This window comes from Symphalangus syndactylus, chromosome 23 (genome assembly GCF_028878055.3).
Source record: "Symphalangus syndactylus isolate Jambi chromosome 23, NHGRI_mSymSyn1-v2.1_pri, whole genome shotgun sequence".
NCBI classification, from domain to species: Eukaryota; Metazoa; Chordata; class Mammalia; order Primates; family Hylobatidae; genus Symphalangus; species Symphalangus syndactylus.
This window is the reverse complement of record NC_072445.2, coordinates 54,751,714-54,823,802: the sequence shown is the minus strand read 5'-3', so window position 1 is coordinate 54,823,802 and position 72,089 is coordinate 54,751,714. Positions and strand designations below refer to the sequence as shown.

Sequence of the window (72,089 nt, the reverse complement as noted above, 5' to 3'; positions counted from 1 at the left end):
TTTGGGGTGGGTGAAGTTGATTGTTCTTACAAGACAGACTAGGGGCTTGGGGAGAGAAACAAGATCATTTGCAGCAAAGGCTGAGCCTCTAAAACATTCAATGTGGATTTAGACTTATTTGTTCCCCACTTATTCACTGACCAAATAGCCTCTTGGTTCATTAGTTTTAAGTGCTACAGCTAAATCATTCACATTTCACAGAAAATATCATGAGTATGATTTAAAATGTCACCCAAATAAAGAAATGTAAAAATATCACCACCACTCTCTGAGTCCTCTTTATTGCTTTCCCCAATTCAACTACTAGTTTACTACCTTTCCACTTTCTCTGCAATTCCCTGAAAAATGGAATTGAGGCAAACATTTTTAAGGATCATCGGGTTAAATTCCATACACTTAAGGAAAAGGTTGCCACCCTCTTCAGAAAACACCTCCTGTGCCACTATGTGATAAGGCATCAAATATTTTAATACAATTGCTAAGAAGACAGTAGTCTTGGTCCTGGCACAGTGGCTCATGCCTGTAATCCCAGGATCTTGGGAGGCCGAGGTGGGTGCATCAGGAGTTCGAGACCAGCCTGGGCAAAAAAGTGAAACCCCATCTCTACAAAAAAATACAAAACAATTAGCCAGACATGGTGGTGCATGCCTGAAATCCCAGCAACTCAGGAGGCTAATGTGGGAGGATGGCTTAAGCCCAGGAGGCAGAGGTTGCAGTGAACCAAGATTGTACCACTGCACTCCAGCCTGGGCGAGAGAGCCAGACCCTGTCTCAAAACAAACAAACAAACAAACAAACAAACAAACAAACAAAAACAAAAGAAGAAGAAGACAGTAGTCTTTTGTGGAGGTGTGGAGTTCGAATCCCTATCTGAGCTTATCCATCTTTGAGCTCTGTGACCTGGGCAAGTGACTGAATCTGAGCCTGGGCTTCCTCTTCTGTGAGATTTGGGCAACCCCACAGGGTTGTTATCTTCAGTCACATGTGACACCAGAGCCAGGCATGTAGCACACACTCAATGAATGTTGGGTCTACTATTGTGGTGGTGGTTTGTGCCCATCAGAGAGACTTTAGAGGCCAAACTCCACTCTTCAATCAGTAAGCATCACAGGGATCCACCATTGTCCACTGTCTCCCAGCCTCTATTCTGGGAATGACAGGGAGGAAGCAGAGCATGGTTACTGCCTTGCTGCATGGCAGGGTGTATCCATTTGCTGGGGATGCAATAGCAAAGCACCACAAACTGGGTGGCTTAAAACAACAGAAACAGTCTCTCACAGTCCTGGGGGCAAGAAGTCTGAAATGAAGCTGTTGGCAAGGTTGGTTCCTACTAGAGATTGTGAGGGAGAATCCGCTTCCTTCTCACCCACCTTCTGGGGGTTGCTGGCAGTCCATGGCATTCGTTGGTAGGTATGTAGCTGCATCACCCCAATCTCTGCATCTGTCTTCACATGGTCTTCTTCCTTGTGCATGACTGTGTCTGCTTTCTCTTCTTTTAAGAACATCTGTCATTGAATTCAATCTCATATTCTAATCTGTTGTGAATTGATATGGTTTGGCTGTGTCCCCACCCAAATCTCATGTTGAGCTATAGTTCCCATAATCCCCATGTGTTGTGGGAGAGGCCCAGTGGGAGGTGATTGGATCACGGGGGCAGTTACCTCCATGCTGTATTCATGATAGTGTGTGAGTTCTCATGAGATCTAATGGTTTTATTTGGGGCTTTCCCCCACTTCGCTCTGCACTTCTCCTTGCTGCTGTCATGTGAAGAGGGACATGTTTGTTTCCCCTTCTGCAGTGATTGTAAGTTTCCTGAGGCTTCCCCAGCCATGCAGAACTGAGTCAATTAAAACTCTTTCCTTTATAAATTACCCAGTCTCAGGTATGCTTTGTTAGTAGCATGAGAATGGACTAATACATGAATTCATCTTAACCTGATTACATCTGCAAAGACTTTCCAAATAAGGTCACACTCATGGATCTGGGAGTTAGGACTTCAACATATCTTTGGGGACCATCATTCAAACCATAACACAAAGCACAGCAAAGAAGCAGCCATTCTTTCTCTTTGTGGTGTTTGATTTCCACAGTGCCGTGGAATCCCTTTCACCCATTGCCTTGGCAAAGGTGTAGCAGGGACAAGAAAGCATTTCCCAGAGAGAATCTAAGGTCAGTTAACTTACACTAAGCGTCACTTGGGCCACTTCCCCATTGAAATCAGAGCAGTGCCTGGAAGCATCTTGGATGAAAGCTCATTTCCCTGTTTTTTCCTTGACAAGTTTCAGAGAAGAACCTAGTGTTGTCCACGGCTGTCTCCATATCTTCTTCCCTTTGTGCTCTGTCTCACCTCCTGCATTGAGGGATAGTGGCAGGGACATAGAAATTTTTCTCCAAGAAATATACTCTCTACTTCCAACACTGCCTCATGCAGCTAGCAAGAAGTTCTAGGACTCAATTATATGTGATCTTTCTTGAAACCTGTTTAACTATCTGCATTAATACTCTGACTTGAGATCAGAATGGGTAAGAGTTGGTGGTGGTCATCAACACTCCAAGGTTAGTACACATTGCCACAATTCAATTCCTATATTTTCTTTTTGGTCGTTAGACTTGCCTATGTGGAAAGAAAGGCATACATGACATGAAACATATAAAATTATTTGCATGCATGAATAAAACGTCATTTAAAAGCAATCAAATTGCTTTAATAAAGTTTTTTGATTCTGAATTGTGAGCACATTGTGAGCAATTGTGAGGGCCTGGGATAAAGAACAAGTGCTTGCAGCAGCTGTTTAAATTTTGTCAGGATCAGCAATGACCCCAAAGCCTGTGGCAATTACTCTCACTGACAAGTTGTCTTAAAAGATATGAAAATAAGGGGCTCACCTTCCCAAATTCATCTTAGATGCCCATTTTCATTGTTGTTAACATGATGTTTTCTTACAGATAATCAAAGGGAAGTAGGCCATGGTGTCTGCATTACTGACTTGTTGAACTATTACTGGTTTATTCAGCCTTTCTTTGTAATTATGAGGTGAGAATAAAAGGTGATAAAGCACCGGTTTTTCTGGAAACAGGAATGCACTTCTATTTCCCATTCGTATCTTACTGGGCTCTTTTAAATTGTTCAGATCCCTCAAGAGGGGCCACATTCACACAAAAATGTTCGGATCAAATGAAGACATAAAAAATGCACTTTCTCTAATCGTTGAACCCAGTTAGACAACATCTGATGTAAAGCACAAGAATGAAGTCAGGCTGCAGAGGATTAAAGCTGCCAGGCAGCACAGCTGCAGGTCAAGCTCGCTTCAAAGGTCAGACTCAAAGACCAACAAAAGACCAACAGGTGTGTAAAGTCTGGTAGGTTAAAGGTCTTGCTTGCCGTAGATATAGCATGGGGGAACAAGAGAGCCAAAGGTTTTGTTGAGACTTGTTAACTACAACAATAAGAGTTAAAAGTTGAGTTTGGATGTTGCTATACTTAGTTTATTCAAAGAAGTGTCTTACTTAGTTTTCTCTACCACTCAGAGATCTTTAAGATAATAATAATAAGGCTATTATCTTAAAAGGCAGGTACCAACATGGGTTCCAAGCAAAAAGAAATTATATCAGTGGAAAATATAGCAATTTTAACTTACCTTAGATTGTTAGATATATTCTATTTTTACGCCAATATGAAATGCCCAAAGGAAGAATATGAAATCCATGCTATTTTAGTTATACAGGAAGCTAGTCTATTGTTGCTGTTATTGTTTTTGTATGATAAAACTTATAAGAAAATGAAACTATGATTTTTATAAGAACAAATAATAAAACATCTAGAAGCACAAAATATTTCCCCTTTAAAAAATATTATTTGAAAGTACAAGACTGGAACTGTTCTTTAAACTGAGTTGTTTCCTTGTTTGGTCTGATATACTACTGAAATTTACAGCTTTATCCTAAGGTGGAATTGACTAAAATTTAGCATGTAGAGAAAGTACAAAGATCTTTAAATAAACATTTAACATCTAGGCACAACCATGCATGGTGGCTCACGCCTATAATCTCAGCACTTTGGGAGGCCAAGCCAGGTGGATCACTTGAGGTCAGGAGTTAGAGACCAGCCTGGCCAACATGGAGAAACCCCATCTCTACTAAAAATACAAAAATTAGCAGGGCGTGGTGGTGTGTGCCTGTAATCTCAGCTACAGAGGAGGCTGAGGCAGGAGAATCACTTGAACTCGGGAGGTGGAGGTTGCAGTGAGCCGAGATGGTGCCACTGCACTCCAGCCTGGGTGACAGAGCAAGACTCCATCTCTAAGTAAATAAATAAATAAAACCTAGGCACTGAGAAGTTTATCAAAACATATATATTTGTTGTAATAGATAGATAGATAGATGATAGATAGATAGATAGATAGATAGATAGATAGATAGATAGCTAAGTGGTAGCTAATGAGGGGGAAGCCTTCTAAGGTGAGTTTTAGCTATGTTAATTCATCATTGACTTCCACCTAACATGTGATATATAAGGATGAATTCTTTCCATTTATTTTATTCACCAAGAGAATGCTTTCCACTGTGGGACTGAACGGGTGGCAGATTATCTTTCTTTGGCAGCCATAAAATGCCAAATAATACTTGTGGTAAAAGTATCCAGATCACAGAAGCATACTGCATGGTCATTTCCATTTTTCTTTTCTGTTTTGTAAATGGAAAATAACAGACTTGATGGTCCATGATTCCGCTGACCTCCACCCCACAGATGTTCTGCCAGATGTCTGGGAAAGTGCATGATAAACTACTTGCTACCCAGGGGATGGCATCATTCTGCTGTTCGGTGTTTTCCTTTGCTTTTGGCCCTGGGTCTCTGGAGCTTGGGCCAAGGGATCTGATCCCAGCATGATCCTATTTCAACCCCTGGATGCTGGGAGTGTCTCAGCTAGAGGTTTTGTGAATTACCATACCAGATGGTGAGGGTCACGGTTCTCCAACTGGGGCTGAGTTTTATTGCTGCTAAATTAAAAACAGTGATTGACACAATAGGAGCTAACAAGAGATTTTCCCCTTCATTCTGGCCACTGTTAATTCTAGCATCTGTAGACATTAATTTCCTTAAATTAAATAGAATATTTGGTTATGCAGGGCGGCAAGGGGGATGGTGGGGTGGGGGGGCAGCAACAATGATAGAATTTTGTTGACTTCTTTGAGTCCTGGTAAGAAACCCCAGTAAGAACACACTCTTGTTGTGTCCTGAAAACTGATTAGGTATCATGCTCCCTAAAGAAACAAGACTCTTCATGCTAATTTCTGTCTTACTGCTTCCTCAGGTTAAGAACATTGGGTTAATGAAGTATCGTATGATGGCAATCATTTGCTGGAAAAGTACCAGCCTGATTTGGTGGAGGTAGGAGGAGTGAGGGCAGGAACAGGGGGTTAATCCCAACATGATGCCAGAGGTTTATTTATGAACCACTTAGACTGTACCTGTCTAATTAAAGACAGATTTTCTCATTTTGGGGGCAGAGCCAGGAGTAGGTATACCTTCTGCTATGCTGCTAAACTTATGCTCAGAGTGGGCTTGTAATCATGAGGTACAAGTGAAACACAGTAAACTTAAATGCCACTTTCCATTAGATTGCTAGCAAAAAATGACTAGAGATTCTGTATTTCACTGCTCCCGGGGAAGTACTGAGCATGCAAAAGGTTGGGGGCATATCCACAAAGCCTGCAGGCAGATCTAGGGGACAAGCTGCACTACCACAAATCTGGGCGGGTACCTCTCAGCAGCAACTCCAGCTGGGCAACTGTGTTGTCACCTCAGTCAGCCCTGGAGAGACGGCTACCATGTTCTATTTTTGATGTCACGTGTCATTGAGAATCCCCAAGCACGAGCAATCCCCCAGTTTTTTCAAAATATATAGCTACACACCAAAAACATTCTTCAGGTTTTAATGTATTACTTGCAACTAAATTCAAACTGGTGCCCTAAATTCGAGTTGGATGGGCCAGTGTGATATTTTAGGCTCACCAGCTGGCTCAGGGTAGTCTGCAGACCAAAGGAAGGCAGGCTTGTTTCAAAGCAGCATTATTTGAGAAAAAATACAGACCCCAAAAGTGCTAAGATTCTCATAGAGTTAATATCCAAAGTTTCCAGAGTTTCAATGGACATTCTAAGATTCCTGGGTTTTGAAACCAAATGAGGGTATACTTTCCCTAGCTGTTCATTCTTGAGTACAACCTAAAAATGGCATCATACAGCCAAGCCTCGCCCACTTCAGCCTAAGAGGCATAAAATCACTTCCTGATCAAACCTGTATTAATTCAGAAGCTTCTAGATTATTGAATATCAAGCTTGTCCAACCCACGGCCCACAGGCCACATGCTGCTAAGGGTGGTTTTGAATGTGGCCAAACACAAATTCGTAAACTTTCTTAAAACATTATGGATGTTTTTTGCAATTTTTTTTTTTTTTAGCTCATCAGCTATTGTTAGTGTTGCTGTGTTTTACGTGTGGCCCAAGACAATTCTTCTTCCAGTGTGGACCAGGGAAGTAAAAAGGCTGGACACGCCTGCTGTATTTATATATATATATAATATATATATATTATATACATATATAGTGGGTGCTTAATGCCTGTATCCCTTCTCTGGAGACTGAAGGAAGCAGTAGGATAACCTGGAGAGAATTCTAGGAGTAGCAGATATGGGTTCTTCCACTGGCCCAGAACTTGTCATGTGATCTTAGGCAAATGCCTTAAAATCTCTGGGCCTACTTTCCAAGATTGCACAGTGAAAAATTACATCTGAGTCTCTTAAGAACTGACTCGTCTCTAAAACTCTAGGAATATCTCATCATACTATAGCCCAGAAAATTGTTTAGCATTCATTTTCGAATCCTATATCTAGAAACATGCTTGAGGCCCCTTTATGTGTTGAGTCAATATTTGCCTAGGAGAAGTTCTACAGTAATATTTTAGAGGGATAGTGACTTATCTGGAAATGTAGAACTCTTCAGTGTTTCATCACATTGCTGTTGTCTTTCACGATACTGTTTCTTCTTCTTACTTTGACTCTTGAACATTAAAATGTTGTTAAAGATTGTGTCAGCCATGAGGCCACATTGTGAAGCAGAGTTGAGTTTGCCTGCATGAGAATGGGTTAATGTCACCCCTCTATAGTGGGTTGTTTTAATCTCTCCACAATTTACAAATAAATTTTGTATTTTACCTAAGCTAGTAGAAAGTAACCATTTTTAACCAGTAATGGGAGACGAAAGTATACGCATGTATGTTTATGCACATATGCAAATATGTATGTATATATAAAGGCCATGCTAATTATCATCACAAGTTAAAATACCATATTCCACCTCAATAATGCTTTAAAAATATTAGGCAAAACATAATATTTATTTAAAAAAAGCTTTAATGGGAAAAAGTTCTAAAACCACAAGATACATTCAAGACTTTACATACTTTTCTTAAATCTCTCCTACCTATCTCTTTTCAGACTTCAGTAAACCAGCTCCTTTTTTTTGTGTGTGTGTGTGTTTGAGACAGAGTTTTGCTCTTGTTGCCCAGTCTGGATGGAGTGCAATGGCACGATCTCGGCTCACTGCAACCACCACCTCCCGGGTTCAGGCAGTTCTCCTGCCTCAGACTCCTGAGTAGCTGGGATTACAGGCATGCGCCATCAAGCGCGGAAAATTTTGTATTTTTTTTTTTAGTAGACTTGGCCAGGTTGGTCTCGAACTCCCAACCTCAGGTGATCCATCTGCCTCGGCCTCCCAAAGTGCTGGGATTATAGATGTGAGCCACCGCGCCCAGCCGTAAGCCAGCTTTTCTTTTACTGGCCTTATAACTTGAAAAATGATTTTGGCTTAAGTTTTCTGGGAGCTTCTGTCCTGAGAAGTTTCCGTACAGTCTCAATATCATGATGACAGTCTCGCATTGAAGAAGACTGCTCTAAGCAAGTCTCGATTCAGAGAATTAGGGATTCTCCTTCCCCAATTCCACACAACACCAGATGTTTTTCAGGGGTGTGTGTGTGTGTGTGTGTGTGTGCGTGCGTTTTCCGTCTCTTGTTTTAGCTTAACCAAACAAAAGCAGCAATGCCAACTATTTACTTACCATTCCAACATACCTAAGTATGGTACAATAAAAATATTTTAACGTGTTTTATCACAGTAGCTCTAATACCAATCTTCAAGTTATATTCAGCATCGGCCACAAGTCACATTTGTTTTTGATATAGGTTGAATTTACTCATGTGCCTATGAAATGGAATCATTTTTAGCATTTATAGTGTATCATTTACCTGCTGTACAAGTATTTTTGCAGCTTTTTGTATGTGCCAGCTACTTTTCTGAGCACTGGGTATTCAAAAAGCAAAACCAAAACCAAATATAAATATATTGTGCTAAAGGTTGTCACAAGTCAGTTATGCAGTAGAAGTAACCCGACTCCCTGAGGCTCACTTTGCAAGTGCTAAAATTGTCACACAGTTCCCCGTTATGTCTGAACCAATCCCAGTCCTTGTGACTAGGGCAGCTGGTCAAATCATATATTCACTGCTATACAGTATTAGAAATGCATCTGTCTTTGGTAAAGACTAGCCGATCATTCTTGTGCCATTGGATATCACCCCCATGCTTGTTGTCCTGAACAGTGTCCTAATGGAACAGCAAGACTGTGCCCTTCCCCTTCTGACAGATGTCATCCAAACAAATAAAGAAGTTGCCTTCGAAGACCTGGATGTGGCCATTCTCTTGGGCTCTGTGCCAAGAGAGGAAAGATTTACTGAAAATGTAAAAATCTTCAAATGGCAGGGTGCAGCCTTGGACAAATATGACAAGAAGTTCGTTAAGGTTATTGTTATGGGAAACCCAGCCAATATCAACTGCCTGACTGCCTCCAAGTTGGCTCCATCCATCTTCAATGAGAACTTCAGTTGCTTGACTTGTTTGGATCATAACCAAACTCAAGTTCAAATTACTCTTAAACTTGGTGTGACTGCTGACAATGTAAAGAATATTACATATCTGGGGAAACCATTCCTTGAGTCAGTATCCAGATGTCAACCAAGCCAAGGTGAAATTGCAAGGAAAGGAAGTTGTTTATGAAGCTCTGAAACATGACAGCTGGCCCCAGGGAGAATTCATGGCTGTGCAGCAACATGGTGCTGCTGTCATCAAGGCTCAAAAACCATCCAGGGCAATGTCCACTACAAAAGCCATCTCCAACCACCTCAGAGACATCTGGCTTGGAACCCCATAGGGAGAGTCTGTGTCCACTGGGGTTATCTCTGATAGTCACTCCTATGGTAATTCCCAGTCATTGTTCTACTCATTCTCTGTTGTATTCAAGAAGACCTGGAAATTTGTTGAAGCTCTCTCCATTAATGATTCCTCATGTAAGAAGATGGATCTTACTGCAAAGGAACTGGCAGGGAAGAAAAAGAAACTGCTTTAGAATTGCTTTCCTCTGTCTGACTATAAATCATTTTGATGTTGCTAAATGCCCTAAAGCTGAAGAATCTAAATGCCGTCTTTGACACTAGTACTAAATAATAATACTGCTATGTGTAAATTACTGGTGAAAAACAACGTTTTGAAGATTATGTGCTTCTCAGTACAGACTTGTGAGTGACACTTTATTATCACGCCGTTAATCCTGCATTCTAAATAAAAATATATATTCAAATAAAAAACAATAAAGGCAGTCACAGGTTCCACTCTCTCTGATAGACACCCATTCCATCGAGATTTTGCTTCTTCTCATTTCCTTCAGAAATGGATCCTAAAATGTATAGAATCCAAGCAATGTGTGAGGTTCTATCCACATCTTCTTACCAGGCCAAGCTACTTTAAAAATATGCAAACAGTGTTTGTGTGTGCATAAGTAAGATCAAAATTTATCACCATGATTCCAATGTGCAAAAAAATGAAAGATTTTCTTTAATTGACCTTATCTTGCTCTTGTTTTCTAAAATGCTTTATTTTTGTCAACTGAAAAGTAACAAATTTTTTTAACACACTGTGCAGAGTTAACATGGCAGGCCTGAGATTGCTAACTTTAGAAAGCCCTGCTTGCGAGGTTGGCCCTTGGCTGGTGTCCAGGAATTTGGATTTGGGGACGGTTCCCACCATTCCCAGAACTGATAAGAAGGATTCACTGTGCCTAAACTGTACAAACAATATGGTTTCTGCCAAACAACCTCTTTCCTTCTGGGGGTCTGGAATTTGGGTATGTGCCAGGCAGCAGTGCCTAGTGACCAGCCCCCAATAAAAACCATAGGTCCTAAGCCTGTAATGAGCTTCCCTGGTAAACAACACTTCAGACCTGAGGTCACAACTCACTGCTGGAGGAATTAAGTGTGTCCTGTGTCATTCTGGTGGGAAAGGATCCTTGGAAGCTTGTGTCTGACTTCCCTGGACTTTGCCCCATGCATCTTTTCCCTTTGCTGTTTGTGCCTGGCATCCTCCTGCTGTAATAAATCTTAGCCATGAGTATGGCTCTATGTTGAGTCCTGTGAGTCCCCCTGGTAAATCCCTGAACCTGGAGGTGATCTTGGGAGCCCTGGACACATATTATTGAGGTGTCCTGTGTGCCAAGCACTTTTCTAGGAGCTGAGGGTATAGCAATGAGCAAAAAACTAAAGTCCCTGCCCCATGGATTTTACATGCCTGGGGGGTGAGAGGGTGGAGGAGGAGAGGACGGAGACAGGCCATATGAAATAGACAAGTAAATTGTGTAATATGCCTGACAATGAGAAGTGCTATGGAGGAAAATAAAGCTGGAAAGCAGGTAGGAAATGTTGGATTTGAGGCCTGCCACTTTAAATAGAGCAGTTATAGAAGGCTTTGAGTTAAGATCAGTAGGAGAAGGGGTAGGAATATCTGGGGACAAGGCTTTCTAAGCAAAGGGAACAGCTGGTGCTACAAGCCCTGAGCTGCAAGCATGTTCAGTTCAGGGACAGCAAGGAGGCCAGTGTGGCTGCAGGGCAGGGAGCCACAGGCCAGAGAGGTAGAAATATGAGACCCAAGAATACAGACGGCTGGATCAGATAGGCCATTGCCAGCTTTCTGGCTTTTATTCTGAGTGACGCAGGAAGTCATTAGAGAGCTGTGAGCAGAGAAGTGACATTAAAAAGATTTGTTTTTAAAAGTATCACGGTGGCTATTGGTGAATACATTATAGAGTGGCAAAAACAGAAATAGGAAGGACAGACAGGAGATTCTTGTAATAACCTGGGACTCATGGGTGAACTAGATACATGATGGGGGATAAAAGAGGGGAGTCAATAATGATTCCAGGGCTTTGAGCCTGAGCACTTGATGAAGTTGCTGTTTACTTTGGAGAAACTGAGGAAGCAGCAGTTTTGAACAGGGAGAGGAAGACAGAAATCGGTTTTGGATTTTTTTTTTTTTTTTTTTTTTTTTAAGAGATGCAGTCTCATGCTGTCACCCTGGTGGAGTGCTGTTGTGTCCAGAATCAGTGGGTTCTTGGGTCTCACTGACTTCAAAAATGAAGCCACAGACCCTCACAGATGAGTGTTACAGCTGTTAAGGTGGTGCATACTGGAGTTAGTCATTCTTTCCGATGTTCAGATGTTTGTGGTCTCGCTGGCTCAAGAGAAACCGCAGACCTTCTCAGTGAATGTTGTAGCTTAAAGGCGGCGCATCTGGAGTTGTTTGCTCCTGCCGGTGGGCTACTGATCACGCTGGCTTCAGGAGTGAAGCTACAGGCCTTACACAACAAGCGTTACACCTTATAAAAGCAGCATGGGCCCAAAAGTTGACCAGTGGGAAGACTTATTGAAAAGCGCAAAAGAACAAAGCTTTTAACGGGCGGAATAGGACCCAACCATGTTGCCGCTGCTGGCACGGGCAGCCTGCTTTTATTCTCTTGTCTGGCCCCACCCACATCCTGCTGATTGGTAGAGCCAAGTGGTCTGTTCTGGCAGGGTGCTGATTGGTGCGTTTACCATCCCTGAGCTAGACATAAAAGTCCTCCACGTCCCCATCGGATCAGTTAGATACAGAGTATCCAAACAAAGGTTCTCCAAGGCCCCACCAGAGCAGCCAGATACAGGGTGTTGATTGGTGCATCCACAAACCTCCAGCTAGACACGGGGCTGATTGGTGTGTTTACGATCCCTGAGCTAGACATAAAGGTTCTCCAAGGCCCCACCACAGCAGCTAGATACAGAGTGTCGATTGGTGCATTCACAGACCCTGAGCTAGACACAGGGTGCTGATTGGTGTATTTACAATCCCTGAGCTAGACATAAAGGTTCTCCATGTCTCCACCAGATTGAGGAACCCAGCTGGCTTCACCCAGTGGATCCCGCACCGGGGCTGCAGGTGGTGCTGCCTGCCAGTCTCGCGCTATGCGCTTCCACTCCTCAGCCCTTGGGTGGTCAGTGGGTCTGGGCGCCGTGGAGCAGGGGGTAGCGCTCGTCGGAGAGGCTCCGGCTGCACAGGATCCTATGGAGGGAGTGGGAGGCTCAGGAATGGCGGGCTGCAGGTCCTGAGCCCTGCCCCTTGGGAAGGCAGCTAAGGCCCGGGGATTAATCGAGCGCAGCGCCAGTGGGCTGGCACTGCTGGGGGACCCAGTACACCCTCCGCAGCCGCTGGCCCGGGTGCTAAGCCCCTCATTGCCCGGGGCGGGCAGGGCCTGCCGGCTGCTCCAAGTGAGGGGCCTGCCAAGACCACGCCCACCGGGAACTCCAGCTGGCCCGCAAGCGCCTCGCGCAGCCCCGGTTCCTGCTCGTGCCTCTCCCTCCACACCTCCCTGCAAGCTGAGGGAGCCAGCTCCCACCTTGGCAAGCCCAGAAATGGGCTCCCACAGTGCAGTGGCGGGCCGAAGGGCTCCTCAAGTGCTGCCAAAGTGGGAGCCCAGGCAGAGGCGGCGCTGAGAGCAAGCGAGGGCCGTGAGGACTGCCAGCACACTGTCACCTGTCACTGTGGCACAATCTTGGTTTATTGCAGCCTCAAACACTTGGACTCAAGCAATCCTCCCACCTGAGCCTCACAAGTATCTGGGACTACATGCACGCACCACCACACCTCGCTAATTTTTGTATTTTTTGTAGAGACGAGGTCTCCTTATGTTGCCCAGGCTGGACTCGAACTACTGGGCTCAAGCAATCTTCCTGCCTCAGCCTTCCAAAGTGCTAGGATTATAGGCATGAGCCACTGCTCCCAGCATGGAAATTTGGATTTTAGATGTGTTAAGTTTGAGATGCTTAACAGTTTAGTAAAACCATACAGTTGATATTTCTATTTTGCAGATGAGGAAACTGAGGCACAGAGAGGTTAAATGATTTGCTCAGGGCCACACATCTGAGGTTTTACATCCCTAGTCTGGTTCCAGCATGTATTCTCTCAACCCCTCCACTACACTGGACTTGCAATCTTCTAAGCTAAAATGACTTCCCATGATGCAATAATAGTTATACATTAATTAATGTATTAATAACAAATTAATTAATATTTAATAATTAATAACAATTAATTTTGTTATATAAAATATGTACTAAATATATATTAATTAAATATATATTATTTAAATATATATTAATTAATTAATTAAAATTTTGTTAATAACAAAGTTAATAACAAATATGTAAATGTTATTCAAATAAGATTAATACAATATAATAAATAAATATTTATTTGTAAATATTATTATTATTATTTTGAGACAGAGTTTCACTCATTGTTGCTCAGGCTGGAGTGCAATGGCATGATCTCAGCTCACTGCAACCTCCACCTCCTGAGTTCAAGCAATTCTCCTGCCTCAGCCTCCCAAGTAGCTGGGATTACAGGCATGCACCACCATGCCCAGCTAATATTTGTATTTTTAGTGGAGACAGGGTTTCTCCATGTTGGTCAGGCTGGTCTCGAACTCCCGACCTCAGGTGATCCACCCACCTCAGCCTCCCAAAGTGCTGGGATTACAGGTGTGAGCCACCGCACCCAGCCTGTAAATATTATTTATTTGCAGTTTGTTAGCATATGGATGGCTACTAAGTAATCAATAAAGTCCAGTTTTCCCCAGGAAGCTCTCTATTGAGAACAGAAGGTTCAAGACCATGCATTGCCATTCGATATTGTTTTACTGCCTATAATTAATGAACGCCAACCTAATAATACAATAAAGAGAACAGAGGAAAGAAAAAAGGGAAAAAATATTGCTTAAAACCCTAGGAAGACTCACACACTATAAGAGTACATATGCATAAGGTTATTCTTTGCAGTGTTATCTGTAATTGCAAAGTATGGGAAATGCCCTAAATGCCTGAACAGAAAAGTTGTCAAACTATAGTATGTCCACACAATGGAGAATAATGCAACTGTAAAAAAGAGAATGAAGTGACCCGCATGAACTGATAGTGATTTCCAAGATATATTGTTTAGTTTTTCTAAAAAAAGCAAAGTCCAAAACAATGACCTATAGTATGCTACTTTTCGTGTAGGAAAGAAGGGAATTTATATATATATATGTGAATATACTTACTTTTCCACAAAGGTATACCAAGCATGAAAGATATTGGTTACCCACCAGAACAGTATGAAAGAAATGAGGGGCACCATCACTTTTCTGAGTATATGTTTTTATATAATTTTGATATTTGATCCATGTAAATGTTTTACATACTTTCAAAATAATAATAACAATAAAATCAACAGGGGGAAAGCCCTAAAATGGAAAGTACCAGAAACAAACCTTGTGCATTTCACATGAATAACAAACCACACTGGGGGAGAAGAGGAAAGAAGGATTCAACCCAAGGGACCTTTGAACACAGTGTTTCAATTATATACTCTCAGACTAAAGGCAAAAAGAACTCTAAACAAATATTGAGTTCTAGTTAATAGGTCTTTTGCAGTGGAATAACTGAGCAATTCTAAAACTGTTTTCAGTGAGTTTTAGGATTTAACCTAGATTAACAATGGGTGCCAGATCTCACTATCAGAAATGGAAGCTACAGGCCGGGCACGGTGGCTCACACTTGTAATCCCATCACTTTGGGAGGCCAAGGTAGGCAGATCACTTGAGACCAGGAGTTTGAAACCAGTCTTGCCAACACGGTGAAGCCCTGTCTTTATTAAAAATACCACTGGAATGCCACTGCACTCCAGCCTGGGTAACGGAGTGAGACTCCGTCAAAAAAAAAAAAAAAAAAAGAGAGAGAAAAAAAGAAAGGCTACCTATAAATATGGAAAAGTAAAATTATAGAACGAACCTTGTGATGTTGAACTGAAATTGGAAATATCACTATAAACTTCTGTTTCTTGTTTGTTTGTTTGTTTGTTTGTTTGTTTTTGATGGTGTCTTGCTCTGTCTCCCAGGCTGGAGTGCAGTGGTGCGATCTTGGCTCACTGCAACCTCCACCTCCCGGGTTCAAGCAATTCCCCTGCCTTGGCTTCCCGAGTAGCTGGGATTACAGGCACATGCCACCACATCCAGCTAATTTTTTTGTATTTTTAGTACAGAAGGGTTTTCACCATGTTGGCCAGTCTGGTCTCAAACTCCTGACCTCAGGCAACCCACCCGCCTCAGCCTCCCAAAGTGCTGGGATTACAGGTGTGAGCCACTGCACCCGGCCAAACTCCTGGTTTTTAAGACAGATAGATAGGTTCATGGATGGATGGACGGATGGATGGATGGATGGATGGATGGATGGATGGATGGATGGATGGCAGATATTGATAGAGATAAGCATGTGTGTGGATGTGTCATGAGTAATCCCTGCTGCCCAGTCTTTTCATGATTGAAGGATTTATTACCAAAAATGCTGGAAACATTGTTGACTAACAGGTCTCAGCTGCCAGCCCTTTTTGGAATTGCTTTAGCTAAAGAGAGCCACCTTGCCTGACTTCATGAACCCTTCCTGGGGAGGCTCATATTCAATGACTGATTGACTCAGGGGTATGAAGGCCTGAATCCCTCATCCCAAGTCAGAAGAACTCTAAAGGAACATCCAGCATCAGAGCTCCCATGGGGTCACCTGAGGTCTTTGTGGAGACTGCATCACAGCCTATCTTCTCCCTGTGCCCAATCCTGCTTCCTTCCCTTGCATTCCATAGTAGTTCATCCCTAGAGCGCTCCCTGACAAACGTTTTGCTCACTAATTTCTGTCTGCGTTCAGTTCTCAGGGAACTCTTCCTGTAAACTGCATGTGTGAGTACACACACACACACACACACACACACACTCTCTCTCACATCCTAGCTCTCTGCTGAAAGGGCCTAGAAGCAATGACACTCCTGTAGCAATGAGTACTCCTAGTGCTCAAATATTAGTTTCTAAACATTATTCCCAATTAGCAGCATGTGGTGGCACACACCTGTGGTCACAGCCACTCGGAGGGCTGAGGTGGTAGAACCACTTGAGCCTGAGAGGTTGAGGCTGCAGTGGGCCGAGATCACATGGCTGCAGTCCAGCCTGGGCAACAGGGTGAGAGACCCTGTCTCGAAAACAAAACAAAACAGCAATTATTCTCCGCTAAAAGGAACAAGGGGTTCTTGGAGAAATGGCTGATTCCAGAGTTGGAAAAGAGAAAATGAAAAACGATCCTGAAACATCTTGAACCAGAAAGTAAAGAAGTGTTCAAAGAAGGATGGGGCCGTCTCAAAAGAACACGGGAAATAGCTTGAAGGGTTCTCACTGGCCAAATCTTGTGCAATTTGAGCATCAAAATAATGACAGTAACAAATTATAGCTCACCGAATAAAATAAGAATCCATGAGTCTATACTGTGATAAGTAAATAAATGAATAAATAAACAAATAAATCAATGAGAAGGAAAAGCTCTTCACTGTAGTAGAACACCAGCAAAAAATCTAGAAGAAATGAAGTGATAGTCACCACTTGACAAACCTCATCGTCATGGTTGACTTGGATAAGAATTATCAATGGATGTTAAAACCTATTGGGTGAGAGTTTTGGTGAGGAATGGAATATAATCTATACTACGTAATCTCAAAGTATCTCCCCACAAAGTACTTATCAGTTACAAGGGGTGAGGGGAAATGCAGAGGGGAATAATATCCTTACTGCAGGGAAACTGGGTAGACTGCATCCTAACAGTGATCAAAGTTAACATCACCCATAATGGAATAAATTTACATCCTGCCTCTTGATATAATGCACTGAGAATACAGCATCACTTTTATGGTATTCCTGACAAAAATGTATTACCTCAATCTAATCTGAGGAAACATTAGGAGCACTCAATTGAGAGACATTCTACAAAATAACTGGCCTGTATTTGTCAAAAATATCAAGGTTATCAAAGACAGACTGAGGAACTAGTCCAGATTAAAGGCGACTAAAGAGATTTGGCAATGTGGGATTCTAGAGTGGACTCTGGACTAGATTTTTTTCTTCATCTATTTTATCTTATTTTCACTATACAGGACATTATTGGGACAATTAACAAAATGTGAATAAAATCTGTAGATCAGAAAATAATATTTTATTAGTGTTCATTTCCTGTTTTAATAAATTATACTGTGGTTATTTTAAGAGAATGTCGTTGTTCTTAGGAAATACATACCGAAGTATTTAGGAATAAGAGGGAATCAATGTCTTCAATCTACTCTCAAATATTATATAAAAGTATCACACGCACACAGAATAATAAAGCAAATGTGGTAAAATGTTAACCATTGTGGAATCTGGATGAAGGGAATAGAGAACCACCTCTGTACAAAGAACTCTTTGTATTGTTCTTGCAACTTTCTGCATGTCTGAATTATTTCAAAATAAATACATGTTTAAAACGTATAGAGGCAATTATTTTTTATTCTGGTAGGAACAAACGTTACCATCTTAATCATTTTTTGGTGTACAGCTCAGTAAGGTTAAGTATATTTCACATTGTTGTGAAACAGAGCTCCAGAACTTTTTCATCTTGCAAAACTAAAACTTTGTACCCATTAAACGACAACTCCCTATTCCCCTCCCCCAGCCCCTGGCAACCATCATTCTACTTTTTGTTTCTGTACATTTGAGTACTCTAGATACATCATGTAAGTGGAATTGTACAGTATCTTTCTTTTTGTGACTGGCTTATTTCATTTAACAAAAGTCCTCAGGATTCATCCATGTTGTAGCATGTGACAAGATTTCCTTCATTTTTAAGACTGAATAATATTCCACTGTAGACTGCACTTTCTTTATCCACTCATCTGTAGATGGGCATCTGGGTTGCATCCACCAGAGGCAACTTTTGAATATCTTACTTGATTGTCTATAAAATTGAAGATATTCACCACTAGGGAAAAAATAAAGTGCTAGAGAAAAAAATGTTTAAAAGTTTGGGGATGTATATTTACTAAGATGAAAAATTTAAACAAGCTGAATCAGAAAACTAAATAAGTATGCTAGACCAAATTTTCAGTATTCTACTGCTATACATAGTTGCTATTTCAGAGTATATGTTATATAGGCTCTGGTGCAATATCAAAAATATTTTTAAATATTGTAATTGGAAAAGTAGAAGATAGTTATACCTACCAAATGAATACAACTGAAGGTGACTTGCTGTGGTTTAGAAATGCTGATATATTTTTCAAAATTATTACAAAGATGATTTAGTATTTTATGTAGCTTTTTAGAATATTTTTTATTTTAACATGGCAAAGGAAATGCAGAAATGATTTTAATATACATTTCCATGCAGTCACTGCATAGATATTTTAAGGTAAGTAATACATTTAACAATTCATTTAAAAGAGGGGAGGAAATATCACTAGAGTCATTATTTGAATAAGTTTTGTGCAGTTGTCATTGAAATTTAATACTTTCTATGTGTCTTTCATGTTTGTAAATCTCTAACTTTGCTGCATCTGGAGGCTGCATTGATAGCTTTATTTTTAGAAATGATTATATTAACCTGGGAGAAACTACCTTAACCAAGCAATCAAGGTTGTCAGTATCATGTTTCCATCTTGTATCCCCTCTGTATGACGCAATGAGAATGTCACTTCAGCTCTGTGGGAATTTTACCCAAAACTTATACTTATTATTGAATTTTTCATGAGAAAACATCAGACAAATTCAAACTGAGGGAGAGTCTACAAATATACCTGACCAGAACTGTTCAAAACTGTTGAGGACATGAAAAAGGGGGAAAGTCTGAGAAACTGTCACAGATCTGGAGTGACTAAGGATAACTGACAACTAACATAGTATCTTGGAGGGAATCCTGGAAGAGAAAAAGAACATTAGTAGGGAAACTAGTGAAATCCAAAAGATGTCTATAGCTTCCTTAATAGTAATATACAATGTCAGTTTCTTAGTTTTGACAAATGTATGGCAGTTATAAGATATTAAATTTAGAGGAAACTGGGTGAAGGGTATATCAAAACTCTGTACTATACTAAATTTACAAATTATTCTAAAATAAGTTTACTTTAACAGATTCTATTAATATAAATTTATTCATAAGATTTCTAAAATCTAACTCACTTTGAAAGTTGAACACTTATTCACTCAAAAAGTATTTAAAGTGCCTCTCTGCTATGTGTTAGTTCAGAAAGGACTAAGCCCACTGAATACGTTATTAAACAGAAGCACTCAGCTTATTAGCCCAGATGACATCCCATTTTCTACTTTCAAGACCAGAGGGGAGAAAATTTTTGAAAGCTTTTGTTGGAAGTGGAGGAAACCAGATAATGAAACTACAGACTTAAAATAACAATCAGTGATGATTCCATTCAAACATAGAGTTTTGAAGAATATTAACTATTAAGAAGTTGGACTGATGACCTGGAAAATAACCTCTGATTGAGGAAAAAAGGCTACACTATTTAGGGCCACATATAACAATCACAAAGATAAAATCATTTACTTCCTCTCATCTGTATAACTTTAGATTGTATTTAGAAAAGATACATAATGTACAATTTAAGTCACAATCAGGAAGGTGGAGACTAAAAAAGGAAAGACATTCTTTTACTGAAATAAAGGGATAACATAGGAGAAGAAAATTCCAGGACTGGCATAATTAGAAGTACATAATTTTAAAACTCTGTGCTTAATCTTAAGATCAGTATTTTGGGGGGCTGGCTGCAGTGGCTCACGCCTGTAATCTCAGCACTTTGGGAGGCCAAGGCGGGTAGATCACCTGAGGTCAGGAGTTCGAGACCAGACTGACCAATATGGTGAAACCCTGTCTCTACCAAAAATACAAAAATTAGCGAGCCATGGTGGGAGGCGCCTGTAATCCCGGCTACTCAGGAGGCTGAGGCAGGAGGATTGCTTGAATCCAGGAGGTGGAGGTTGCAGTGAGCCGAGATCACACCACTGTATTCCAGCCTGAGTGACAGAGCGAGATTCTGTCTCAAGAAAAAAAAAAAAAAAAAAGCCAATATTTTTAGCTCAAAGAAATCATTTACCATAAGCCAATTTTGCTAATACCTGAGAATACTTTTGTTGTTGTTTTTAAGGTAAAAGTCTAACTAAGCCCACCAATAATGAAAATGCCAAAGTACGTTTAGTGACTTTTTAGTGGTTAGACAGTAAAATGAAATATCATGTAGAAATAACCTCCTATTTAGACCTGTAGTCTATACTTGATCATCTACAGCTTGATCATCTACAGCTATCTACATTGAGTTACATGTTCCATTCATAAGCTACATGAATGGAGATTACATGTTCCATTCATAATCTTCTGCCTTTCAGCTACTATATTACCTACTTGGATTATATTAGCAGCCAGGACTCTGCTAAATATGTGGCTACCTTGTGAGACAGGCTTACCCTGTGAAAGACCAAGACAGAGGGTTATTTAGGACAGTTGTACCCAGTTCACTACAAAAATAAATCAGGTCCAACAATGATGACAAAAATGTGGCCCAGGTTAAATATTTTCTCACATATTCAACAAAAAATAAAGGGAAAAATATAAATTTGAAACCAATAGAATTAAACTCCAAATGAAATAGAATAATTCTAGTTTTGATAATGAAGTTTCAGAATACATACACTAGCCAAAAATGATTTTGATCATTCATCAAGTATGATTCACTAAAGATGAATATACTAGGGGCAAATTCTTTCTTAGGTAGCAGTAAGAAATTGTGAAAATGATTTTGTATATAACCTAATCTAACAGCCTCCTGGCTGGGCTCTGTCACCCAGGCTGGAGTGCAGTAATGTGATCTCAGCTCACCACAACCTCTGCCTCCCGAGTTCAAGCAATTCTCCTGCCTCAGCCTCCCGAGTAGCTGAGATTACAGGCGCCTGCTCCCATGCCTGGCTAAATTTTTTGTATTTTTAGTGGAGACAGGGTTTTTCCATGTTGGCCAGGCTGGTGTCAAACTCTTGACCTCAGGTGATCTGCTGGCCTTGGCCTCCCAAAGTGCTGGGATCACAGGCATGAGCCACTGTGCCCGGCCTCTTTTCATGTTTTTAAATTAGTCTCCCCTTTTTGAGGAAACTGAGGCCTAACGAGTTGTAATAATAGCCAGTGTTTATTGTAGGCTTTCTTGGTGCCAAGGACTCTGCATAATTTCATTTAATCCTCACCAAAATCAAACAAGCAAGCAAATTCCTCAAAGATTAGGAAACCAAGGTTAAGCCAGGGGAGTAACTTACACAAAATCATAAAGCGGCAGAGGCAGGACTCATTCCTTTAACTACAGGACCAAGGAGCATGGCTAATTTTCTGGAAAACTACGTAACAGCTTTGTTACGAAGTCTTAAGTTTTCTTCAATTTAACTGAAATCATTTTAATATCTAAAATATTATTAATTCAATATTTAGTTCTCTCCAAACTCCAATTAGAGTTCAAGGGAGGGAAGGGGGGGGAGTAAGATGGAGGAATTGCAGTTGAGCTGCTCAGCATTAGGAAGGGGAGAAGTGTCTACAGACCTGCTCTGCTCTGGAGTTGCCCCATTCTGGAACAGAAAATTGGGGCTCTGTGGTCACCTCTCTCTCTGAGCAGGCCTGGCTGTCATGAAATGGTGGGAAAACTTGGGAATTTGGCATCGGTTAGGAAAGAAATTTGGTTTTCACTGGCGACATCTACCAAACACTTAGGGAGCAATCAACGCCAATGCTATACAAACTCTTCCAGAAAATATAAGTGAGAACACTTCCCAGCTCATTCAATGAGGCCATCACTAGTATCCCAATACCAAAACCAGACAAAGCCATTACAAGAAGAGAACTCTACACAACTATCATTCATGAACATAGACGCAAATGTGTCTTATGTAGTATTAGATCAAATTCAGCAACACAGAAAAGAACAGTAGGACTGTTTGTATTTGCTTTAAATTTTCATTTTTAATGATTTCTATGCCTAGTGCAATGTCTGTAATCTTTCCTCTTTTCCTTTGCGCAGGCCAGCGAAAGGAGGTGGCAGAGCTTCCTTTAATAGCCAATGACATTTCCACAGCAGTCAAATGGAGTGGGCACAAACCACCCCATTTTCCGTATGACTCTTAGAACAGTGGTCCCCTGCCTTTTTGGCTCCAGGGACCAGTTTCACGGAAGACAGTTTTTCTCTGGCTGTAGGGTGGGGGTAAGGATGGTTTAGGGATGATTCAAGTGCATTACATATATTGTGTATTTTATGTCTATTCTTATTACATTGTAATATATAATGAAGTAATTATACAACTTGCCATAATGTAGAATCAGTGGGAGCCCTAAGCTTGTTTTCCTGCAACTAGACAGTCCCATCTGGGGGTGATGAGAGACAGTGACAGGTCGTCAGGCATTAGATTCTCATAAAGAGCACGCAACCTAGATCCCTCGAATGCACAGTTCACAATAGGCTTCCTGCTCCTATAAGAATCTAATGCCACTGTTGATCTCACAGGAGGCAGAGCTCAAGCAGTAATACCAGCGATGAAGAGAGGCTGTAAATACAGACGAAGCTTCGCGCTTGCTAGCCTGCTGCTCACCTACTGCTGTGCAGTGGGGGGTTGGTGTTGTGGATCCCTGTCTTAGAACATGTGTTGATTCTATCATTGCACTGCACAGCGCATTATTTTTACATTTGACATTATTTTACTTTCATTATGTTAGGTATGTTGATCTTCTGAACTTTAAGAAACAGAAATTTAAGTATTTCTCCCATTGTATGTTAAGGAAAGTATATCTGCTTAATATTTTGCTGATGCTTTTATGTGACTCATCTCACTTAAATCAGAGAACAGGTATTATTCCATTTTACAGCTGAGAAAATTGAGTCTCCGGTTGTGACTTGGCCTTCATATGACTTGCAAGGTCAGCATTAAAATCCACAGGAGTGCACTTCTCTGGCCTATGAAGCTGAAGGTTGGCAACATTCACCAATCACATTTGCATTTTGCCTGTGTGGACGTTGCATAAAGAACTTTGAACAAGAACTTGTAGGATGATCTTGCAATGGAATGCGAAATCTTGGAGGCTGAAAACAAATGACCTACTGATTAATTTGGTTCATAAGCTTTCAGAGAAAGCATTGTTTCACTTCTCTCTCAAAATATCTGAAACATTGTCATATTAAAACATATACTTGGTTTATTTAAAATACAATATATACACATCCTTCTGTACGAAAATCTCCGTGGCATGATACAGCTTGTTACTCAAGTTAAACACTTTCCTTCCTTTGTATCTGAAATTACATGTTACTTTACAAGAACCTTGAGGAGGGTTCTGCCTTAATATTTGTCCTGGGACATTGAGATGGTATTATTATAATTAGCAAGATTCAAAGGATTTCAGGTAATTAGAGCATTTGGTGTTTTAAAAAATAAGAAGCCGCCGGGCGCGTTAGCTCACGCCTGTAATCCCAGCACTTTGGGAGGCCGAGGCCGGCGGATCACGAAGTCAGGAGATGGAGACCATCCTGGCTAACACGGTGAAACCCCGTCTCTACTAAAAATACAAAAAAAATTAGCCGGGCTCGGTGGCAGGCGCCTGCAGTCCTGGGTGCTCGGGAGGCTGAGGCAGGAGAATGGCGTGAACCCAGGAGGCGGAGCTTGCAGTGAGCCAAGATTGTGCCACGGCACTCCAGCCTGTGCAACAGGGCAAGACTCCGCCTCAAAAAAAAAAAAAAAAAAAAAAAAAAAAAAAAGAAGCAAGGATTTAGTAGAATTTAAAGAGAGGCAGAACTTCCTAATATCTTTCCAGTAACCTGCTTGTCCAAATAAAAATACCTGCTAAACGTCATTTTGGGAAATAACCTGAATAGTTAATTAGTATCTTGAATTGACAAAGTAGGCAGAATAATATTAATATTTATCCTTTGAAGTGCAACTAATGGAGTCTTGGTCTATTCATATTGGAGGTTCATATCAAAGTTTAATTTTCTTGGTTAGTTTAAAATATCTCATTAATATTTTAACTAATTCTATCAAACTGCCACACTTGAATATTTTTAAGTATTATTTTTAGATAACAAAAGCCATGGCCACTCATTAAAATAGAGTTCTAAAATTAAGTAAAGTCAGACAGTTTTTTTTTTTTTTTTTTTTTTTGAGACAGGGTCTTGCTCTGTTGCCCAGGCTGGAATACAGTGGTGTGATCTAGACTCACTGCAACCTCCACCTCCCAGGTTCAAGCGATTTTCCTGCCTCAGCCTCCTGAGTAGCTGGGACTACAGGTGTGTGCCACCACACCCGGCTAATTTTTTGTATTTTGAGTAAAGATGGGGTTTCACCATGTTGGCCAGGCTGGTCTCGAGCTCCTGACCTCGTGATCCGCCCACCTTGGCCTCCCAAAGTGCTGGGATTACAGACATGAGCCACCGCGCCTGGCCCAGATAGTTCTTTTCTTTAAAATTTCTTTTTTGTAAATACCTACCAACCAAAACAATCACAGCCAACATGAGTGTATGTCCTTCTGCGTTATTTTTCTGTATAGATTTGGTGTGCATTTAATATTCTTGTAATAATATTCCGCTAGTTGTTAAAACTTTATTCAGCAGTGAAGCAATGAGGGAGAGGAGATAAGACATGACCCTAAAGTCTCTGCCAGCTCCATCAGCACCTTGGGCAGGTTCTGTCTGCAATCTGTTCTTTTCTTAGATGATTTTTGATGAGTGAGGGGGTTGTTGAGCCCCCAGCTGCTGTTCCCTCAGAAGCCTGCTTGCTCTTGGGTAAAATATGGGGACAAAGGCTGATAGTGCTTTGAAGTAGGTGCCTACTCCCTTAGGGCTGGAGTATTTGAAAACATGTACACAGGACTCGCTTACATGCTGCTTACGTATTTTTCCTGCCATTGAGTCAATGTGACACTTCATTGCCACAATAGTTGGGCAGGAGAGCTGCAAACAGGAACACAAACGGGAGAGCTGAGAGGCAGCCAGGCAATGTCCTCAACTGACCACAGTCTCATTATTAAAGAAGGTACAAAGGATATTTAAGCCAGAGGAATCGAATAGTCCCAGTGGATGAGGGATGGAATAGTGACTAGTGAGCTCCTTTTGTAGTTTACTTCTTTTGCGGACAGCATCCACTGAAGGCTTGCACAGCTCTGAGAAACCTGCAATGTGAAGATTAGGCCAAGGCGAAATGGCCAACTCTTAACAAAGTTGACTTGCAACCCGTCTAATTGGAATTTGGTGGGGGAAAAGCATGGCACAACAAGTCGAGGCGTAAGTCTCTAACCTCTTGTCCTTACGATCTTCAAATAAGATTCCAGATCTAAAAGCCTCTTATATAACCATCAATTTAGATCTTGCCTAGAAAACAGCAAGAGTGCATGAGGGACTTTAAAGAGGAGGTCTGGCTTTTAATAAATCTTTTGTTCAACTTCTCAATGCATGTTACATTCTGCTATCTTTGCTTTTACCTTAAAAATGATTATTCGCAAATTGAGGGATATCGTACAAGATCTGTACTCTTCAAAATGCCAATATCATAAAAGACAAAAGACTGATGAATTGTTCCAGATTAAGGGAGGATAAAGGGACTGACAATCTGAATGCAACACATAATCCAGGAGGTTTTCTTTTGCTATAAAAGACATTAATGGAACAATTGGTATAATATGAATAAGGTCCAGATATTATATAATAGTACAGTAATGTGATAAAATGTTAACATGTAAGGACTCGTATGAAACTATATGAAAAATGTTTGTACTACTATTTTCTGAAGTCCAAAATTCTTTCAGATAAAAAAATATAAATAATAAAAGATAGCCTTTAATTGTTAAAAAAAAAAAAGTCTAAAACGGTTTTATTAACATCATATAGGCCAGGTGCAGTGGCTCACTCCTGTAATGCTAGAACTTTGGGAGGCCAAGGTGGGTGGAGCTCGTGAGTTCAGGAGTTCAAGACCAGCCTGGGCAACATGGCAAAACCCTGTCTCTACAAAAACTATAAAAATTAGCCGGGTGTGGTAGCACATGCCTGTAGTCCCAGCTACTCGGGAGGCTGAGAGGTGGGAGTATTCCTTGAGCCTGGAAGATCAAGGTTGCAGTGAGCCGTGATTACACCACAGCACTCCAGGCTGTGTGACAGATGGAGACCCTGGCTCAAAAAGAAAAAAAAAAAAAAACAACATACAAAGTATTACAAGGCACCACTGTAAATACCTAGGATAGTTTCAATTATTGATAATATGTGTTTTACTTTTAATGACATACACTAGCATTCTAATGGCAAAATATAATTTTTCAGTTAAAATAAGGAACAATCTAACCGGCCTTGCAATATGAATATCACCTGGAGCAGCACATCCCATCAATCATCTGCTAGCAAGAATTGTCTCCTAAGAAAATTGATTTACACAGCAGGATGTCAAATGGATGACAAAGGCAGGTAACATAGGCAAGCAATTTAAAGGAATCATATCATTTTTCCACTGTACATTTGAATATCACTTTTCTAAGTATTTTTGCCTCGTTATCTCTTTTTATACTTTGCATATATATACCATTTTTGGCTTGCCATTTTTCAAGAAAACATTTTCACAGCTAGATGAGATTTTTAAAATATATATTTGAAGCTGGTTAAAAACAACTACAATCTGAGAAAGACCTCTTATTGACTAAAGTGGAGCTTAAAAAGGGAGAGGAGGATTTGGTTTTTCTCCAAATGCCTAGAAATGTAAGTGATACTTATTTTTAATCTATCACAATCCTGTATCTGCGACCTTCCTTGGACAATCTATGATAAATCAAAATATCTTTGTCATGACAAGAACAGTCATATCCACCCAGGTGGAATCTTGATTTCATGAGTATGTATTTGACATAATTTATTATGAAAAAGTGAATTAAAACTTTGTATTACAAGTCTTTCCATCTAAATTAGACCCCAAGATCAAGAGATTTGGTGTTTGTCTTCCTTACATCTGCCACTGGTAGCCCCAACTTTCCAGAGAAAAAGCAACAACTGTTAGAAATGTTATAGATATACCAAGGGTATGCTAAATCAACCAGCGGTGTGTGTTGTGAAAGTGACAAGCTTTTGATCAAGATAGAAAACAAGATAAAAATTATGAGCGTTTTAGGATGAGGCACCTTCTCATTAAAGTTCAGTTACACCGTCTCTGCCCAGTTTTTTTACTGCTACTGACATTTGCATAGTTTATAGCACTTGGTATGCAAACCTTACCCTCCTTCAGTTATTCAATGTTGTGTCCTTGCTGTGTTCTCTGAAATTGTGATTATTTGAAAATGATTTGAAAATGAAGGTCTCCTATCTTCCTGGCAATCTCTCGGTGGCTATTCATATCTAGCACCCTCTATCAAATGTTTTCCTCTGTTTCTCCACTCCTCCCCTCTTCTCTCACCTGGTTGAGAATTCATGGACATGACTGCATGAGAAGCCATAGGCATTCCAGGGTAAGGAGAAGCAGACTGGTTCCTCCCTACCTACACTGATGTCTGGACCTCAGACCTGTGCTTCCCTCCAAAACAGACATTTCTGTTCTCAGAGCTCAGGAACACAGCAAAGACTAGGTACAGGCTGTGGATATTTGTCAGGTTGCCAAAAGCAAGAGATTCTGCTCTTCCTTGGGTCCAGATTTGCTGGAGAACAGGAGTCCAAGCATGTGCTTGCTCCTCAGTGGTTGGTGTAAAGCCGGCACCCACTAGGAGTTGGGCCAGATAGGTACCTTGAAGCCCAGAGAGCAAACCAAATCTCTCATTGACCTACCTAGTTGTTGTGTAGTTGCCCTTGGTAATTCCTTAGTCTTAGCTCTTGACAGAGTAAGGTGGGAAAGACCTCATGTCCCTCACTTGGGTCTGAGTTTTAAAGAAAGTAGAAACTACCCTCCCCACCCACCCCACAAGGTCAGTGCAGAGGCAATAATATTAAATAGTAATTCCAAGAGAGTAATTCTAGAGAAAGGTGGAATGTCCAGCTGCCCAAACTACATGAAATGTTTACCTCTTATCTCCCACCTTGGAAGATCTGGCTTTTAATTTCATTCAGGAAGACAGAAATTTTTGTGTACTCTCACACACGTTTCACATCTCAATGCATTTTCTATATCGTGGGTAAGTTCAAATGTGTATCTATTAATGTTAACCTTGGAAAAACCTGTTAACTCATCAACTGAGATTCAGGCTTGAGTTGGAGCCTCAGGCAGGTTGGTTGTCTGTTCTCTATTCTGTGGCTTCCAACTGCATCCCTAGCATCAGTGAGTCCCCAACCTCATTCAAAACTAGAATGATGGTGAACTCTGCTGTGGGTGGATCAGCACCTATGTATCACTACCCTTGATAAGTAACTCAAAAACACATGCCTATTGATCATTTCCATAAGTAAAAGATAGGCATCAAAAACATTGTTGTTAAACAAAATGTACCCAGTTGGAAATTTTTTCCCAGCTCTGAGCATCTCTCAATGAAGTGACACATGCTAAACAAGTAAGTATATCACAAAATGTGACCTTTTGGGGCATCTTAGTAGTGAGAAAGAAGACAAACGTAAGAAAGGTTAGTAGTCCAGAGAAGAAAAGAAGAGAACTGAGAAACAGTAATAGTTGGAATTATTTTTGTGTGGTTGTTGTTCTTTCCGGTTATAACTTTCCTAATAGTCATAATACCAGGTTTAGATTTGGAACTCTGCATCCAAGTCTCTCTTGCTCTCTTAATATGTTTCTGGAAATTAACATGCAGTATTTGATTATAACATGATCAATATTTAGAGCCCATCATATGCAAAATACAACGTGAAACATCAATACTAAATAGAAATATCTGATAAAATTATAGGTACTTCATTTTTTGCCTTATACTTTTCTGTCTTTTCCAAGTATTCCACAATGAACAGTAAGTCTCATAACTAGAATTTTTTTTAACTGCCTGCTAATTAAAACAATGCCGTTTCAGATCTCCCAGAGTTTTTAACATGAGTGCTGCCTATTCCTGCTTCATTCCTACTTTTTCTCTTCAAACAGCCAGTTTCAGAAACGAGATGTTCTGGTTTGATGGTAGGCCAGGATCAAATTAAACTACTCCTGAATTTCACAAGCCTAATATTTCAAATGAGAGATTTCAGCTCATTTGACATATTCTAACATACTTGTGCTTGATGAAGCGTTACTTATGTGAACCATTAGCTTGAATAATGTGTGAAAGCAAAACGACGGTTTTCTTAGGCAGTCACTAATTGTTCTTCCCTCGGTGCTTCTACAAATGAACGTTGAGAGGCAAAGAGAAGGGTGTGGCAGGTGATGAAGGCTGTCCTTCGCTGGAGACCCAGCACAGGGTTTCTGCAGCAGTGCACGCAGTGTTGAGAATGCAATGCACAGAGACAGGTACCCAGCCATCCAGATCAGACCCAGTGCTCAATCAGAGGGAAGATTTTGCAGCCAAATGATCATCACATCCACACAAATACGATCTAGTGCTCAGTCTTGAGCCCTAGTATGTGAGACAGAGAAAATCCGTGGTGCTTGGGTGTGTCTGAACAGCTAGGGCTCCACTGGGTTAGCCAACTCTACCTCCTAGTTATGGTTTCTATTTTTAAATTCTGTATTCATACAGCTGACCTTTTTTTTTTTTTTTCACTATGCTGGTTAATTTTAAGGCTATCTTTAAAAGATGAGAGCTAATTGAGAGAAAAAGAGAGCACACACAGATAACTTGGGCATCTCTCTGGCTTCAATCACGGCTCAATCCAATATAGTTCCCACCCCGGGTGTTCAGTCTCTTATTTTGGAGTTAGACCCAGCTGGGGCTTGAAACTGGCTCCAGACGTTCAGTAGCATTAGCAGATGGTGGAATCCTCGAGGAAGTAATTCTACTGTGGGTTTTCTATTCCCTAACCAGGTCTTTTGAGCATAATGTGCTTTCTCACCAGCTCACTCAGCCTCCTCATTCTGTAACTAACCAGCCTCTCCCTAGCTCTACTCAAGGAAGAAATTACAAAACAGAGATGGAGAGAAAAGACAGAGAGAGAAAGCGAGGAGAGAGAGGGGTCATGGTCCAGTATATTCCATACATGCTAGTGGGAAGCCAGTTTTTTTTTTTTTTTTTTGCTTCCTAGTCATAAGGATTTCTTACTACCTACCCCTCCCACCCCCAAGTGCCATTTTCCTATTTTTAGCTTTGTTTTTGTTTTAAGAAATCTTTCTCTTCAGTCTTATCTGGTGATTCTTAATTTCAAAACAATTGAAATATTCACCAACCATCCTATAGCAGAAGCACTATCTGGGTTTGGATTAGAAATATCCCTGTCACGAGCGCAGTGGCTCACACCTGTAATCCCAACTCTTTGGGAGGCAGAGGCAGGAGGGTCGCTTGAGCCCGGGAGTTTGAGACCAACCTGAGCAACATAGCGAGATCCCCATCTCTACAAAAAATACAAAAATTAGCTGGGTGTCGTGGCACCTGCTTGTGGTCCCAGCTACTCTGGAGGCTGATGCGGGAAGACTGCTTGAGCACAGGAGTTCAAGGCTGCAGTGAGCTATGTTCACATCGCTGCCTGCCCTCTGGTCTGGCAACAGAGCAAGACCCTGTCTCTGAAAAAAAATTAAAAAAAAAAAATTCTTGTAAATCTTATACTTCCAACTATTTTGCAAATGACAATTGTTAAAAATAGGTCGGGGCGGTGGCTCACACTTGTAATCCCAGCACTTTGGGAGGCCAAGGTGGGCAGATCACTTGAGGTCAGGAGTTCGAGACTAGCCTGACCAACATGGCAAAACCCTGTCTCTACTAAAAAAGCAAAAAATTAGCCAGGTGTGGGGGCGCATGCCTGTAATCCCAGCTACTCGGGAGGCTAAGGCAGGAGAATTGCTTGAACCAGGGAGTTGGAGGCTACAGTGAGCCAAGATCGTGCCATTGCACTCCAGCCTGGGCAACAAGAACAAAACTCTGTCTAAACAACAACAACAGCAACAACAAAACAGCATTAAAAATGTGGGGTTTTGTTTGTTTTTTGTTTTGTTTGAGACAGGGTCTCACTCCCTTTGGCCAGGCTGGAGTGCAGTGGTGAGATCACAACTGACTGAAGCCTGGACTTTCTGGGGGCTCAAGCCATCCTCCCACCTCAGCACCCTGAGTAGCTGGGACTACAGACAAATGCCATCATGCCTGGCTAATTTTTTATATTTTTAGGAGAGACGGGGTTTTGCCATTTTGCTCAGGCTGATCTCAAACTCCTGGGCTCAAGGGATCTGCCTGCCTCGGCCTCCCAAAGCACTGGGATTACAGGCATGAGCCATCACGCCTGGCCAAAAAGTTTTAAATAAAATAAAGCATGTCAGATTTTACCTATACTTCTACAAACTATTTTACAAGCTTAGATTTTTTTAAAAAAACAGTGAAATCATACTTGCAAAAGAAAAATCCCTGCTAAAACTAAAAATACAAGTTATTTTTAAAGTAGTCCACAAAGTAGGTATTTGGTTTGGGTGTTTGCTTGTTTTATTTTTGTTTATTTTTTTTTCTTGGCCAAAATATTTCCCCGTTCTACTCATTTCCACGCCTGGTCCCATTGATTCTATGAGTTTCCAGTTAGCCAGCTTTAGTTTCTATTGTTCATAAACAAAAATACTAACCAATATAACTGGTCTCCCTATTGCCCCTCGCCTCTTCTTCCTGTTCTGAAACTTCTAGCAATTAAGCATAAAGTAGACAAGGAATGAACCAAATGCTATCTTCCAGATAAATTCCCCAGATTATTAGTAAACTGGAATTCAGGGAATAGGCACTGCAGTTAATACAAGAAGGGACTATTTCAGCCCACAATAGCATGAGGTGTATTTATAAGACAGAAAGATGTGAGAGTGCACCTGTTCCTCTGCAACAGTGGGGGTTAGGACTTGGACAGTTTACAGTTTTACTCGGTCAGCTTTAGCAAAGAACTGTGTGTGGGAGGATCCCTCTTTTAGCCTTGGGCTCTGATATCGTACCTACTTGTTCAGAAATAAAGGCCACTAACAGATCCTTGGGACTCTTGAAGGGGGGTAGGGACAGGAAAAGTCATCATTAAGCAGTGGGTGCACTGATCTTATAGCTCCCCTTACATACACAGGGACATTCAAATGCTTTTGTGAACATTATTATCTTTGCTGTGCTTCCCAACAATGCTGGGTGGAGACAGAGCAGATATTGCCATCTCCATTTTACTGTTGACAACACCAAGCTTCAGACAGATGAAGTAAGTTTTCTCTTTTTTTTCTTTCGTTGTTTTCTTTTTGTTGTTGTTGTTTAGAGACAGGGTCTTTTGCTCTGTCGCCTAGGCTGGAGTGCAGTAGGGGGATCACAGCACACTGCAGCCTCGAACTCCTAGGCTCAAGTGATCCTCCCACCTCAGCCTCCCGTGTAGCTGAGACTACAGGCAGGCGCCACCACGCCTGGCTAATTTTTTGTATTTTGTGTAGAGATGGGTTTTCGCTATGTTGCCCAGGCTGGTCTCAAACTGCTGGGCTCAGGCGATCCTCCTGCCTCGGCCTCCCAAAGTGCTGGGATTACAGGTGTGAGCCATCGAGCTGGCCTGAAGTAAGTTTTATAAGTTTCCACGGCTGAAACCCACATCATCTGGCTTCTATAAAGAAATCAAAAAGGTAGGCTATGTAATGTATTGGCAAAGAGGAACAAGCGGTAAATGAGTGAAGGGTTGTAGACCTTTAATAGCTAATATTGCAGTAATGTCACCTGTTAGGTCAGGAGATGAGCATCTTACCTTAAGACGAGGACAACATCTGGTTGCCTGGGAGAAGGGACAGGCAGAATATCAGGTGCTGCATGAATGTTTAATGAATGAGTGAGATAAGACAGGAGATAGAATGAGCAACCTGAGAGAGGGCCTGGTGCCCTGTAAGGCGTTTTGATTCAGCAGAACGAGTAAGGAGAAGCCCTTCTGGAGTGTAACACACCAGCACTAGACCAAGACACCTGGCGCACTGGTCAACTGCAAAAACTTTCATACTCAGATTTTGTTTTTCTCAACGATGAGGTCTTAATAAGGAACAACAATTCTGCCTCCCAGCAACCCACTGTGACTAATCCTGGTGGAAAAGAGTTTTCTTTTTCTTTTTTTTCTTTTTTCTTTTTTTTGAGACAGGGTTTTTTGCTCTTGTTGCCCAGGCTAGAGTGCAGTGACACAATCTCAGCTCACTGCAACCTCCGCCTCCTGGGTTCAAGCGATTCTCCTGCCTCAGCCTCCCAGGTAGCTGGGATTACAGGTGCCCGCCACCAAGCCTGGCTATTTTTTTTTTTTTTTGTATTTTTAGTAGAGACGGGGGTTTCACCATGTTTGCCAGGCTGGTCTCGAACTCCTGACCTCAGGTAATCCGCCCACTTCGGCCTTCCAAAGTGCTGGGATTACAGGCGTGAGCTACCATGCCCGGACGAAAACAGTTTTCTTTAGGCTTTGGGTTGCTCCTTTTCTTTTTTGCTTTCACAACCGAAATGCGTGCTCGGAGTGATCCAACGTATCTGAAGAACAGTGGCAGCTTGGAGGTGTTTAATCACCGTAAATTCGAGACGGCAGAAAGGCGTCCCCGCCTGGAGCCCCGGGCGATCGCTCACTCTAAGCAGCGTCGCCCAGCGGGCAGAGGCGGCTGGTGTGTTCCGGGGCCTCCCTCCCTTCCCGCAGCACTCGGCGCCCGCAAGCTGCCACCTCCCGGGGCGGCCGGGGGAACTCAGCCGGCTCTGGGAGGGGAGGGCCGCGGTCGAGGGGCGCCGCTATTGGCTGACCGGGCGGGGTAGGAGGGGCGGGGAGGCCGTGATTGGCGGGGACCCGAGCTGAAGGGGGCGGGGCCGCTATATCAGCAGAGTCCCTGTCGCGGCGCAGGCAGTTGGGCTGCTGGAGTGCGGCGCCACCGCTGAGGACAGGGGGAGCTGGCGGGCAGCGGGTGAGGGGGTGGCGGGGACGCGAGTGGCGGCCGCGGGGCGCCGGACAAGGGTCCGCAGAGCTGCAGCCTTCGAGTGCCAGCCCTCTCCGAGTCCGGGGCTGTGTCCCAGCCGTGACAAGGCGGCAGCCCCGCGAGCACCAAAGAGAAGGCGGCTGTGGCGACAGCGGCAGCCCCAGCCATGCTGTGTTATGTGACGAGGCCGGACGCGGTGTTGATGGAGGTGGAGGTGGAGGCGAAAGCCAACGGCGAGGACTGCCTCAACCAGGTGAGAGCGAGAGGCAAGAAGGGGCACCGGCGGGTCCCGCGAGGCCGAGGGGCCTCGCAGCGACGCCTGGCACTCTGGCGCGCCGCCTACTAGGGGCCAGGAGGCACTGCGGCGGCAGCTGGAGGGGGAGCGCGTCCCCTCCTCTCCACGGGCGTGGGGCGCGCGGTCTCCTCCTGGCGCGCGTGGGGTGCGCGGAGAAAGCGCGCAGCGGGGGTCCCCAGCGCTGAGGGCTGGGCGCAGCCCGCAGCCAGGATCCACCCCCAGCCCCCCATCATCCCCCCAACCCAGCACTTTCCCGGAAGAAGGCGGCTCCGCACACCTGCCGCAGGTATGTGCGTGATGCCGCCTGTCGGTTCCCCGCGGCGCCTGGCAGTGCCACCCGCGTGTCAGGATGGGATGGAGTGGCTCGAAGCAGTCTCGGGCCCCAGGGGTTCTTGGCAGACAAGCCGGGCCCTTGTCTCACGCTGCTTCTCAGGCTGCTGCTCTCAAATGCACCGTTCACCTGCATCTCCGGGTTTGCGGGGGACGGGAGGAATAGGTTTGGGTCATCTACTGCTCGGTTGTTTTTAAGCATGTGTTTCCTTAAGAGTGAGGGAGATCGGTGCCAAATAGTGCATAGGTGATATGGCAGACAGCACATGTGATCGCAGGAAAACGCTGTGCCCTCAACCCCTCTAGCTCTGAGATGTTTGGGAAACCGCTTGTGAAGCTTAGCTGACACTTGTGGCGTGTTCCCTCAATGTGTTTGATTTTTGGAGTCCAGATGGTTAAAATTGCCCAGATAATAAGTCGCCAAAAATCAGCTGTGCAGAGTATGCTGGTGGAGGGAATTCCGGTGATTGGAATACGAAGGAAAATACCCTGTAGTTTCGCCCCCTCATCTTTTGGAAGGCTACTTTTGAGGACTCCTTTTTTCTCTGTTGCGATTGGTCGTGCCCTAGATGCTAAAAGGAATTATGAGCCTCCATACTAGAGCTCGTGGTTTGGTATCGTTGGAGCCGTAGAACTTTGTTTTTCCAGTTTAGATCAGGAATTGTAACACCATTGAACTTTGTAAAAAGTACCAGCAATCATAGCCTCAGGGAGCCGTCGGGTTTGCTCTGACATGTACCATTTGCTAATCCAGGCTGTATTCCTTTTTGTTTTAGGTGTGCAGGCGACTGGGAATCATAGAAGTTGACTATTTTGGACTGCAGTTTACCGGTAGCAAAGGTGAAAGTTTATGGCTAAACCTGAGAAACCGGATCTCCCAGCAGATGGATGGGCTAGCCCCTTACAGGCTTAAACTGAGAGTCAAGTTCTTCGTGGAGCCTCATCTCATCTTACAGGAGCAGACTAGGTAAAGTGAGCTAAAATAAACCAATGTCAAATAGACCTTTGGTTCCCTTTAGAAGGGCCGCTGCACCTTGCCAGAGATACTCATAGGCAAGTTTGTTTTGATGCGGAGTTCCATCTTAACTTAGTAGGTTTTCCATGCCGGTCCTTTTGTTGAGGTGAAGGGGGAGCTGCCTACTTGGTCCCAGTGCATTTTCCAATTCTTCTTTTAGTTTTTCTTGTCTTTATAAACTTGATGGGTGAGCAGGGTTGAATTCTTAAAAACATAAGTGCTACCCCAGAAAAAAAAAAAAAAGAAAGAAACCACCCGACCCTACCCGACTGACTGACTTCCTGATAGCAGCATCTAATGCCCGATAGTAACCTCTGCCTCAGCAGTGTTACTATAGGTCATTGCAGACTGTTGTAACAGAAAGCAGGAAACAGTTCCTCTTGGGTTACTTAAACTTGGTCAGTTGCTTTAGCCTAGTGTCAGATTACAGTGTGCAGCCAAGAGCTCCATTTGACTTCATGCAGAATTTTTAAAGTTTTTAAGTTTCTTGAAAATGTAATTTCATGAACTCAGGCTACTGTAACTGAATTCCAACCCACAGATACGTTACACACGATTGGTGAGTTGAATTTATCTCTCTACGTTGTAAAACACCACCAGCAGTGGTAGACAACTGAAGCATGTGGTCTCATTTTTCAAACAAAATATGTTCTCCCCTGGACTGACTCTAATACTTTTCTCAAGAATGAGCCAAACTAGGAAATTGATATTTAATATTTATTGAAAGGCAGGAGACTTCAATCTTACAGTGGCATATCAAAAAATTAAAAAGGAAAACAGCTACTTTAAAGACATAGCAAGCTTTGAATCTTAAGTTCTAATGTTTTTCATAATTCTTTGGCTGATAAATTTGCCATGCATATGAAAAATGTGATTCTAAAAATTTTAAGTAATGATGAATGAGCATTATCCTTTAAGAGTTTTTTACATGACATTTGCTTGTTTGTTTTACCAAAGGACTGATAAAAACTCATTTTGAAATACTATTCATTTGAATTTGAAATTTCCACTTTGCCTTGTAATCGAGCTTTAAAGGTTGAGGCAGATGTTTAATTTTGTTTCTGAATGAAGATGGTATATTGAATTCTTGGTGCTCCTGAAAATATCTTGCAAAATATTCAAGTGATTGCATGCTTAAGGATGTTTTAGCTGTCTGTATTAATCAGAATAGACTTTTTAAAATTATTATTTAAAGCTGATTTGTGAAAGCTTTGCGCCTCACTGTCAAAACTTGCAGTCGAATACAAGACATAACACAACATATTGGAATTTTCATTGTGTAGTCCTATTATGATCTTGTAATTATTTCAAGATCTCTACATGCAACCCAGTTTTGATGGCACAAATTTATTTTTTAAATCTTCAGAAGCTTGGAGTACCAAATAACTGCATTTAAACTATGGCTGCAGTGATAATAGCATAATACGTTTGTTTTATGAATGTATTCAGACTTTATAATTGACTAGTAGATGGTCTCTACCTGTGCTTTCCTGTAATTGGGTTAGTAACTATTATCAAATCAATTTTATTCATGTAAGAAATAGAGACATTTTATGAATTAGAACTCGAATCAAATTTCCTGTATTGGTTTCTCCTTTATTGATTCAATTGACTTGGACTCTTGAGATTCATAATAGTACTCAAAGAATGTACATACCTAGTTCAACTAGGTAATTTTAATTGATTTTAATTCCTTTTTGAAATGGAAAAGTTAGTGTGGCCTTAACTTTTAACTTGCTTTTAATATATTGGTGAATTTTACTTGGTTTTGTGGGGTTGGCTGAAATACATAACTGACACTTAAGTTTTAATAACTAGATAAAGTGATTTGTAATTAGCATTTGTACCTCTTAATTAGGACATCAGAAGCTGTACTAGGTCCAGTTTACAATTAGCATTGTTTTTACATGCATGAAACTATAGAACAAAAAATACATATGTTTACAGATGCTAGCAAATGAAGCTGGTTCATAAACTTCTTTGATATTTAATTATTTGTTGTAAAATACTTATATAAAATGCCATGAATATACAATAGGTCTGTTTATGTAGTGAGTAAATTTAGCTTTAACAATCCAGTTATGAGAGGTGATTTTTTTATTCTTTTCTAAATCATGAGGGTGCGTGTAGTATAGTATACTGAAAGTATCTAGACAGTTTATTAAATGGTGCTGAAATATCCTGGCAGAGTTATCCCCTGGGGACAATTAAGGTAGCCAAGTTAGGGAGGGCAGTTAACATGTTAGTTCATATCAGATCAGGGAGGCCCTTGTGAGAATGATGGGCAGGAAGGCCTGTTTGTCATAGGACAGCACCAGGGAACCAGGCAGAAGCGCTGCATTGTAGTTTCAGCTCTGCCACCAACTACCAGCCATCCAGACTGCTATGGGCCCAGCTCTACAGCCTACTTGAAAGCCCCTGAAGAGATGGTTTCTAAATTTCTCTTAGCAATAACTTTTTTCATTGCTTTTGTGTCCTCTTTATATTATTTTACTTAATGTTTTCCTAAATATGTGTCTCTGAAAACAGAAAAAGCACATCGTGTTTGCTTAGGCTGGTAGGTAGAGTTCTGATTTGGCCTAATTGTAGATTTGATTCTTCTATCTAGATTATGCTTTGCTCTTGAATATGAGCCTCAAATGTAAAAGGAGAGTCTTTTACTTTTCAGCTGGCATATTTCAGAGATGGAGACAGCAGGTTATTTTCAGCAGATGTTTGTGATGCCATGGAATAAAATGAATAGTGAAACAAATTAATGTATTCTGGAAGTAGATCTGAAATAATAATCATCTTGGAAATTCTTGCCTTTCAAAGGCTTTGAGTTTACTGCAATTCTGACTGCATTTTGTCAACATTTCCAAAACCAGAGATTAGAGAAGTATATGCTTCATCTTCACAATGGTAATTATACCATCCACTGCCAATAAAATCTATATTTTGTTCCTGACTTAGCCACGTTTTAGCAGAGCTTTGAAGTCTTTGCTAGGAGACGTTTTGCTTAGGTAAGGCTCACCAACACATGGATTCTCTTTTCCAGAAAACAACCTCATTCCAAGAGCTCCGTGAGTCCCAGACCAAATGTTCACAGAAATGCTATAATCCTGGATGTTAAATTTCATCCAGATTTCAGTGATGCTAACAGTGATGAGTTTGACTCTGACTCGTCCCTTGTTAAATCTGTCCTACCTTTCTGACCTCAGCTCCATCCTCAGCCCTCAGGAAAGTTTCCCTAGCCTTGCTTGGGAGACTAAAACTCCCCCAAGACATCATGTATCTTTCCTTTATAGCATTTAATGAGCATATAATACTACATATACTTAGGTGGCAATTTGTTTATTATCAGTCACTCTAATAACCTAAACTCCATTAAACAGGGAGCTGATCAACGTTGTATCCCCAGAGTCTAATAAGTGTCTGTTGCATATTTGTTGAATCATAGAATTAAGAACTTGAAAGTAAACAAAAACGGGGTTAACTGATAACTACTAACATAAGTTTTCCTAATAGATTTTGAGATGTTTTTCACTTCGCTTTTATAAACTGAAAAGTTGAGAGTATCTAAAAGAAATCTCACCATTTCAAAAATGTTTTGTAGTGATTATTTTCTGTTTGAACTTAACTTAGAGCTTCCTCACATTCTTTTGCTTCCTTTCTTTCACCCCCTCTACCCCATCCTAGACCATGTGTTTACTGTGGCTATTAGTTCTTTCCTAAAAGAAACTACCACTTATCTGGGCCATCTATGAAGGTCAGATAGTTTTCAAGTTATAGCATCACTTTAACTGCAACCCATTTATAGTCCTAAGTACATATTAACTAGGTATTTCCCTGTCTTCCAACACAAATCACTTTTAGACATGTGGAAATCTAGGAAAGATTGCATGCCCAAACACAAAATAGGCCCTGGAAAGTGAAAACAGTAAAAGCAGGCATGTGGTTATTTCCAAAGAAAGTATTTAATTGAATTTTAAATTTCTGATTTAATTTTTTATTTTGTTAAGGCTATAGGATGTTTGTGTTATTGTATGTGTTTATTTCAGCCAAGGAACGCCTGTCTGGGTATCTTTAGGCCCTTTTTGAATTTCTGGTACTTATATATTTGTATGAAATATTCAAGGAAGGTTTTTAAAATGACACGTAAAATTAAATCTGAGCATTTAGAAGGCACCTAGGGTCAGACTCAAGGTGACCAGTGTTGAGCAGCTGTAGGGACACTAGGTGTGTTTCCTCTGAATGGTGTCCCACTGTGGCCTGTTCCCAGCCCTCTTCTGTACCAGCAGCAGGACCTAGCAAGTAACTCAGGAGATGTGAAGGCAGTTAAAAAGATGAGGAGGTCTGAAAATTCCTGAACCTTCCCGGCCTCATGGAATGAATGTACCAAAAAGCACTCCTGGCTAATCTAGATTGTTGGGAAAGAGATTGTAGTTAACACCTTCAGATTTCAGGACTGCCTAGATTGGTGTTTGCCTAGGATGGGGATCTACTGTGAGTGAATAAGCACATTTTTCAGAAGTGCAGATTTTCTGCTTTCAATTAGAAGTGTTCTTCTGGTGTGGGTTGTGATCACTTTTGAAGTTGGAAATTTTCCCAACTGCTGCCCTCCACATCTTTTAACTGCTTTAGAGCAGGAACACTTTCATCAGTGATTCTCATTTTGTACTTTGGGCTTTGAAAAGGATCTCCTTAAGCCTACATAGAGGCCTAACTTGGTAATTATTTGGCTGTGACAAGTTTCTCAGTGGCAAGCCCTCCATGAAGTAGATAGATGTGGTGGTTCATGTTAGATATGGCTAGTTACTTGAATCCTTGACTCTAAGGGATTTTTACTAGTATTACTTCCTTAACTTCTTATGAAAGTTTTCAAACATACAGGAAAATTGGAGATTTTTTACAGAGAACACCTATATATATACACACACACTATATGTGTGTGTGTATATATATATGTACACTATATTCTATATAGTGTATATATACACACACTATATTCTATATAGTGTATATATACACACACTATATTCTATATAGTGTATATATACACACACTATATTCTATATAGTGTGCGTATATACGCACTATATTCTATATAGTGTGCGTATATACGCACTATATTCTATATAGTGTGCGTATATACACACTATATTCTATATAGTCTATATATACACACTATATTCTATATAGTCTATATATACACACTATATTCTATATAGTCTATATATACACTATATATAGTCTATATATATACACACTATATTCTATATAGTCTATGTATATACACACTATGTTCTATATAGTCTATATATATACACTATAGAATATTCTATAGTGTATATATATAGACTATATAGAACATAGTGTGTATATACATAGACTATATAGAATATAGTGTGTATACTAAATATATACTATATATACTAAATTCTATTAATCGTTTACTATACTTGCTTTATTACATATTCATCCATTTATCAGTCCTCTATCCACCCATCAATCTGTCTTATTTTTAGATGCATTTCAAAATAAGTTGTATATAAGTATGTTTCTCCCTAAATACTTCAGCATGCATAACATTAACTAGAACTCAATGTTTGCAGTTTTTTCTTTTGATGTAAAATTTACATAAATCCTAATTATACCATTTAATGATTTTTTGACAAACAGCTGTGCTTGTTTAAATAAAACTGCTATCAAAGTTTAGAACATTATCATCACTCCAGAAAGTTCCCTCAAGCCCTTCTGCAGTCAACCCCTCCCCTTCTTTCCCACCCCCACCCATCGCATGCCACACCTTTGTCATGTGTTCTTCTACCAGAGATGAGCTATGGCTGTGCAGCTTTATCTATATGGAATCTTGTGGTATGCACTCTTTGATGTCTGGCTTCTTTTGTTCATCACAGATTTTTTGAGATCCATCCATATTGTCATATATATCAGTGGTTGGTTCTTTTATATTGCTGGATAGTATTCCATTGAATGATTCTAGTGTTTGTTTATCCATACTCCTAATAATGAACACCTGTTTTCCAGCTATTATGAATAAAGCTGCCATAAACATTCTAGTATGTACCTTTTTTTGTAGACACATATTTTCATTTCTCTTGAATAAATAAATACCTAAGAGTGGAATAGCTGGGTCATGGAGTAAGTAATCATTTCATTTTATAACTAACTGCCGGACCTTTTCCCAAAGCTATTTGGCAATTGTGCTATTCTGTACTCCCAGCAAGAATGTAAGAGTCTAGTTCCTCCACATCCCAGCTTTCTGGTGGGTGTGTAGTGGTAGAGTGTTGTGGTTTTAATTTGCATTTCTCTGACAATTAATATTAAACACTTGTTCATGTGTTTATTGGCCTTTCATGTATCTTTTTCAAAGTATCCAAGTCATTTACTCATTTTTGTTGTTTGCCTTTATTTTTGAGTTGTACAAATTCTTCATGTACCCTAGATACCAGTCCTTTGTCAGATACATGTTTTGTAAATGTATTTCCTCCTGTGGCTTATCTGTTTTTCTGATGCCTTTTATGAGTAGAAGTTTTTAATTTTGGTGAAGCCTAATTTATCCACTTTCTTCTTTTGTGGCTTTTGCTGTGTCCTGAGAAACCTTTGCTACCTGGAAGTCATGAAGATACTCTTATGTTTTGTTTTTAAAGCGTTACGGTTTTAGCTTTTACATTTAGGCCCGTGATCCATCTTGAACTGATTTGTGTTTTACTGAAATTAAAGATACAAAACAGAAAACTCTCATAGCAATTCTGTTGTGATTTGATAGTTTTTAAATATAACTTGGCAGTCAAAGTTTGGTTTAAAATAAACTGTGGTTAAGTGACTCATTGGACTGAGGCAGGCTGACTGATGATCACAGGGGGTTCTGACGAGGTGAGAGCAGAACCAGCCATTACTCGTGGCTAGAGTCAGTTATGGCTTTCCAGGAGAAATACAATTCAATTATTGGTAATTGAAAATTTGAAAAAAATAGCTACTTAGCTGTTTTAAAGATGTAGGTTAGTTCTTAAATTTTGAGTTTAATAATGAATCTGGATATAGTTATTTTACATTTGTCATTAAAAGCTCTTCAAAATGGTGTAACTGGTGAGGTAACTGGAGGGCAGTAACTGAGAGGAACCCTCTGTGATGAGCAGATGAATGACTTCCAACTGGTTTGCAGGAAGTTCTCCTGTGATTCCTAGATAATTGCTTCATGAGACAAGCCAGGGTTTAGAGGAAAGTTCTCTGATTACAACTCTTAAAAGATAAATGATCTAACTTCATTCCTTAACACTGTAAGAAGGAATTAATTTTTAAAAGAGAGAAAATTTGAAGTACTTTGAAGGAAAAGTATAGTAAGAATATGTGATTCATTTTTAAAATTAAAATTTGGCATATCCTTATATTCACTCCATTAAAAAAAATCTTCTATAATGCTCAGTAAATGTTAATTCATTTGTGCCCATGATGCCAGGACATGAGTTTAGCCAGAGTTTAGCCAGAATGTTACACCTTGGGCCCCAAAATGTGATCCATATATTGAAAATATCAGTTTTCTTAGTAACTGGGTAAAACTTAAAGAAGAGTCATGAATTAGAAGGTATAACCCAAAGAATGTTTAAAAGGTCCAGTTTGAGCTTATTTATGCTCATAGGACATATTCATGGACATTTGCTTAAGACAGAGAAAACAGTTTTTTTCCAAAGGCTTTCTTTCTGTTTGTGATTCTAGGATGTAGCCTCTATTGAATTGAATATGTCATCTACTTTTGATATTTAGTGCAAAAGCATTCACTGCAGGCATAACTTCTTTGACCACATCTGCTTGTTTTGATATTATTGGTAACCTTTTGCCTACTTTACAAAAAAAAAAGGAGGAGGCAAAACCCAGGAACCAGATAGTTACAATCCAGATGGTTTGAGGGGAAAATACTAAGAGAAAATACTTGATTCAAAACCACCCATAAATATTGAGCCATCACTGAAGTTCTTGTTGGAAACATGTCTCTGAGCTCTGCTATCCTCTGTCTTGGAAAGAGCCTATTAGAGTGCTGATCTTTGCTACTAGTACTCTGTCGTACTGTTCTCCTGGAGAGCATAAACTTGTCACCCAAAAGCTAGATTGTGGCTGGAGTCATTTTGATGGGATATGTCCCTTTATTGTAAAAGGCTGTAAGTCCATCTAAAAAGGAACTCTCAGACATGTTTACCCTAAAACCCCAGCTTAGGGCTGGGCACAGAGGCAGTGCAAGACAAATATTTATTGGCATGAAATGAAAAGGTTGCTTTATAGCCATGAAACTGCAAAATGCAGGAAGGGACTGTCAGAAAGCTGATGTTGACAGTAAGGAGAAGGATTTTTCATGCTTACCAGGCATCTTCTGCAGTCCAGGCTAGAATGTGGAGTATGTCGAAAAGGTCAATCATTGCCCTTACTAGACCTTTTCTTAAATTCTGGCCCATATGCTGAGAAGGATCAGTGGTGCTCTCAGGCTGCCTGCCACCTGTTTACGTTCTGTTACTGCTTCCTTGCCTTTGATTTTGGCCACTGTCTCTCCAGAAGTGTAGGCATGGATAGGTTGCAAAAAGACATGGAATTCATTCAAAACTCTTCTTACTATTTAATAAAGCAGGAACTAGTCTCTAACTTTAGACTTGAAAAATAAGTTAAAAGCCACTTTTGCCTGTAATTCCAGGACTTTGGGAGGCCGAGGCGGGCAGATCATGAGGTCAGGAGATTGAGACCATCCTGGCTAACACGGTGAAACCCCGTCTCTAATAAAAATAGAAAAATTAGACAGGCATGGTCTGTAGTTCCAGCTACTCGGGAGGCTGAGGCAGGAGAATCGCTTGAACCCGGGAGGCAGAGCTTGCAGTGAGCCGAGATCGTGCCACAGCACTCCAGCCTGGGCGACAGAGCAAGACTCCGTCTCAAAAAAAAAAAAGAAAAAAAAAGGCCACTTTTACATAAGCAGTAATTAAACTAAGAAGACTTAGTTTGTGGCAATATTCCTCAAGTCTTTCAGAGCGTAATTTCTTCTTTAACGAAAGCATAGATGCAGATTTTAGTTTCCTAACAGCACGCCTCCACCCCAGTTGAATACAGAGATGGGTACATTCACCAAGATGAAGTTTATCAAATGGTCATCTCAGAAGCCTTTTGAGGCCTGCAACAGTGTAGTAAACCATGGCTTGCTGAGAATGCTGGATCTCAGTCCTCAGATAGCTATTTTACAGCAAGTTATTTTCGTGGTGATTCCTTTGCCCCAGTGGGGGCTCCCTTCTCAGTTTAGCAGTATGTCAGAAATACTTTAAAGATTAGCAGATGTTTGGGTTAATAAAAACCATCTTTATCTTCTTTCAGGCTATTACACATTCTTACTATGATTTCTTTACAGGGGCTTTGAAAAAAAGAACTGCAGTATTTGGCAGAGTTTCGTCATTTTAAATATTTCCTTATTATTATAGAATGAACAAAACATGGAATTTCAAGACTTCTTAGTGAAAATAAGATTAATGGCTCTTATGAGCCAGACATTTTAGACTCTCAGTATAGCACTTCCTTAGATTTGTAGCCTGACTGTCTCCTCCTTAGTCGATTCTTACCTTGCTCATGTTCCTCTACCTGGAATGTCAGACACAGGTATATTATTAAACAGAAACAGTGTTGAGGACATCGCACCTGGCCAGAGTTACAATTCATTTGTTAATGGGAGGAATAATGTGGCAATTAGCCTTGTTTGAGAGGTTATGACAAGTCATCAAAGGAAGGTTAAAACTTCACATTCGCCAGGGACACTTGTTACAACTGAGGCCAATCTGTCTACAGCAGTTTAGAAGCTCTTCAGAGTTTTGGGCAGTGTGACCAGTATCTGAATTTTACAGGAGTTTTTAAGTGTGACATACCTTTTAGTAAATGTAGAATATAGTATTGTATACAACTAAGATAGGCTTAAACAGGATGAAACTAAGGTTAGAAGGTAAACTAATCACACATAATATGCAGTTTTATGTACATTTTTGGAGCTCTCTGATGTTCGAGGCACTTAAGAAGTCATACATAATATACATGTTATGTCAAATACTGTACTAGAGGAATAGAGGATTTGCATGTGATATAGACCAAAGGGTATCCAAGCAAGGGGACAGAAAGAATGGCCATCAGGACAGAGGGAGCAGCAAGACCAGAGACACCAGAGCATGAACATGCTTCCTGGATTTCCCAGGGAGAGGAATTGTTCCCTCTCCTGGGTCATAGCAGCTGCAGGGAATGACAGGAGACGTGGCTGGAAAGCTGGGGCCAGATGGCGGAGACTCCTCAGCTCCACGTTAACAAGGTGCTCCCTTGGCAAGCCGTACAGATCCTTTGAAGGATTTTGAGCAGAGAAATGACAAGCTTATACTAGAAACAAGCAGCATGGAAGGTAGGCTGCCTGCGTGGAGTCTGGAGGAGGAGAGCAGCTTAGAGAATAGTGTAAATTCTTCCTGCAAGTAGTATTGAGGAGGTACAAACGGGAGGATACAACTGGATTCAAATAGTTTTCAGAGAGAAGAAAGTCAAATGAAATAGGACAAAGAGTCCAAAGTCAGTCTGTGGTCTCCATTTGGAGAAAAAGGGCTTGGGAAAGAATATATGGAGTTTGGTTTTGAATGAGCCGAAATTGAGGTACATCCAGGTGGTGAAGCCTATAGGAGATTGAACATTTTTCATGTGATTCTTAGGAGAGAAGCTGGCACTGAGACTAGAGATAGGGGTATCATTTGAATAAAGGTGAGAATTTTGTCTTTATGTATAGAGTTCCTTAAGATTCTATCAGAATCCATGTCAAGATACAATTTTTCTGATTAAAATAATTTCTTTTAAAACACTGTAATGCAGAAACTTGTGTGTAATTATTTTATGTTTTGTAGCCTTAATGTTACCAAACTTGTGTTAAATAAGTTTATCTTGTTTGGGTCACAACTTTTATTCCAGAGAAACTCAGTTCTTATTTTGATTTTGTCTTAATACTGATGATTTTTTTTAAAGTTCTTTAATGTTAAGCATTTTCAGTGTGACTTTTAAAATTACTTTCCTTAAAAGTGACTGTGAAATTGCTAAGTAGGCTGAGATTGATGTCAGGTTATCCCCAAGCATAACCTCACTCTCACCTTGCTTTGCAGGCATATCTTTTTCTTGCATATCAAGGAGGCCCTCTTGGCAGGCCACCTCTTGTGTTCCCCAGAGCAGGCAGTGGAACTCAGTGCCCTCCTGGCCCAGACCAAGTTTGGAGACTACAACCAGAACACTGCCAAGTATAACTATGAGGAGCTATGTGCCAAGGAGCTCTCCTCTGCCACCTTGAACAGGTGAGGCTGCCATCAGGACTACTGCTTATATTCATAGAGCTATCAAATGTATAAGCATTTTCCAAAAGAAGATGAATCTGTGGTACATACATATAATTTGTGAGGTTAAGACTGGGCCATTGCCCAATTTAACCAAATATTTTCAAAAAATGTGTTAGCTTTTATTTGAAAAATATATAAACACAACATGAAATGCTATATAATGAGAAGTTTTTAAATCTCTGCCTTTAAGTACAAATCTCCTAAAATAAAAAATCTATTATATATATGTTTTCTTCATCCCAGCAAGAATTAAACCAGGAGATCTAACATAGGCATTTTAGTTATCTATTTCTGCATAACAAGTTACCCCAAAACTTAGTGACTTAAAACAACAAAAATTGTCTCACAGTTTTGTAGGTCAGGAATCTGGCTATGTCTTGGCTGGGTCCTCTGGCTCATGAGACTGTAGTCAAGCTGCAGGTGGAACTCTGTCTCATCTGAAGGCTCGACTGAGGGTGGCCTCCATGCCAGGTTGACTCCTGTGGTTTGTTGGCCTGCCTCCTTCCCTGGCCACAGGGTCCTCAGGGGTCAACTTTATACTTATAAACTATATGTGGACAAATGCATGAGACTTTCCAATATGTAAATTTGACTTATGTATATTTTTAGAGACTTTCCATAATTCTTCCATCACCCATCCAGCATCCCCAAAGTGTTTTTTACCAAGTATTTAATAGTTGAGATCCCAGTGTCTTAGATGTTTTTTATAGTAAGTTCGCTAAATACATGAAACATCAGTAATACATAAGTTTTAAGTTGTTGTGATTCATCAGTGTTAGTATATTTCACTTGTGAAGACTACATAGGTTTATCTCTAAAGTTAATATCTGTATACTTAATTCTCTGTCCTCTTGGTGTCCTCCAGCATTGTTGCAAAACATAAAGAGTTGGAGGGGACCAGCCAGGCTTCAGCTGAATACCAAGTTTTGCAGATTGTGTCGGCAATGGAAAACTATGGCATAGAATGGCATTCTGTGCGGGATAGCGAAGGGCAGAAACTGCTCATTGGGGTTGGACCTGAAGGAATCTCAATTTGTAAAGATGACTTTAGCCCAATTAATAGGTAAGCCAAGACTTAACTTTTTTTGACCTAAGCATGTGTATACATCTGTAGCTGTCAATGTAATAGAAAGTAGGAAGGGATTTACTCGACAGTCAGCTCTTAGGAATGAAAGATTTCATTTTGGTATGTACATTAATTTTATTCAGGCCTAAATAACCATTTTAAATGTTATTCAAGGTATACAATGTGGCAGAGTTAACATTTTCCAAATAACCCATTCACTGCCATAAAAAACTTGTTTTCACCTCTAGACATGCATGTGTGCACACCCAGCACTTGCTCCCACACTTCCCTCTACATATGCCCAACTGCTTTTCACTGTATCTTTATGATAAGGCAGCATTATGGTGACGTGATAGCCCCAGAGGAAGCGTCTGATTTTTCTGCTAGGTCATGAGCAAATGGGGATCCCACAAAGGCACACACATGGTGAAGAATCACTCCTTCTAGATCTGCTTTCTTTTCTCTTCCTGTCTCTTAGGATAGCTTATCCTGTGGTGCAGATGGCCACCCAGTCAGGAAAGAATGTATATTTGACAGTCACCAAGGAATCTGGGAACAGCATCGTGCTCTTGTTTAAAATGATCAGCACCAGGGCGGCCAGCGGGCTCTACCGAGCGATAACAGAGACGCACGCGTTCTACAGGCATGTATCTCATGTGCTTGGTCACCTCAGCACCGCAGCTCTAAGGTTTTTAGGTGACAACCAGGTTTCTACGGTTCCTTGGATTGTTGTGTCAATGAGTCTAGTACATCATTTAAGAAATTCTGAACATTTTGTTTCTGTAGTAGCAATGGGGTCCTTATTAATGTGGTCTTGTTTTACCCACAGAAGGTGCATGTGTGTGAGCTGCAGAAACACATTCTCTGCTTACCTCCTACTGTATTCTCTTATGCCATTAATCTAAACACAGTGTGTTAGGAGATTTCTATGCCTATTTAATCAATACAACAACCCTAAGGGGTTAAGTATTATTACCCTAATGTTAAAGATGAGGGAACTGGGATGGGAGGATAATTATTTACTTAGTCTAGCACTCAGGTTCAAAGCCAAGTTTGACTACCCTAAAGGTAACCCTGAGGGATTGGGCCTGCTCCACTGCCCAGGAGAAGGATAGCACAGATCATCTTTTCTTTCTGGTAGAGCTGCTATCCTGAGTCCTCACTGTGTATGGAAGGATTTTTTAATAACAATATTGATTCCCTCATTTCAGAGGGTACTTTAAAGCCAAGTTGTGATTGGACTCAGGTATTTGGACAATTAAAGCTAAGAAATTTAAGTCGTAGACAACTTTAAACTTTTTTATTTTAAAATAGATACGCAAATTGTGAAACAGGATAGAAAATTTTTAGACATTTCTAACATGAAAGCCAAGACTTCAGGCAGATGCCCTTTTTCTTCCACAAGCAACTTGACTCATTAGCATCTGTCCTGGGGAGGAGGTACGTGCTCACTGCCCTCTTTATTTACTGCTTTATGGAAGCCATAATGTCAGGAGATGTTAGAGAAACAGAGGTGTAATCACTGAGAATATCTACCAGACGTAAAACTGGAAGGACTTACTTTCATACATGCAGACAAGAATATGAAACATCTGCTGACATTTCTGTTCTTATTGACAACAGCGAATAAGGGGGCTGCCAGGCTCTTTGGTGTTAAAGTAGACATTCAATCTTGCCTTGCAGGTGTGACACAGTGACCAGCGCCGTGATGATGCAGTATAGCCGTGACTTGAAGGGCCACTTGGCATCTCTGTTTCTGAATGAAAACATTAACCTTGGCAAGAAATATGTCTTTGATATTAAAAGAACATCAAAGGAGGTGTATGACCATGCCAGGAGGGCTCTGTACAATGCTGGCGTTGTGGACCTCGTTTCAAGAAGCAACCAGAGCCCTTCACACTCGCCTCTGAAGTCCTCAGAAAGCAGCATGAACTGCAGCAGCTGCGAGGGCCTCAGCTGCCAGCAGACCCGGGCGCTGCAGGAGAAGCTACGCAAGCTGAAGGAAGCCATGCTGTGCATGGTGTGCTGCGAGGAGGAGATCAACTCCACCTTCTGTCCCTGTGGCCACACTGTGTGCTGTGAGAGCTGCGCCGCCCAGCTACAGGTAGGGGAGTCAGCTGCCCACTTTTGCCTGCAGCCTCACCTATCCCTCCTCTTAATGGGGAGTAGGAGCCAAGTACTGTGTCGCTAATGTGCAGATGGGGAATGCCCATCTTCACCCGGGAAGGGTCTTTGTATTTGGTGACCTAAAAAGTATTGCCCTTTAGAAACATTTTAGATTAGCATTCTATTTTCAACAACATAATTACTCCAAATTATACAGTGTTTTCAAGTTCTGAAAATGAGGCTGAGATTCCTGGGTAACATATCTAGTTAGCAGCTTACCCGAGGACAAGAATCCAGGCCTCCTGAGGCCTGGCCCAGGGCTGCTTCCTCTATTTCAAGTTGCCTCCCTTTTTCTGACACTTAGGAGGATGGTCTTTATTACTTAAGATATTTGGGAAAGAATACTTCTCAATTATCCATGGATGGGTTGTTGACTCTGTGATATTGGTGATTAATTTCCTTTTATGATTGCAAATGCCTCAAGGGCATATGGGTTGGCTGCTATTTATTAGCAAGTCAAACTAATTTTAATATTAACAACAAGAAAAAGAGAACTCACGTATAGTTTTCTTCCTTTCTTGCATGAAGAAGAATTTTAAATTTTCTCTTATAATAAGTTTTTTCAATTTGTTTTTATTTCTCAGGTGTGTTTGCCAAATGTCACTGTGGTTTTATGTAAAACTGGTCCTAGATAATACTTAGTCCTTCAGAAGCTGCTAATTTCAGAGCTAATAAGACCAAATGACCCCTGTGTCCTTTCCCCAGAAGCAGTCATAGGCTTGTCTTTTTCTGCCCACCTATTCCGACTCTCATCCGTAAGTCTCTCCTGAGGGCTGATGATGGGCACGGGCTTTCTGAGAAGTCAGCCAGGAATGTGGAGCTGCCACCTACGGCTAGAAGCAGAGCCACCCTCCCTGGCCATGCGGGCATCAGCCCAGAAATGTTGGCCTGAGTCAATCAGCTGAGCACACAATTTCAAGAAGGGTCTCCTGCATTGCTGCCTGAAGTGTTATAGTCTACTCACGTAGAGACCACATTCTGCACAGAAAGACGACTTCATTAATTACTTTACTCAATGTACTTTGTTTAGTGTTTCACTAAAAATGTAATTAATTTCCTTCAGTTTATACTGTTTCATAATATTTATTTTTAAGCCCTTGTAAAGTATAAACTTTCAACCCATGAGACAGCAAAGATCTCTACCAATTGAAAGCTAGAAATCACTGTGATCACAATTGATTTAGAAAATTAAATGCACTAGAGACCAGGGGTGTGTGCAGCGACACAGGCCCCCCACCAAGGCTTGCATGCTAACAGAGACTGTTGGCTTTTCTTTTCCAGTCATGTCCCGTCTGCAGGTCGTGTGTGGAGCACGTCCAGCACGTCTATCTGCCAACGCACACCAGTCTTCTCAATCTGACTGTAATCTAATCTGTTGTGCTTTTATTGGACTTGCCATGTTTCCATGAACTGCACTATTATAAACTATTAAAATGATAGATTGTGGAGAAAGTAATTACTCCAACACCCATCTGCCACGCGATGTTAAAAAAAAAAAAAAAAGGGAAGAAAAATAACACAGCTACTCCTCCCTGCAAAAACATATCCATGCGTAGAATCAACAACTCCAGTCGTGGGGACCAGGAGGAGCTCTGGGACGCAGAAACGTTCCTTGGATGTTGATTTTTTTTTTATGATCAAGTAAAGGAACAGGTAAAGTCTTTGATGTCAGTGAAGTGGCAACATAGCCAAAAAGTTGGGTACCTTTTAGGAAATGATGTTTGTAAGTACCCTATAATGTATCCCGAGGTAAGTTTCCTACCGGCAGCATATTTTGTAAGAATTACTTTCAAGAATTTCGTTTTTTGTATGGTCATGGAGCTCCAACCATTTTTAATAGGAAAGTTTTTTGTAAATTGTTGTCATTTTAGTGTCATTTCTGTCTTTATAACTTGATCAAGAATGATTGGAAGACAAACAGGTTTACAAATTAATTCTGTGACTTTTAAAAAGTTGACAATGTTGTCAGATTTAAACCAGTGTGGCTAGTAAAAAGCAGCTCACTCAATGCGGGTGGCTCCCTATTCCTTTACGCTCCCCCATCCCTATCCCCACAAGCCTTTCGATTACAAAATACTACCAATCTTGTTATAAGATTACTGTGGAGTAGTCAAGTACTCCCCAGGCCTTCTGAGCTGGTGAAATATTTTATTTCAGACTGAAAACAGAGAGCACTCTCCTTGGGAAGGGAAAGCGGAGCTTGCTGAGTGAGAGATGGAGCCTCATGGTGTACAACTGAAAGTAGTTAACTCATCACTTCTCCCAAGCACTCGATCCCAGCTTCACCCACTGGTGTTGCTTTGCTTGAACTGTCAAGCCTTTTATAGCCTTACCATAAGTATTTAGATATTGTGTCCTTTTCTGTTTTTGTGGGGGGGAGTTTTGTTGTGTTTTTTTTAAAGTAAATGCTTAAGTATTAACTTTGGGTTGTCCCCTCTGTATGTTTCGAAGGGGTTTTGGTTCTTTTTGCTTCTGTATTCTTAAACGTGTTTTCCACTCCCACTTGGGCATTTTGGAAGCTGGTCAGCTGGTAGGTTTTCTGGGATGTCGGGAGACCTAGATGACCTTATCGGGTGCAATACTAGCTAAGGTAAAGCTAGAAACCTACACTGTCACTTTACTGAGATTCTGAGTATACTTTTCATATTGCCTTAATGTAGCAGTAATGTGTTTATGCATTTATTTCTTTGCACATTTTGTCAAATATTAAAACTCTACTTTTTTATGGCACATATTAGCATATAAGCCTTTATTCCAAGAGGTATTTATTTTTTCACTTGTAAAAAAAATAATGTTTCCACGTAAAGAACTCTGTTATATCCTAGAGGACTCTGTCTTTTATATTCAGGATAATAAAGACTTTAAAGCAAACATGGATGTGTGTATTGTCATTTAAGCCAGGTTTATTTCATTTCAAAGAAATAAGCAAGGGGTAACATCACAACTGGTATCTAATTTGCTCCTACCTGGAATTTAATTTTTTTTTAAATAATTTCAGTGCTCTACAAATTCATAGAAACTTCTCTAGTAACAAACTATAGGAATGATCCTTGAGAGTATAGTCTTTTTTTTCTTTTTTTCAAGAAAATTTGAAAATATTTGTGGTATTGTTTCTAATGGAGATCACTTCACCTAGTCATTCTCTTATTTATGTTTTTGGGTAGTTGGATTGGAATGTAGGGGAAAATGGGGTCATGAACATAAGCAGATGAAAAGAAAAAATTAGGAAAAGTACTGGAAGCTATTGGAGAAGGAAGGAAGTGGCAAAGTTGGAAGTTAACAATTAACAACCCAGCTGGTGCTGCTGGTGTGTGGCCTGTTCAAGACAGGGGAGTGGCCTAGGTCATAGCAGTAAGGGTCTCCGGCTACAGAAGCTCGGACTGTATTCCTGCAGGACTGCTGGCGTCTACTCCTGCTAGGCCAACTGCTCTATGCTTGCCAGTGCATGCTCATCTGTATTTCTCCAGAAATACATTTTGGAATAGAGAATATTGTACATAATATATATAAGTGATCATTATCTATAGCAATTGGAGGAAGTAAATTTATTTTTTTAGAGGCGGGGGGATTGGTTTTTACTGTACCTAAGTCAATCTTCCATCAATTTCTAGGAATTAGCTCATTTGTTCATTCAACACATTTATTGAAACCTACTAAGTTATTGAGCCCTGGAAATTTAACAGTCATCAAGACATAAATGATCCTGGATGCCTGTATCATGTACTTAGCCTGTAACATGTATTTTGTCTCGCACAGAAGTTAGATAATATTCAGAATCCAAGAATATTACCATCAGAGGGACTCTTAGGTACACCAGTCTCAAAATGCTAACCAGGTTGATGGGGGGATGGATGGATGACAGGGCGACAGATAAGATTACATATTGTTCACCTCATTAGACCATATGGACGCCTTAAGCTCAGTGACTAACATGAAAACCACTATATTACATGGTGGCATCATAGAACTAGAAGGGAAGTAACAGTGGAGGCACTGGAGGCAGGGATTCATTGTGCTTAGGAGCCAACGGTAAAGGTGCTTCACAAAAGATCCTGAGCAGAGCCTTGACATTCTAGTTGGAAAAAGGAAGCGCATAGCCCATGCCAGGGCTGGAGTGCAGTCTGCTGGGGCTGGCCCACCCCCTGCATGTCAGTGAAGTGGTAAGAAATAGGGCTCTGAAGGAACATGTGATGTAGAGTCACAGTGGTGGGGAATCTTGAATTCCAGGTTTAACGTGGACATGGTTCTCCACTGCCTTCAGAACAAAGAACTTTTGGGACAGGAGTGGCAATCAGATCTGGTTCTTGCAGAGAAGAGGTCCAAGAGCAGGAAGAGAACAGTGGCAGAGAACTCAATTTTGACCATCTGTCAACATGAAAAGAATGAGACAGAATCAAAGCACTTTAGAAATATGGTCAGCATTACTGAGAGAGACAAGTCATGTGAAAATCTTGTTTCTGGCTTGGAATAGATAGTCTTTAATGGAGGGACAAAAAAAGGAGCAAGTCCTAAAGGTAGAAAGGAAATTACAACAGGGTTTGGCCACGCATTTGAGATGCTCGGTGATGGGCAAACCTGAAGGCAGTTGAAAGCTTGGGTTGGAACTTGCAGAAGATGATGAAGATAAAGAGAAACATTTGGTGGCCATTACATTTCATTGATATTAGAAGACATGACAACTTAGAAGTCATCTATAGGAGTGTGAAAAGGGGGAAAGAATGGAGTTGAGTGTGCATCCCTGAAAGGACCCACATCTAAAGTGAACAGTGAGACTATGAAGGTATTTCAGAAATAAGTGGCAACAGGATAGAGATAACGAGGGTCAGAAAGCTAAGCCAGGAGACAGCTGCAAACAGGCGGTCAGCTGTGTTCGGACTGCTGCAGGGTCGAGGGGAAGTACGAAGAAAGCCATAACGTGGCAGTATGAGGAAGTGTCAGGCGTTAAGAAAGAGTGGCTGCATTTTCAGAAGTGAGAGGATACTACAAGGTTACCAGATTGTAGTGAGCTGAATACAAATGTGAGGTGAGAATGCTGAAGTGGTAAGTCAAGGAGATGGTGAGACGTGACAGCTTGCTGGCAGCCCTCACAGCCCTCCCTCGCTCTCCTTGGCCTTGGCGCCCAGTCTCACCACGCTTGAGGGGCCCTTCAGGCCGCCGCTGCACTGTGACAGCCCCTCTCTGGGCTGGCTGAGATCGGAGCCGGCTCCCTCAGCTTGTGGGGAGGTGTGGAGGAAGAGGCGCGGGCGGGAACTGGGGCTGCGCGCGGCGCTGGAGTTCCGGGTGGGCGTGGGCTCGGCGGGCCGGGCCAGCATCTGCGGAGGGTGTGCCGGGTCCCCCAGCAGTGCCGGCCCGCCGGCGCTGCGCTCGAACTCTCGCCAGGCCTCAGCTGCCTGCCTTCGGGGCAGGGCTAAGGACTTGTAGCCCGCCATGTCTGAGTCTCCCCGCAACCGTGGGCTCCTGCGCGGCCGGAGCCTCCCTGAGACGAGCGCCGCCCGTCTCTGCAGCTGCTCCGCAGCTCCGCAGCGCCTGGTCCCATCGACTGCCCAAGGGCTGAACAGTGTGGGCGCAAGGTAGAACTGGCAAGCAGCTCCACCTGCGGCCCCGGTGCGGGATACACTAGGTGGAGCCAGCTGGGCTCGTGAGTCTAGTGGGGACTTGGAGAATCTTTATGTATAGCTAAGGGATTGTAAATACACCAATCAGCACTCTGAGTGTAGCTCAAGGTTTGTAAATACACCAATCAGCACCCTGTGTCTAGCTAATCTGGTGGGGACTTGGTGAATCTTTATGTCTAGCTAAGGGATTGTAAATACCCCAGTCCACATTCTGTGTCTAGCTCAAGGTTTGTAAACACACCAATCAGCACCCTGTGTCTAGCTCAAGGTTTGAAAATGCACCAATCAGTGCTCTGTGGGGACTTGGAGAACTTTTGTGTCTAGCTCAGGGATTGTAAACACACCAATCAGCAACCTGTCAAAACGGACCAATCAGCTCTCTGTAAAACAGACCAATCAGCTCTCCCTAAAATGGAGCCATCAGCAGGATGTGGGTGGGGCCAGATAGCGGGAGCCAGCAGTGACAATTTGTTCTAGGCCCTTTGTGTAGTGTGGGGGAACTTTGTTTTTTGTTGTTTGCAATGAATTTTGCTGCTGGTCAGTTTTAGGTTTGCGTTTCCTTTATGAGCTGTAACACTTCTTGCGAAGGTCTGTAGCTTCACTTCTGAGCCAGCGAAACCATGAACTCACCAGAAGGAAAAAACTCCAAACATGTCCAAAGATCAGAAGGAACAAACTCTGGACATGCTAACTTAACTACAGCACTCACCGTCAGGGTCTGTGACTTCATTGAAGTTAGTGAGACCAAGAACCCACCAATTCTGAACACGATGGTACCATAGGAGAAGGGAGGGCCACGAGAAGTGTTTTGATTTTGTGTTTTAAATGGGAGGTTCTGGATAGGTGATACAGGCCCAGGGCCTACTCCTATGTGTTGCAGTGGTGCGTGCTTGTACTCCCAGCTGCTAGGAGGCCGGGAGGTGAGAGGATTACTTAAGACCAGGAGTTCAAGAAGAGGATGAATGAAGATTTAGCTAAGGGGACAAGAGAGGAATAAATGAAGAGCTTGGATCTTTGGAACACTAGAGAAACTGAAGACTGAACAGGCTGATCTGCCAAAGATAAAATTTATGAGACTTGAACAAAAGCATTCTCCGGTCTTTTTATTAAGGGTTTCAAGAATCAGTGATGAAACGAAAGAGTTATTCCCATTGTACCCCATTTCAGAATGTTTACCGTATATTTATCTTGTCACAAGATGAGCTCGAATGCAAGGCTGGGAAGTTACGGGGGGAGGTGTCCCCTTAACTGTGCTGTTGAACACTGAGGATCAGAAGCCCCACAGGAGAGCACACATGGGTAAAAGCATTAGCTCTTCCAAGAACATGAGGAAAAAGGTATGCCCTGTAGAACAGAAGTATGGGGAAATTTCCAAGCCCAAGCATTAGAAAAAGTACAGTGGTGGCTCAGTAATCCCAGCACTTTGGGACGTGGGAGGTCGAGGCGAGTGGATCACGAGGTCAGGGGATCAAGACCGTATTGGCTAACACAGTGAAACCCTGTCTCTACTAAAAAAATACAAAAAAATCAAACAGGCATGGTAGCGGGCGCCTGTAGTCCCAGGTGCTCGGAAAGCTGAGGCAGGAGATTGGTGTGAACCTGGGAGGCAGAGCTTGCAGTGAGCCGAGATCGCGCCACTGCACTCGAGTGTGCGACAGAGTGAGACTCCATCTCAAAAAAAAAAAAAGAAAAAAAGAAAGAAAAGAAAAGGCATGCACACGTCACTGCATTTGCATGTGTGCCTGAAGAAGGAAGGGTCTAAGGGATGTTTGTGTGTTTAGAGAGCCAAGAATAAATTAGGAAGGTTGAAGTTTTTAATAGCGTCTGACCAAGCGATGGGGAAAGTTACGTAAGTGGAGTTTAAGCACAATCCGAATTTAAGACAAAAACACAATCATTCTTGTCTTTCTCACTGCTTATTACATTTAGTGTCTTCTCATAGAAATTCCAACACATTGCAGATTACTTTTATTCGTATCTGCAGAGTCTTCTTGAAATTCGTTTATTCAAAAACTGTAGGATATTAAAGAGTTAGCCCTATGCCTCTTAAAAACAAAACTGTGTCAGGACCACACAAATGATACAGATTGAACAGACCTGTCGGTTGCTTAAAGAAAAAATACACTAAGCAAAAGCTAAACATCTGTTATTCATTCATATCCTTGCCCTTATTCATTTCTAAGGGCAAGAAAAACTTAAAGGGATAAGCTCTTTTTTCTATCAAGGAGCGATTCTTCTAGTTGAGAAGAAGGTATCTATGTGAAACAAAAAGATAAGCAGTTCTAAAACCAAAAATAACGAATATGTAGATATATGCATATTATATAGTATTCTTGTATGAATGGATGCCAGTGAATAGGGGAGGACTTCTTAAAGTGGGTAAGTTGTTCTTTGTCTTGAAGTAAGCACAGGATTTGGATTGATGGAAAGGGAAAGCATGAGAATGCAAAAGAGCCCACAGGCGAGGAGCAAAGGGTATGAGAGAGGACAGAAGTAGAGCCAGTTCATGAAGAGACATGACTAGCAATGTCTGGAGATGTTCTTCGAGGGTCACAATGCGGGTAGGTGACTACTGGCATTTAGTGGGTAGAGGGCCCAAATGCTGCCAAACCTACAATGTACAGTATAACACCCCCCACAGCAAAGAATATTGACATTTCCAGCCCAAAACGTCAGATTGGCTGCTGTTGAGAAACCCTGGGCTGCATGGTACAGGTATCTGAGATGTAGTTCTTGCCTGCTCTGGGATTCCAAGGGCAGTTGAGGCTGTAAACTAATAATTCCACTCTACTAAGTTCTACAATCAAAGCAAGTATCAGGTGCTATGGAAGAGCAGAAGATGCCACTCACTTTGCTTCAGGCTGGAAGGTTTCCTGGAGGAAAGTTGCATTGGAGAGGAGTCTTGGAAGGTGAACCAGAGCTTGCCAGGTAGGGAAGGTGGGTGGAAGGAGCCAGTTCAAAAATGTAGCATATTTGGGGACCAGTGGGCAGTTTGGCATGACTGAAATACAGGGTATGTGGTTGGATGGGTTAGGATGAAATAATGGGAGATGGGGCTGGGAAGTTAGGTTGGGATCTTATCCAGGAAGGTGCTAGAAGCCCTGGTAACCCCTACTCCCAGCCCTACTGATAAGGTCAGTGTCCACAAAGATCATAAAAGGGAATCAAGAAGTGTTGGGTTCCTCAGTTCTGTTCACTGCACTCTTTTCTCTTGTCCATAGATCTTACTTCCTAGCCTGGGCTCTGGCGAGCGTGTGTCCTCTGAGTTTTTAGTAAAGGTAATAGCAAAATAAAACCATTGCTTGTAATGTGCCCTAGAGATGGGAGCTGTCAGGTAATCATTTAGAATTTAAAAGCTCGTCTCCACATTCCTTCAGATGAAGAAAACGGTAGGATAAAAATATAGCACAGCTTATTAGTAACATCTTACCCATTTTTTCCCTAAATGGTTAGAACATGCTGCCTTTCCCTGCTCTTTACATCAGCGTTTCCGTTATTAAAGCTATTTTTCAATTCTAAATCCTAGGAGGACTTTCCCCATGAATTTAACATGACTGAGGAAACTTGCTCCAGGGTAAAACTTTGCTGCAAATTATCTGAGATAGGCTTCTTAATCAAGAGATGAAAAATGAATCATAGCCTTGTAGTAGTTTCAAATGTGGAGTTACCTTTCTCCTTCATCCCCACTATCATGATTATTCATAATGGAAATGGGCCAGCTTTATAAATAATTACACACAACAAAAGTCCTTTGTGTTCAACACTGGAGGCTGCTGCTGATGCGGGCCAGGAGAGTGTGTGTGCAAGAGTTAGGGGAGAGGGCGCGTGAGCCAGGCAAAGCTGCTGTGTCTAAGCTTCTCAAAAGGTCATCCCTACACATGAGGCACGACACCCCTAGACTCAGGCAGCACGTTCTGAAATGGCACTCAGGTTACCTGTTCAAGCCGAAGTCCCTACAAATGTATAGCCATGACTTTCCTGGTCTTTAGATATTATATAGGCTCTTCTAAATGCAAGTGTAACTTACACAAATGAACAATTATACTAGAAAAGGAAACTATTAAAGCAGCTTATAAATCCCTCCCAGCACCCTCTCTTCTCCTCCCTCACTGCAGGACAAAGGGTAAGCCATACCCCTATGCTTTTGTCTGTGGGAGCCATGAGCCCCACCTCTTCTTCAGTAATAGATGCTAAAGAGCTTTTCCCTCTTCATATCACCTCTATGTTTGAAAGCTCTTTCTCTTTTTAAAAAAAATTAATTTTTCTTTTTTTTAAGGAGATGGAGGAGTCTTGCTCTGTTGTCCGGGCTGGCCTCAAACTCCCAGACCTCAGCCTCTCGAATAGCTACGACTACAGGAACATGCCATCTTTCTCCTTTTAAGAAGAAGCCATGCCTCCCCTCTCCCCTCTGGTATTTAACCTAAATTTACATACTGTACTTGAGGATCTTTGGTGGAGTCCCTGAGCGGCTGGTTCTAAAGGCTTGATGGGAATTGGTTCATTTCATTCTCACAACATGCCTGTGAAGAAGAGATTCTCCTTGGCCTCATTTTACAGATGAGGACCTCGGGCACAGAGAGCTGGAGTGACTTGCTCAAGGTCACAGAGCTGGAAAGAGGAGAGCCAGGAGTCACACGCAGGGCTCCAAGTGTTCCCCCCTAACCCACCCACAGCACTGCTTCTGAGGGGCAGCCTTACACATGGCCCGGGATGCTCCAAAAGGTTTACCTTACCACAGACCATCCGAAGGGATGAAATGGCCAGTACGCTTGTTCTCTTTGTTTTTGTTTTGCTTTGCTTTTAAGGAGTGTGACTAACAGCCCAAACCTTCTCCACTAATGCCCTGGAGTTTGAGGGTACAACCTTTGATTGCACCAGTCTTCGTTAGTGAGGGCTCTTAGGCTTCCCCCTTTGCGCAGCCCCATCCCAGCCCAGGAAGCCATTTTACAGCAATATATGTGTATATATTAATTACCATGCATTTTTATGGGGAAAACACCTTAAATAAACGTGAGAAGGCAGTCAGGTAAAATCAAATGGGATAACAATTCTGGGATCTCCAGTGCTCTATTTGACTCACTGAAAGGACTGTAGAAAACAACTGAAGGACTTCAGTCCTGGCAAGCCTTCGCAGTTTCAGAGTTTCCATGTTATGACTCATCTCCTTGCGGGCCCTTCTCCTCCCAGCTTTGAATTTCCACCACTAAGCCCTGGGGAGAGAACAAGAGCTGTGGGCCAGTCAGGCCTTAGTGGGGAGGCAGAGAATTCATGCACATCCTTCAGCTGTGCAGCGGACCCCCAAGGGCAGCTCCCGTTCCAGGCCCACACCCACCAGGAATCTGGCCAAAAGACCAGAGCCAACTCCACAAAGCATTTCTGAGGAATGGATATTTCACTCAAGGCTTTGAGGAAAGAATCTCATTATACAGGAGATGTGGCAAAAACCCCCTACTTAAGCTTCTGTGTTCCTCCCTTCCAGACACAATAAACAGCAAAAAAGGGAGGGGCAGGGGAATAAACCTAATGACTAAAGGAAGGACAAAGTGGAAGAAGAGAAAGAACAAGGGAATGAAAAATACTTCTCTGTGAATGTAGGTGAACCAAGTATCCTTCTTTGTTGGCTGAGGTAGCAAAGGGGAAGTCTATGGGGAGATGACAGTGAAGCAGGAAATTTCCCTGACCCCTTTGCAGGTGGGAACTGGAGTGCAGGCTCTGGAGTTAGCCTGCTGCTTCGGCACCGGCAGGGGCGAACTCCACTCACTCCAACCCATTGCTCTCAGCCCCTCATGGGAGGGAATGCACAGGTGAGTAGATGCAGGAACTGGGGTGAGTGCTTTCAGGCACCAGTAGGAGCAAAACTTCGTGTGGGCCCCGTGGCAGCATCTACTGGGGAGAACCTGTGTTGCTGTCCATGGACAGCTTAAGTATTAAACAGCTCAGTGGGCCCTCTGCCTTTTTGCATGAGATAGTTGCTTTCCACTAGCAAGGGCAGAAGGTTAGTGTGACAGCCTTTAGTTTTCTGCACCTGTGGCACTGAGCTCTTGTTCGGTGTCCAAGAAAAATCAGGTAGCATGAACAAATTGAAGAGTGGTGAATGTGAAGGATTTTATTGCTGATGAGAGTGATGAAGGGAAGCTGAAAAGGGGATGGAGCGGGAAGCTATGCTGTCAAGCCGTCCCTTTGAAGTCAAGCCTGTCCCTCTGATGTCAAGCTGCTTCTCTCCAACATCCAGCTTCTTCTCCTCCCTCTGACAGCTGAGCCTGCAGTTTTTACGGGCACAAGACTGGGGGCAGGGTGGGCCATGGGTGGTTTTGGAAAAGGCAGCATTCCAGCCAGAAAACAGAGATGTGAACTCTCACTTTGAATCACGGTATTGGGCTTTTTGGCTTGAGTGTGGGGCCCTCACCGGGGACCTGCCTTCTTCTACCTAGAATTTCTCAGCCTCCTGTCCCTATCAACGGTAAAATAAACATGTGAAATGAATGTATTTGCTGCTTCTCTTCTCTTTATGGCTCTGCATTACTTATGAACCATGAGGGTAAATTTCAATGGAGGAGAGTGAAGGTGGTGGACTTCTTTCCAAAATTTCTCTGACCATCTCTATGCAGTTTGCCAAGAGAAGGAAAACACAAGCTGCACCTCTTACTGCAGGCCTTACTGAGGCTTTATGCAAGAAATAACTTACAAGTTATCCATAAAGCTTTGGGGCACCCAAGTTGCTCAACTACAGCTATAAAAAGAGGATAAGTCTATCTGGCAGAGCCTCAGTTTACTGTCCTAGAACTTGAATATCCGTGGCTTGGGAATAAAGGAATGATCACATTTGAATGCAAATGTCTAGGGAAAGCAGATGTAGCTTGTTATCTTGAATAATCTGAGTAATATGACAATGCCACCTGTTACCTAATGAAAACCAAAGACTGTCCTTGCCTCAATGCCCTAGGTGCCAGCCACAAGGGCCAGCATCATTCCAGGTGTCTTCCTGCATATGGACAAGCCTTTCATCTGCCAGTCTTGCATCTGTAAACACATCTGCTCAGGGAACTCCCTGTGCAAAACACTCAGTAACTCCCCCACTGCATGCAGAGTTCAACCCATACTCCTCAGCCTGGCAGTAAAAATCTTTCATCACTTAACATCTACATAACTTTCCATCTCAGGTCCCTGTCCCACCTGCCATCCCACCCACTGTTGAGGCTGGCATCAGCTACTCAGCTCCCTGAATGTTCTTTGCATCCCCCTCTCTCCTCACACCTGGACCATTGCTGAAATGTTTCAGATGCTTAGGGAGCGCTTTTCCCTTGCTTCCCTTCACAGCAGCGATATTCACCTGACCTAAACTTTCTTCAGGGGCCAGCTTAAATCTCACTACTTGCCAAATTCTTCCATCCAAAATCAATTTCTTCCTCCCTTGTAATACCATGGCACTTTGCACCAACACATACCATCAGAGGTGTGTATGTGTGTTTCATGCATATGCCTGGATTACAATAGTTCCTTCATAGCATTTATCATTATCTGGCATACTATACATTTACTTATGTATTTTTTATTGTCTGTCTCCTCTTCCAGAAAGTACAAAAATTTTCTATGTTTTGTTTATTACTGCATCCCCAATGCCTAGAACATTGCCTAGCAGATAGTAGAGGCTCAATAGATGAATGACTCATAGGAGCCTAGAGATCCCAGACTGTCTTGCTCATCTCCCCATCACCCCAGAGTGGCTGGCAAAGTGCTTTGCACGTGCTTCTTGAATCTGAATGGATTGAAGAGCCGGCCACCTGGGTTTGGCTATGTACATCTCCTCTGCTTTGAACAGAAGACATGGATTTAACTGCCAGTTACACAGCTGTGGTGCTGCAAGCCGGGCAGACATGATGGGGGCTAAGATTCGTACAGGAAACCCCTAGGTTAACGGGCAGCCCTAATTGCTAAATCTAATTAGGAAGGAAATCAGTTAAATTAAGAATCCTTCAAGTAAGAAAACCGAAAAAAAGCTGTTGGGCAAAATTTTTCATTCTTCATTCGCTTTAATCAGCTTCCTTGAAGAAGGCGGCAAGATAGCAGGATTTCAGCAGGAGTGTTTTATTGGGCCAAAAGCCATGCCCCCATGACTACAGAACCCCAGAAAGAAAGAACAACATGGTCTTTGGCCACCAGGTTCCTCTTTGACATGTGCTCTGGAGGAAGCTGCCGTGTCACTCTCCAAAGAGCCTATGGATTATTGCTGTGAAAGCTCAGGCTCTCAGGCTTGAATCGTTGCCAACAGGCTTGCAATTTGAAGGGCTGATCCTCTTAATTGAGCAAAAGCACACTGTCCCCACCACTGAAGCAAGTGACGCAGAGGCACCATGCAATTCACCTCTACTGCTGAAGCAGTTACTTGTGTGGTCTTCAGTCATTTGGTTCGAAAAGACAGATATTTTTCTCAATATTTGCGACTTTAATGTGTTTGCATCATCATCTTCTGCAGCACCTTAAGTATCACAGAGCTGCTGCTTGATTTTTTTCCTGAGAAACCCATTAGATATATATGAAAACAAAGAGATACGATAATATGAATATCCCTAAAAATTACCATTGATACCAACAGGATTGATATATGTGAAAAACTATATATACATCTATATAGTATATTCAAGGCATATATTCAGGAAGCAGAGTGGTCACTTTAGTATCAGCTCCATCAAGATTCTAGGTCAGCTCTTTCACAAACCTTGTGAATTGGGACAAGTCGAATAAGCTCTCTAAACTTTGGCTTCCTCAACTGTAAAATAGGAATAAAGATAATACCTGTTCAACCCCGTCTCTACTAAAAAATACAAAAAAGTAGCCGGGTGTGGTGGCAGGCGCCTGTAATCCCAGCTACTGAGGAGGCTGAGGCAGGAGAATGGCGTGAACCTGGGAGGCGGAGCTTGCAGTGAGCCGAGATTGCGCCACTGCACTCCAGCCTGGGCGACAGAGCAAGATGCCATCTCAAAGACAAAACAAAACAAAACAAAAAAAAGATAATACCTGTTCATGGTCATTTTGTGAAGATTAAATGAGATAATGCCATAAAGCACTTAACACTGTGCCCAGAATATAGTAACCACTCTGTAAATGTTGATTGAATACATTAATAGGCTGCCAAGCATCCTCCAACCACTGACCCAGACTGGCTACATTTCTGAGACAATGGGGCTTATTCTCATCCTCAAAACAACTGGGTCCTGAGGCTATGTTTACAGCTGTGCTGGTTGCACACTGTACAACCCTAAGAAGCACCATTCAAAGTTTATGCCTCAAGGATCTAGATATTGATTATTACAATTTTACAGCATATTATAACAATTTCCCAAGAGATGGAAATAAAGCATCGTGAGGAGTGGGGAGACTTTTTCCACTTTGCACAAAGGCACTCTACGAACAAGCCGTGGCCCTGGGCAGTAAAGACAAGCATTAGCGCCAGCTCCCTGGAAGAAAGCAACTCGAGTTAGATGACGGTTGTTTTAGCCACAGTTGGGCCCATTCATTGGACTCTAAACACTGTAGTATTGTGGAACAGGGCTCAAAAGCTGCTCTCACTGGACTGTCTTTTTGGTTTGTAAATGTTAGCTAACTGTGTTTGCTGTCCTTATTATAATTATTATCTTATTTTACTAGATTCTTTATTGTGTCCAAGCAGTCTGTTGTGTTCAAACACAGTGACCATATCTGTTCATCAGCACCATCCACCTGCCATAATAATGATCAAAAGGCCACCCAAGCTCCCACCACACCATCCTGAAGCCAGCCAGTCCTGCCTGGAATAAGGCTGTCTGCAAACTCAGCCTTCCTCTTTGGAATAGGAACATGTCCTAAATCTGGACAGAAGACTTGAATACCCCCAGGCTGACTAGCTGAGGGTCAGCAAGAAGGATGGGCAGAATAAAGCAAGGAATGTGAGCCCAGGGGATCAAAAGAAGCCATCAGGGTAACCACCGCACAGCAACCAGAGATGGGCTTCTGGAATGGTCACCTGAGCAAGGAGGGGTCCTAGGAGCCACAGATAGTCATAAGGACACAGCAGACCACAGCTCCAGAGTGGGCACCTCTCCCTTCAAACCCTGATAATATGATGTCCCTAGCTCCCTATATCAGACTTAGGCATTGCCTGCTAACCCTCCTGGAAGTTTGTTCATACAAATGTGTAAGAACCATGACTCTGCCCTCCCTCTTACTTGTTTCAACCACAATAGTAAATCCATGCTGGTTGAGCATAAACCTGTCCACTCTCTTTCATCCTATACCTTCCTCTGTCTTGATTGTAGTGGTGGTGGTCACACAACTCTATGAATTTGTCAAAACCCTAGAGCCATATATACCACAAAGAGTGAATATTACCGTGTGCAAATTAAGAGAGGGGGGTTATGGCAGACACTGTTGATTGCCTGCACAACAGCTGTTCTCCCTGACTCTGCTTCTTTTCTCACAAAATCCTGATTTTATTTTATTCAGCCTCCTTTAGGGGAGGCTGAGCCTTCCCAGCCACATGGGGATACATCTTGATTAATCTAAACCAGTCGGGAATTTGATTCCTCCTGTCACTGATTGGTTTGGAAATGGCATTTGATAGGATTCTTGCCAATATAAGGTGTGAAGGTCTGGGCTGGGTGCGGTGGCTCACGCCTGTAATCCCAGCACTTTGGGAGGCTGAGGCAGGCAGATCACTTGAGGCCAGGAGTTTGAGACCAGCCTGGCCAACATGGTGAAACCCCGTTTCTACAAAAAATACAAAAATTAGTCAGGCGTGGTGGCAGGTGCCTGAAATCCCAGTTACTCAGGAGGCTGAGGTGGGAGAATCACTTGAACCCGGGAGGCGGAGATTGCCTTGAACTGAGATCATGCCACTGCACTCCAGTCTGGGCAACAGAGTGAAACTTAAAAAAAAAAATTAAAACATTTTTTAAATAAGATGTGAGGGTCTGGAAGCTTCTGCTCAGGTTCTCTTTACAAAGGGGCTTCACCCGGCTCTCTGCTGCCACCCAAGGCGATTATGGACCAGGGCCTGGTGGGGCTCCTCTTCTGCGCCATGGCCTTTGACATCATCATCACACTGGCTGGCAGGGGCTGGTTGCAGGGGAGTGACCACATCTGCATGTCCTTGCCGGAGTGGAGACGCTCCCACGAGGGTGGCCGCCAGGGTCTCATGGGGGAAGAGTGGCTGCTATGTTCCTCTGTGGCTCTATCACCCTCAAGATCTGTTCTATCCTCTGCTTCTTTGCCCTCTATGGATCCCAAGTGCTTGTCTTCGTAGGAGTGACTGGAGCCTCTCACTCTGGTTGCTGTGTTCCGATCATCCTTCTGGTAATACACCCGTGAAGTTCACCCAGACCTTCAGCCTTCATGCCAAGCCTGCTGTCACATCTATAACTGGACCTATAGCTTCAGATGGGTGCCCACAATTATCCTGATCAGCTGTGCCTTCTCCTGATGCTGCCTCCCAAACTGCGAAGATGACCTCCTGGGCAACCTCAGACCAAGTACTTACATACATCACCTCAAGTGGGGAATGAGAGAGGAAGAAAATTGCTGGTGGGAAGATGGATTTAGAGGAAGGAACTAGTTGCAATCCATCAGAAGCCATGCTATACAATTAGAGCCCCGTTAAACTTGAGATGAAAGTATCAAGCCGTTTTTATCCTTAGGCTGTTTTCCCCAGGCTGCTTTGAATCTATTTTTTGGCAGTTGATATTACTAAACTAGTCAAAAATGCTAGCACAATTTGGGAGAAAATATTCTTAAATACTGTTATAGTTTCATGTTCATTTTTGATATATGTTTTGTGAAGTTAAACACACTCATTACCTATATTTGACAATATTTCCTTATATTATCCATAGCATTTGTACCACATTTGTAAAAGAATATGAATATGAAACTTACCCCCTTATATAGTAAAAATGAGAAGGCTTTCAAGATTTAATAATCTGATCAAATTTTTGTTTTTACTAGATGGAATGGACTGAGTCTATTAAGGGCTAAGAAAAGGGAGATATTGGTAAAAATTGTCAGTTACCAAACATTCCAAAAAAATGCAAGAAGATAAATATTTTTGCAAGCCTTCAGCTATTTAAAGAAGCAAAATAGTTTCCTACAGGCATAATATTTGGGAGAATTTGTAATTACTATCCTGAATAATTGATTTTTTGCTAAGCTTCACATTAACTTGATCCATCACCTAGGAACGTATTCTTTCACGGCCAAGGCCTGTGTGGTAGTGAGGCCTCCTTAAGAAGTAAAATGTGAAAATGAAATTTTCTCTTTTGAAGTGGTTTATGGGGTTAGGATGTGGGAAAATGCTATATTAATAAATTCGTACTGTTTTATGTCTATATGTTCAGGCCCAGAGCAGACCAGACTGAAAGATGGACTGGGTCTAATTCACCATGATGATAGATTTGATTAGATGGTGTAGTGAAGCATTAGAAGGGCCATTCCTATCACAAAAAATGCTATTCCAACAGCCTAGGAGTAAGAAACGGCTTGACTTTTGTTTTCACCTCAGGTTTAACTAGGCTCTAATTGTATAAATACAGCTTCTGATAGATTGCAACTGTAAGCAAAAACCAACATATAGTTAAAAATGTGGTCTTCTCGGTAAATAGATCCAAAATGTCGAATGTAAAACATGCAGCAGCAGATTTAAGGAATGTGAGTTTCTCTCAATGGCATATATATGATATATCCAGAGGATTTTTATATTGTTTGTACTTATATAATGAAATTCATTTTATGGCCGGGCATGGTGGCTCACGCCTGTAATCCCAACACTTCGTAAGGCCGAGGTGGGAGGACTGCTTGAGTCCAGGAGTTCTAGACCAGCCTGGGTAACATACTGTGACCTCAACTCTAAAAAAAAAAAAAAAAGAAAGAAATTCATTTTGTATATCGAATCATTATTTTGTAAGTTGTGAAATAAGCAATTGCAGTTTTCATTATGATTTTTCTCCAGTAACCAGGTATTCTAATTTTTAAAAAGAGCTAGGGGGCAGGGATTCAGAAAGATTACCCGCCTTCTGCTTTTCTGGCTTTTGGTATTATGTGAAGATGTAATGCCTGGAGCTGCTAATGCAAGCTTGTGAAGATGAGGGGTGCTACTGCATGTGATGAGGATGGCAGACCTGATAGGTGGAAAGATCTAGGTCATCCTGACAACATTAAGCAGCTGAACTCACTGATCCCAGAACCTCAGGCCACCCCACCCAGCCCTTACCATCTCCTGTCCTACTGCCATGGGAGGTAATACACTTTTTGCTTATTGTCGAAGCTGCTTTATTTGATTTTCCTATTACCTGCAGCCAAAAGCATTGTGATTAATACACTGGTCTCGTGCTGCTAGAAATGAATCAGGCCTCCTGTAGGGTTGTATCCAACAACAGACACGTGGCAGGTGTCTGTTATACCATCCACAAGATACAGTGTGTTTGCTTTGCAGAAATTGTCTCTATCACCTGTGGGCTTTTGCTACCCATGGAGCTACTTGTACCTAATTCAACCAATAAAAATAATGCTAGAAACTTAAGCCAACAAAGCTGTCAAAATTTGTCTTGGGTTCTTGGGTTAGACAATTTCTTGAGATTTTATGATACATTTCCTTTTTTTCTCCTCTTTTTCTAGGTTCTTTCCTGCTGGATGCGGAACACTCAATTATCACTTCCTCATGTGTGCAGTCTCCCTCGCTGAGTCAGCTCTCACTGGGGCCTTCCCATGACTTGTTTGTTGTCTTTATCTCTATGAAGCTTCATCTTCCTTTGACATTTATCTTCATCTGGAAATTCTATAATCTTCCTTTTCCTCTTGTCTTGATCTTACATAAAATCAACATTGTCCATTGAAAGTTATGTTTAAGAAGCAATGTTAACAAAACTATCATGAAGTTCCTTGTACCTTGTTAAAAACCACTGTATTCATAACTTTGTTGTTTTTTCAAATGTATTTTTCTCTGGATTGAAACTGCTTACCATTCAGGTCATTGGAAGCCTCTTCATTCCCATTAAACTCTTTTTCAGGTTTGACATCTTTGTCCTCTATTAACTCAACTTTGAGTATCTCCTTTTTAATCCAACAGAAAAAGCTCCTTCCCTATCCTTCCAGCCCCACGACTGTAAGATAAAAAATTTCCTGCTACAGGCATCTTGCAGGCAATGTGCCAGACAGGCAATGCATCAAACAGCCAACATTGATCAGAACTCAGCCCTTGTCATATATCTCTTCCTAAAATGCCTAGCAGAATAATTTGTTGAGTACATGCTCAATAACTTACATTGTTTTGAATTAAGTCAAATTAAAGTTTTACAGTCACTACTGGAGGGAGAACAGGCAACATGTATGAATTTTCACTGTTTTGGAACACATGGAAAAGAACATCAATACTAGTAGCATCTCAAGATCCCAGTGGCTAGACCCAGCCTACACACGACAGTCAAAATTTACTATTTATGATGTGGATTATCTCATACTAGTCCATTGCTTCACTTTCTACTGGCTGACACCTCTGGCACATTTCATCCTTTTTCTTCTTCTTTTTCTTTTTTTAGAGACAGGGTCACCCAGGCTGGAGTACAGTGGCATAATTATAGCTCACTGCAGCCTCGCTCATGAAATCAAGTGATCCTCCCACCTCAGCTGATCAAGTAGCTGGGACTAGAAGCATGCCCACCACACCTGGCTAAGCACCTTTGATTCTAATATTGAAAATATCATTATAAAATATCTAGTAGGTATGGATTAATGAATGAGTTAAATGGCAGGTGTTTGACCCTAATGAGTAAAGGTTTGGAGATGCCAGGAAGATGGTAATATCTGGGATCTTCTTAGCCCTCATTACCAGGACAAAAAGAAACAAAATGAAGTTTCTCAAAATGCCCATTTAATACATTATTTTTTATTGTAATAAACATACGGCCTTTTCAGATCTTATTTTTGTTCCTTCTATTGTTAGTCCTGAGTGTTTGCCTATAGTGACAGCCAGATTTCATTTCATTCATTCATTCATTCATTTATTTATTCTGACCGTCATCTGGGGGCCAAGCTCTGTGGTGGGTGCTCGGGGTGCACCAGTGAACAGAACAGACAAAGCCCTGCCCTCTTGGAGTTTACATTCTGGTGCAGGCAACTTGGGAATATAATAAATCCATAAACTCAGGAAGAACTCAGTTCTTTTTAGATCAATAAGGCCTAACTATGAACTGTGAACTGTGAAGGGACGGATTCTCTGAAGAGGTACCGAGACCTCATTTTAAAAGAAGACTTTTTATTTTTGGACATTCTTTAGATATTGACTTCTGTTCTCTAGTAGAAGTATCTTGCAGCAAGGAATAGAAAGACTGAAGTCAATTGATGTGATATTGGGAAAGTCCTGTCTTTTGCTTCTCTGAGTCGCTGTGTGGACTTCTGTGAATGAAAGAATAAAAACCAAAGTGCTTTTCTTATGCTCTCACTCAACAACAATCAACACAGAAGACTTCTGTGACCTCTGGGCATGAAGAAGTTTGTGGAGATTTCTCCCAACCAGCAGCCAATCAATCAGTCCAGCAGAGGACACTAGCTGGGTGTCCTCTTTTCAATTCAATTCTGATACTATCTACCTGGAGACAGCATCAGATCCCACAGGTTGAGGGCTCAGTCCCACAAAACTGCCCTCCACTGCCCCAGGATCCTCTCCTTTTTTTAGGGTCCATTGATTAGCAACCTTAATTCCATATGGAACCTTAATTCCCCCCCTGCCAAGTGAGGGGGAAAAACACACCCAAAGCGTTCCCTCTATTCTCTCACTTAATAAACAACACAGAAGACTCCTGTGAACCAATTGAGGAGGTGTTTTTCCCATCCACCAAGCAAGCAAACAATTCCTCAGTGGACACCAGCTGGGTGTCCTCCAATTCAATTCACTTCTGATGCTATCTACCTGGAGAGAGTGTCAG

General features: G+C 41.8%; 1 protein-coding gene and 2 pseudogenes across 2 annotated transcripts; 2 read left to right on the top strand and 1 right to left on the bottom strand.

Annotated features, from left to right (window-relative positions):
- Positions 1–8,497: 8,497 nt before the first annotated feature.
- LOC129473424 (malate dehydrogenase, cytoplasmic-like) lies at positions 8,498–9,537 on the top strand (annotated as a pseudogene).
- A 24,668-nt stretch (positions 9,538–34,205) lies between these two features.
- MYLIP (myosin regulatory light chain interacting protein) lies at positions 34,206–52,044 on the top strand. 2 transcript variants are annotated; one of them, XM_055263552.2, is made up of 7 exons: positions 34,210–34,533; positions 35,682–35,872; positions 47,068–47,253; positions 48,161–48,358; positions 48,840–49,004; positions 50,045–50,465; positions 51,809–52,044. In XM_055263552.2, exons 1-7 carry the CDS (start codon positions 34,447–34,449, stop codon positions 51,896–51,898), a joined length of 1,338 nt encoding a protein of 445 aa, XP_055119527.1. In that variant the 5' UTR covers positions 34,210–34,446; the 3' UTR covers positions 51,899–52,044. The 2 variants fall into 2 exon arrangements, with proteins under 2 accessions (XP_055119528.1, XP_055119527.1); XM_055263553.2 differs by lacking the exon at positions 48,840–49,004 and having other exon boundaries at positions 34,206–34,533.
- Positions 52,045–53,511: 1,467 nt separating this feature from the next.
- LOC129473907 (uncharacterized) lies at positions 53,512–53,593 on the bottom strand (annotated as a pseudogene).
- Positions 53,594–72,089: the final 18,496 nt, after the last annotated feature.

Bases quoted from the DNA above. Each gene is read 5' to 3' on its own strand.
- MYLIP (XM_055263552.2), top strand. From the start codon at position 34,447: ATGCTGTGTTATGTGACGAGGCCGGACGCGGTGTTGATGGAGGTGGAG. The intron at 48,359-48,839 runs GTAAGCCAAGAC...CCTGTCTCTTAG, and splicing joins GACTTTAGCCCAATTAATAG to GATAGCTTATCCTGTGGTGC. The intron at 49,005-50,044 runs GCATGTATCTCA...CTTGCCTTGCAG, and splicing joins GAGACGCACGCGTTCTACAG to GTGTGACACAGTGACCAGCG.